Source organism: Rhinopithecus roxellana, chromosome 3 (assembly GCF_007565055.1).
Source record: "Rhinopithecus roxellana isolate Shanxi Qingling chromosome 3, ASM756505v1, whole genome shotgun sequence".
NCBI classification, from domain to species: domain Eukaryota; kingdom Metazoa; phylum Chordata; class Mammalia; order Primates; family Cercopithecidae; genus Rhinopithecus; species Rhinopithecus roxellana.
Genome location: NC_044551.1, coordinates 183,648,781 through 183,720,869, shown reverse-complemented (window position 1 = coordinate 183,720,869; position 72,089 = coordinate 183,648,781). Strand labels below are relative to the sequence as shown.

At 34.8% G+C, this 72,089-nt stretch overlaps 1 protein-coding gene across 3 annotated transcripts; it reads left to right on the top strand.

The window, feature by feature from the left end:
• The first annotated feature begins 13,108 nt into the window (after window positions 1-13,108).
• GABRA1 (gamma-aminobutyric acid type A receptor alpha1 subunit) lies at window positions 13,109-69,134 on the top strand. Of its 3 annotated transcripts, none has more exons than XM_010388939.2 (11): window positions 13,109-13,328; window positions 14,110-14,343; window positions 16,713-16,801; window positions 20,057-20,169; window positions 33,333-33,400; window positions 40,968-41,188; window positions 43,415-43,497; window positions 51,023-51,166; window positions 60,404-60,556; window positions 64,836-65,038; window positions 66,281-68,586. In XM_010388939.2, the coding sequence occupies exons 3-11, from the start codon at window positions 16,728-16,730 to the stop codon at window positions 66,590-66,592; spliced, it is 1,371 nt and encodes a 456-aa protein (XP_010387241.1). In that variant the 5' UTR covers window positions 13,109-13,328; window positions 14,110-14,343; window positions 16,713-16,727; the 3' UTR covers window positions 66,593-68,586. The 3 variants fall into 3 exon arrangements, with proteins under 3 accessions (XP_010387241.1, XP_010387248.1, XP_010387257.1); XM_010388946.2 differs by lacking the exon at window positions 13,109-13,328 and adding an exon at window positions 13,598-13,705 and having other exon boundaries at window positions 66,281-69,134; XM_010388955.2 differs by lacking the exons at window positions 13,109-13,328; window positions 14,110-14,343 and adding an exon at window positions 14,475-14,549 and having other exon boundaries at window positions 66,281-69,134.
• The last annotated feature ends 2,955 nt before the right edge of the window (window positions 69,135-72,089 follow it).

Here is a 72,089-nt window from a genome sequence, read left to right as displayed (position 1 = left end):
TCTATTGCTGTTTTGTCTTTTGCTCTCTTTCCTTTCCTCTTTCCCCTCTTTCTTCTTTTCCCCTCCCTCTCCTTCCTTTTCACTCCCTCTCCTTTTCCTTGTCATCTGACATGTCATTTCCCAAAAATTCTACATTGAAGACCTTATACCAAATGTTATCACTTCATAAAGCCTCTCCCTGACTATTATAATTAAAGAAGTGTTAGCTTATTTCACTATCCTTTTTATTTAGCTTCATAGTATATATAACCATCTGGAATTTATACAAACACACACACACACACACACACACACACACACACACATTCACATATTTGTTCCTGTTTCTGCTCAGTACCAAGAGAAGAAGGAAATTGTCAGTCGTAGTCAGAACTGTATTCCTGGTAACTAGAATAATATCTGTCACAGAAAGGATGCTCACTATATGAATAAGTGAGGTAACGCTAAGTGTGTCTTTGTTAAACAGGAAGAAAGGAATTCTCAGGCTATTTTTTACTTTTCCCTTATTGAGTTATTTTATCTTATCACTTTATCTTTCTACATTGTATCAAGAACTATGCAATGTCTAATACTTTACCCCACTTGCAAGCTAACACTTTCTTTTCCTGCAGTTTCATAACTCCTGGAAGAAGATGTAAGACTTCTGGATCAGAGACAAAGGGCTTTATTATTCATGGGACAGCAAACAGCATGACATCATGTTTACATCAGTGACCTTTACCCCAATTCCCGCAGGGCAACGTGAAGAGGGTCAAATGACATCTACAGATGAAATTGGGTGCGTTACAGGAGATAAATCCTCAATTTAGGAAACCCACCTCTTTTACTATGAGAAGTAAGCATAACTGCCCCTTGCAGAGAGAAACACTATCTCTGTCTTCCATGGCTATGGAAAGAGCAAATTTGGTCTTTCTTCAGGAGAGAGACACTACTTCTATCTTCCAAAGCTGTTTATTACAGAGAAATACTTGAAAAGATAATCTGGAATAAAGGCAGTCAAAGTCTATGTTCAGAGAATGTGCAGAAATGCAAGATACACACAGAGAATTGTCTCCCAATAAGTCCCTCAAATTCTTACACTTCAGCCCAGAATCTATTTTGCACTTCAAGCTTCAATCTTATGTATGACTTTTAAAAACCATTTGTTTTCTCTGAATAGTCCTGGCCCTCATGGAACTAACAGTCTTGTACTACTAAGAAAACCCAGATTTTGCATCTCCAAAAACATATTCCCAGCCCCACCCCATCCTAGTGATCACAGCCTCATAAATAGTTTAAGTGCTGCCACTGTTTTTCAGGCTGATATCCTAAGTAAAGCAGACAGGAGATAGTCAAGTAATACTTCCCCATGAGAAAGGAAGCCTGGTTAACCTTTGAAGCATTTACAAATATTAAACCCAGCAGGAGAAATTAAAACATGATTGCAGTCAGAATAATTATTCTCTCATGTGAATAATTATTAATGGTACAGAATACTATGCAGCCATGAAAAAGGATGAGTTCGTGTCCTTTGCAGGGACATGGATGCAACTGGAAACCATCATTCTCAGCAAACTATCGCAAGAACAGAAAACCAAACACCACATGTTCTCACTCATAGGTGGGAATTGAACAATGAGATCACTTGGACACAGGAAGGGGAACATCACACACCAGGGCCTATTGTGGGGAGCGGGGAGAGGGGAGGGATAGCATTAGGAGATATACCTAATGTAAATGACGAGTTAATGGGTGCAATACAGCAACATGACACATGTATACATATGTAACAAACCTTCACGTTGTGCACATGTACCCTATAACTTAAAGTATAATAATAAAAATAATAATAATAATCAAAATGCTCCTAATCAGCATGGCTTCAATACTTTGGAGCTAGAAATGTGCTTTTCTTAGTTTGGAATGCAGTCACAATTTATAGTTAGAGTCAGGACTCAAGAAGGGAATTTGTGTTTCACTAGATACCTAAGCACCACTACTTGAGCTATCAAGTATTTGAAATTATTCAGTAAAAACTTTTTACTTTATCCATAATGAAGGTATGAACTGATATATAGGGAAAAATGTTCTTGTTTAATTTCTGCAATAATAGACCTAATCATTAGTATTGAAAGAAGAAATAGAGAAAGAAAGAGAGTTACACATAATTCACAAACTGCAACATTAGCATATTATTTTTATGTACATAGAGATTCAAGTAGCCTGGGAGTAATCGTGCATTCTAACTGCGTCTCCAGTAATGGCACCTACAGTGATGCTTTCCTCGAATTACTGATTTCTAACCTTAAGATAAATACAAAGTATTAACTTCAATCTATAAATTTAGAAACTGAGTCTCAGAGAGGTTTTTAATTATAATTTAAAAGAATATACATTATCAGTTAAGGTCTAAAATGTTTTATGGAATATTTATTGTGTGCCAGAAACTGTGCTAAGCACTTTAGCTAAGTTATATAACTTAGACCTCATAAGAAAACATTTGAGATGGCTATTATTCTTGCTTTTCAGGTGAAAAATCAGATATTAGCTGGTTAAGTAGCTTGTCTCAGCTCAATACTTATCTGAGCCACGTTTGCCTGAAACTGGCCTGTTATGACTCCACCCGGACTTTTCTTTCGTTGTGTTTGTGTTGAATGAAAATCTCTCTGCCATCTTTCTGCCCAACCAAGCCTGGAAATTTAGCCCCTATCTCCATCCTCTGCCCTCATTTGATCTCAAGAGATGTAGAAAAAGTGTCCACTTTACTGTACCATACTACAGGGCTATCAAGTTAATCTTCACTACCTACTCTTCTGAAAGGCAAGCATATTTAAGCTGAGTGAGAAACAAGATATGCTAACTTTATCCACTGGGATTCAACAGGAAAATGAAATGATCAAAGTTCTAAACTTAGAAGCATTTCAATAAAATCTTGAAAAAACATTATTGATGACTTAACTTGCTTATTCGTTCATTAGACAGAAACCTGTGCTCTCAACTCATAGAATATATTAATGGATGTCCAAAATGTATATTCATATACAGAAAATTTGTTGTATTTCTTTTTAGAATGATATAAAGAAGAGATTCTTTTTTCTTGACCATGAAGTTAACCATTTATGTCTCCAGAAACACTGAATGGATGTGGTACATTATGTAAGGGTGAGAACAAAGGAACTTGAAACATTTAAATTTATTCTCCAGTTTAAAAGTTATTCTCCTTGCTGAGGCTATGTGAGACAAAATATTTGCAAATGAGAGAAAGAGCATCCTTGATGGAATTTTGGAGCTGTTTACTTACATAACTGTTGTACAAAACTATAGAGCCAAATGTAAACATCCTTCGACACAGGTGATAAGAGGGGTTCACTTAACAATGAGGCTATGAGAATTACACAACTAGTGAAGAGTTCCAAAATGTAGAGACAGAGAAGTAGAAAAAGTACTCTGGTTTCCATAAATATGCTACTAACGTACTCAAACATATGTTCTGTATGGTATGTAGAAACACAAAACGATTTCTCCCTGAAACATCAACAAGAAAAGAAACAGAAGCAGGAGAAGACAAAGATGAAGATGAAAGAAGAAGAAGAAGGAGGAGGAGGAGGAGTAAGTCTCCATACAGGTAACATTGCAAAAGTGAATTGGTATTTATGATGTGCATTAGACACTTTTTCTTACTCAAACATATCTCTTTAGTTGACTGACAGTTTCTATCTCCAATCATTTGTTGTTGAATTGGCAGTAGACCTCTAAGCATATTATTTGGAAAAATGTCTAAGACTCTGAACTATCTTATTTCTGAAGAGAAGTGTTACTCTTGGGTGACTATATAATTAGGAAGACAAAGAAAGTGAGTATGAGTTTCTAGCACTATGCTTCCACTTCCTTCTCAACTTGTAGAAGTGAATGAAATCACAGTAATTTTGAGAACCCAGCTCTTCTTGTGTGATAATTATAACAAACCTCTCTTTGTAAACCTAGAATTCAGACTTTGGAATTTTAAGCGAACTCTAGGTGGCATTGATTTATGTCTCCTAATCTAGGAATCTAAATGTCATTATTTTCTTTTTCTTTTGTTATTATTTCCTGAAAAATTTTTACTATATATATACATATATATATATATGTATATATATACTCACAAAAAATCATACCATATGTAAAGCATAAAATAAAAAGAGATAATTCCTGTCAATAGTTTTATGTATATGAAATGCATATCATTGCATATCCATTTTAGACCTATACTTTATCTTGTATATTATATGTATTTTGTAAAATAGGAATAATACTATTTAGATCTTTGCTCATTGAATCAGCTATACAATGATAATATCTTTTTGTGTCAATGGATAAAGATATATACCTCATTATTTAAATGTTCATGTAATTTCATGATGTGAACATACCAAAATTTATTCAGCTATTTTTCTATTCTCAGACATTTATTATGTCTTTAATTTTAAAGGCATTCGCATTAATCCTACACTAAACTTTCATATGCTTATACCCTACCACACTTGCATTCAAATATCTGTAGAATGGATTTCTAGAACTAGGATACTGATTTAAAATTACATACAATATATTGATAATTTGATAGCCACTAACAGATTGCCATTTTTACTACCAACAACTCAAATAAATACTGAATAGTATCATTTTTTAAAAAGTTTTCATTAGCCTGATAACTGTGACATCAAGTTGTTTTAGTTTGCGTTTCTATGATCACAATTGCAATTGAGTATCTCCTCTCATGTTTATTGGCCACTGGTGAAATTTCCTTGTTGGCCTATTATTTTGTCCCGTGTTCTCATTTTTATGTGCATTGGTTGATTTTTTTTAATTGATTTCATTAATGCATAGGATATTTGTAGGTTCCTTCTTTCACCAGTAAATCATTTTTATTTCTAGTTGGGGCTGTGAATTTAATTTTAATGTGTTTGTTTACCTGTATTTTTGTTTTATTTTATTATAATGTCTATAATCCTGTTCCATGTATTAAATAAAAAATTATACTTCTTTGGAAAACTTCCTTTTCATATACAATTTCTTGATTATGTATGGGTCTTTTCCTGGGTTGTTCATTGTAATTATAGCTGTACAAGTCTTTCTGTGCCAGAATTATTGAGTTTTATTTACTATAGCTTCATGTATATTTTTATATCTGGTAAAATCTCTATGCCTTGATTTGATGGTTTTGCTCACATTAACTCCTTCAGAGAACTTCTGGATTGATTTAACTATTTCTAAAAATAATCTGATTAGATTATTCAGTGTCTTTTTAAAGATTTTATATACAATAAATCTTGGAAATTCCAAGGTAGTGTACACATGTGTAGGTATGAATTCTTCAAATGGGCAGGAAAAAGTTTACCTGAACAGGCATGTTGTTTTAATATAGTGTGCTGCTCAATGAAGAAATCTCAAATTTGGATTTAGATTTGGAAACTAGATAAAAACAATGATGAGTACAAACGACAGTTACTGAGGCTTCTTCAAATAGAACTGTGATTAAGAAATAACTACTTATATTTTCTAGGAGTCATGTTTATTAAACTGTTATGTAAAATTTTAGTTTTCCTTGACATCTGACATCCTGAACTCTGAGAACTATATTTATTTTTATATCTGCATTAACATACTTTAATAGAAGAGCAACCTTAGAGTAAAAATTATCTTTCAAAAGGGAATAATGAGAACAGAATTTGTGGCTACAATTTCAAATTTTACAACCACATTCTCTACTTGTACTCATGAATTGTTGTTGTAGAGGAGTTACTGTAAGGTTTATAAAAATTTTGTAGTAAAATGTTCTCTTTTTCCCTCTACGTTTTCCTGGTACTTCACAAGCTCTTATCAAGGGAGATATTAGTTCATCTTTTTTTTTTTTTTAATTTTCTTTTGTTTTTATATACTTTTCAGAGCAAATTACACATTGATTTTAGGAAACATAAGAAATGGCCCCATCTTGTAATGTTTGTTTGTTTGTTTTTGGAATTAATGGGGCCTTCCATGAGCATATATGTGGGAAGCAGATGCCCTTCTATCTGAAAACAGGGCTTGTATTTGAGCCCTCTTTAAGACTTTGACAAAGGCTTTCTGAACCTTGACTAACCTTCCCCAACCATGTTCCTCCAAAGCCACAGGGCAAGTCTACTGAATTAGTTGACTTGTTTGGGAGCCTGACCAAAATTTCTCCAGGCACTGAAATCATAATTTAAACATATGGCTGTCAGACTGACTTAGGACTGTTCAATCTGTGAAATAGCTAGTTTTCCTAGAGGTATCAAGTCTCCCAAGGTCATACAAAAAGTAACTATAGTATTTTAACATAGTTCACAGAGGTAATAATGAAGGATAACATCATTCTAGTTCTTAATTTTCGGTCACTGTTTCTAAGTTTTGGTTTTATTTCACTTTGATAGTTTAGAAAAAGTATAAACAAACTTTTCACTCAAATTGGTCTATGTAGAAATTTTGTTTTCAGTGCAATCATAGTTGATTTTTGTGTTTAATTTGAATTTAAGAACATTGATGTGATTCACTTGATACATAATAGAGTGAACTTGCCTGCTAGAATATTCTAAAAAAAATAAAATAAAAAATATGGTATAAAAATGAACCTCTGTGATAGCATTCCCTGATTCTTTCTTTGTCTAGTAAAAGTTGCTTTTCATTTCAGAATTTGCTGAATCCAAGCTACATGGCTTCTTTTCAGTATTCCTTTCTGATGTTTTGTAAATTGTTTTTTTGCTTCAGCAATACTACTCCAGTTGTTAATAAACATGTAAAACATGGCAAACATAGGTTAGTTTCCTTTAGTTTCTTATTCATTGTTTTTCATTCAATATGTTTTGCATTCCATTTTATTTGATTTGAATTTTAAAACTTTGTTTCCTTCCTTCCTTCCTTCCTTCCTTCTTTCCTTCCTTCCTTCCTTCCTTCCTTCCTTCCTCTCTCTCTCTTTCTTTCTTTCTTTCTCTCTCTTTCTTTCTCTTTTCTTTCTTTCTTCTGTCTTTCTTTTCCAGCAACAACTGTTTATTTTCCAGCAAGAACTGTTGCTTGCTTCTTTCTTTCTTTCTCTCTCTCTCTTTCTTTTCTTTCTCTCTCTCTCTTTCTTTTCTTTCTTTCTTTCTTTCTTTCTTTCTTTCTTCCTTTCTTTCTTTCTTTCTTTTCTTTTCTTTTCTTTTCTTTTCTTTTCTTTTCTTTTTTCTTTCTTTTCCTTCCTTCCTTCCTTCCTTCCTTCCTTCCTTCCTTCCTTCCTTCCTTCCTTCCTTCCTTCCTTCCCTTTCCACGCCCAGCTAATTTTTTTGTATTTTTTTTTTAGTAGAAATGGGGTTTCACCGTGTTACCCAGGATGCTCTCAATCGATCTCCTGCCCTCATGATCCTCCCGTCTTGGCCTCCCAAAGTGCTGGGATTACAGGCTTGAGCCACCGCACTCGGCCTTATTTTTTTTTCTTTTCTTTTTTTTGAGACAGAGTCTTTCTTGCTCAGTCACTCAGGCTGGAGTGAAGTGACGCGATCTTGGCTCACTGCAGCCTCCACCTCCCAGGTTCAAGCGATTCTCCTGCTTCAGTTTCCTGAGTAGCTGGGTAGCATGTGCTACCATGCCTGGCTAATTTTTGTATTTTTAGTAGAGACGAGTTTTCACCATGTTGGTCAGGCTGGTCTTGAACATCTGTTTATTCATCCAGAGCATGCTTTCTGGGCCAAATCCCAAGTTATCACAGGACTCAGTCCACATTTCTGAGATTTGTATGAGCTTATCATTGATATATAATTACTCAAACGTGAATGTTACTTGTTTTTAAAACTCTCGATTTCTCCTTACCCAAGCGACACTTTCTCTCTCTCTCTCTCTCTCTCTCTCTCTCTCTCTCTCTCTCTCTCTCTCTCTCTCTGTGTGTGTCAAGGTTTATTTAGGTCAAAAGAGAGAGAGAGAGAGAGGAGAGAGGTAAAGATATCAGTATCAATTTAGAAGTATAGATACCAATATTGATATAAAGATATAGATATTGATAACTAGTAGAGTGTTTATACAGCCATAGACAAATAGATATCTATATCCATATTTGCATATGTATATCTCTCACTATGTATACATAGAGAGAGATAAGGGAGAGGCTATGAAATTTTCTCTACAGAGAAATCTTGGTGAATGTTATTATAAGCAAAATTGGAAATGGGTTAGGTTAAGAGAGATGCTTTTGTGTAGTTGTAAATTATAGTAAAAATACAATTACAACAATTGCCTACATTTAACACAGGGGCACTAGTTATGTCTGGAGATATTTATGTACAGCCATAGTAAAAATGCATCTATATCCACAAATTTGTTTTCATTCCACAAAACACAATTATTATAAACATCAATAATTGGGAGCTCTTGAACAGATGGTGCATTAGTGTCTTAATTCGTAATCTTTATTCTAGTAAATCCTTCGGTTTCATATCCTTTCCACAAATCCTATGGCCATTCAGGGCATGATGAATGATTTTTTAAATGCTGCTTTAATGTTGATGTCATTTTTTTGTGTTTTATGATTTCAGACAAATATGTAAATGCAGCTGTCCAGTAGGATAATGAGACCACATTAAACTCTTCAAATATTTAAACTAGACATATCCTAACATGCCAGCAGGTTGTGAATAAGCTGAATGCAGTTTCTAGCTACAAACATGCCTAATGGTTTTCATTATTTTTGATATATAATCTCTCTAAGTTGATTCTCTCACTGAGATCTATGTTTCTTTCTGCAAATAGACAATCGTTGTTACTGATTGAATATGTATTCATTCTGTTTACTTTAACAGAGAAAAACATAAGTAAACATACATTCTTATGGCTTAAAAGGAGTTTACACATAGACTATGTATGTACATATATTTATGCCTTTACTTTTACCAAAGAAAACACATAAACATCCTGAATGCCTGACTTTAGCTACGTATCTTTTTAAATTACATGTTTCCTCAATCAAGTTATATGGGATACAGTATTTTAAAGTATTTAATCTAGAGAGTTGTGATAGCATTTTAATAAATTATATGTATTTTCTTACATCCTTCCTCACTTACATTAGTCATCATGTTACCAATTTTATTTGGAGAGTCAAAAAATTCTTCTTCAAGGATTAAAAAAAAATTTATATGTTATTTGAACTTTTAAAATAAATGTTTCTAATCATCAGCTTATTATCATTTTTCCTAACTCTGAATAAATCTGCATTTACCTTCTTGGGTTGATGGGTTAGACATCTGTGAAAAGAAAAGTCTTTGAAAGAAAATGGGTGAATCTGGGTTACATTTGAGTTGCTGATAAACTGAAAACTGCCAAAAGAGGAAAATTGGACAGTGCCCTACTTACATAACTGTTAAATAGACTCTGATTCTCACATACATATTTTTATTCCTGATGAGTATTTGTTGCATCTTATGGAAAAATAATGTAAATGTATCTTTTGGGGAGCCTGTGGTTGACTGTACTAGCTGTGCTTTGAACATTTGCTTTGGTTGGCTATGTCCTGTATTATATTCTCTTCAAATGTTCCTGGTTTAACGTGTATGTGAAATACTCTATGCCCAAGGACCACGTAGTGAAAATTTTCCCCACTCAACACCTTAAAAATAAAAACATGGGCCTAGGATTAAGTTGGCACAGGAACTAGTTTTTCCCACTACCTGTCGAAGTGATAATTTTATTTCAATGGTATGAAAAATGCTGACAATATTATCAGTATTATTAGTTATTTAAACATGATGTAGATAATGCACTAAAATGCAGAGCAAATAATAATTTTATGGCGAGAAAAAAAGAGAGAGGAAAATTGGCATTCATTAGATGTCTATTAAGTGTCACACAAGAGGGCTATCTGATTCACATTTGTTTTCCCATGTAATGCCACCACCAGCTTATAAGATATCATTACTTCATTTGAAAAATTCAGCAATGTGCCCATGGCCTTACAGTTCTGAAACATCTGTGACTTCAGGTGTATGTTCATGCATAATCATTTACTGTGCCATGCTAACCTGGGTTCTATTTCTGTAAAGATCAGGTGAAAGATTACATAAGCTTTGTGATCTCTCAAAGTGGTTGGGGCAAATAATCTCTAAGTTTCACTGGACTGCCAAACACTTATGACTCAAATATAAATAAATGTTGTTTTTGCTATATTCACCATGTTTCTCAGTATGCTGAAATACCAAATGAGACTTCCAGCCTGGGAAAAATAATTTGTCTAAATCACCTAGATGACAAAGATGTCTAGATTAATACACACACACACAAAAAAGTATTACTTAAACCACATTTATTTTCTTTTACTCCTACTGAGCTATTATTTCAATATCATTTACAAAAGAAGAGACATCCCTCTGGATATGCTAGTATAGTCAATTAAACATGGTGGTCTGTATTATATACAGAGGAATTAGAAAAGTGGGACTACTTAAATGAGTATAATGGAATATTCCATATAAATATTCATATATGTAATGTATAACGTTAAAACACACTTTCCGTGTATATATCTGAGCCATTCAAATACATTTTAAAAGATCAATTTGATCTGCGTTTCATCTAAAGTTTATTTGATATTTTATTATTTTTACTTATTTATTTGCCTTCACTCTACATTGTTTTGTAAATGATAAAAAGATACACTGAATAAATGAGAACACTCTTGCTATTTTTTTCTCATTTGGTTCACATTTAGTTAAAGAAGGTAAAAACATTTCTCTGTTGAATAGAATCAGCACCACTTCATCAATTAGGTCAGGGCTTCCTGCCATTTAAAATTGACAGGAAAAGCAAAATGTACCAGACTGCAGCACTGGAGATAGAGTTATTAGGAATCCCTAGCATCCCTGGTTCTAGATTTGACCTCAAATTCTTTCTGCCAAGACTTTGTAACTGTTAGGAGGGTCTTGGCCATTGGCCTCATGAGACAAAAGAAAAGTAGTTTAAATCTCTGAAATACTAAAGTAAGCCTGATTCTATGTTCCAGTAGGATGTACTGGATCATCAAAATAAAACTCTTGCCATGAATAAATAATAATAAATATTCAGAGGTGATTTTCATGTGACTGATGTAAAGATGGTCAAGCATGGATATAAAATGAATGAAAAAAATTTTACTATGAGCTCAGTCTCACAGTGAGGAAACAGAGTAATGTAGAAGTGTGGTTAAGAGAATGGGCTTTGAAGTCAGAGCATTTGCTTTTGCATTTTAGTGTGGGTACTCACTAGCTGTGTGACCTTAAGCAAGTCTTTTGATCTCTCTAGTCTACAATTTACTGAATGATTTGTATAACAGAAATATTAAGACCATCTCTCATAGAGACTCATTTTGAGAATCAAACTGAATTATTATGAAAATTACTTTGCACATTACTTGACACCAAACAAACACTCTAAGAATATTAAGCACTGTGGTTATTATCATTTAAAAAAACTGACATCATTATATGCACACATAGTTTGAAGTGGTTCATTCTGGCTAAAACAAAACACAAGAATATCAAAAATTATATAAAATATTTAATATAAAAACACAATATAAAGTAAGTATTTTCTTGTCATTAATTTATTATATTTTATGGTAGTATGTGCATATATTAAAGACATCTTAGATTGAACACAATAAACACACCCATAATTAGAGTATCAATTGATGTTTTGGAGCACTAAAATATCAATAATTTTACACACTCACAATTTATGAAAAATATAGATGTCTCAAAGCAAATTACATGTATGTGTATGTATACATATGTGCATATGTATATTACAAGCTGATATTCATAGAGAAGCATCCAGTAAAATCTATCTTGTGAGTATTGTATTTTAAAGAGAGAGTCATAGTATAGGTATTTCCATTTCCATATACATACTATAGCCCCCAAATTATTTAATATTTATTTCTTTAAATATACGAAAATGCTGTGCAATTGTATCCTGTTTCATAGTCACATAAAAATTTTTAATCTGAAGCAGAATGTAATTGGCATTGCTCTGAGACTATTGTTCACATGATGAGGCTTGAGTGACTTTGTTTGCAAAACCAAAATCAGTAGAGTGATTTGGTTGTATTCCATTAGATAAAGGATACAAAATTATTTTTGTTTGGTAGAAGATCATAAAAGGACCTGCAACAGTTTAGCCAGGAGAACACTAAAAACTCAGATTTTTATAACTGTTTATTTTCATTAAAACAAGACAAAATTGTGGAATTGCATCGTAGATGATGTGAAAGAATAATGTTTTCTAATTGTTAACTTCGGATTTCATTATTAATTATAAATCTCATTAAATTCAGTTTTATTCTCAAAACTACTCAATTAAGTAATCAATGGATAAGTCAATAAAAATTGGTTAATGACACATAGGGAAGCCGTGATGCTTCTTCAGTGAATATCTTTAAGCATACATTGGCATTTATTATATCTGAACATAGCAGGTAATTAACTACTGCCCAGAAACAGGGGTATCTTAACATAATCTTCAAATCTCTCTTCCAAAATTTACTTCTAAAATCATTTCCCAGTTGACACTCGACCACAAAACTCAGAAGGTAACCAAGCCCAACCCCTAATGTGGTCTTCAATTTTATAGTCCTTATTACTGCAATCACCTTATTTAAGTTTTAATCATTAAGCTGATTGTATTCCTGCACAAGGTCAAGAAGCACTTGTAGAATCATAAACCCCAAAGTGGTTATGGACTGGCTACTCAGGTTTTTTCTTCACTTGCTCAGGCTCCACCCCATCTGAAACGTCTTCTCTGCTAGGAGCTCACTAGGAGAAAATGACCAGTGAGCTTACCAAAGCTCAGACCTTATCCACCAGAAACATTGCGTGGGGCACGTCACCTTTTCAGCACCTCCTGACCTAACTGGACGCTAGTGCTGAAGGGACAGCTCCCGGTGATATAGGTTTTACTAAGCGCTCCCGAGAAGGCAGCACCCATCCCCTCTCTGCTACAAACAGCCATTCACAAAATCTGAGGAGGAAAACACAGTCATCCCTGATTCCTTGGAAATTTAGTTAGACCGATGTTGAAACACACCCCCCTTTCCTAGTGTATAATTATTTGTGGGTGGAGAGCTACCAGGGAGGGTAATAGAAGAGGCCGGAGACGGGGGGAAAAAGTAGACGAGGATTTCGTCCTGACTTCTAAAAATTCCCCCTCTCCTTCTCCCATTTTCCTAATCCGAGAATGATGGAGCTCGAGGCAAAGGAATTATTCCGGAAATGGAGATATGACTCTCAAGCCTACAAATGATCAGGATGATTTATTAGTTAAATATTCTTCGTCCAGGAACCCAGCACAATTCAGAGGTAACAGCGCCTGCGTTTTCTCCATGATAACACAGACAAACAGTTGCTTAAAAAGGTAAAAACCCGGTTGCGGAGGGTGTTCTTGCTGTCCTCTAAGCTACAGAAGAACGTGGGGTGGAAAGCGCTCCCAACCCGAGAAAGTGCGAAAGACTCTCTAAACCCAGTAGCCAATTTCCTACCTGCCAGAACTCTTTCCTACCAACCGTCACCATTCGTGACTCTGCAAGACACGGGGACTTAGACATATGTGTGGGAGTGTGTGTGTGTGAGGGAGAGAGGCGAGACGAGTGCTCTCTCCACATGTGTAACCCTGCATCTCCCTGTTTCAGAGCTTGCGTTCATTCATATGCAGGCAGTGGTTTAATATTTGATCAAAGGTAGAATAGTTGCACTGAAGAGTTGTATTTTTAATGGGCTCACCTTAAAATCGGGTGTTCATAAATTGCAAGTGTGAAAAGACTCTAAGTGCAGTCCGTATGTCTCTCACCCTTTCTACCCTTCCCTCCCCCATTGCCGCTCCCCCCAAAAAGAGAAGCTTGCAGCAGACTGTAGAAGGATTTGAGCCTGCAGCTAGAGAGAAGGGGATTAGGGCCAGAGTGGTGCAAGTTAAATTGTGCTGCATATAAAAAATGGGCGGATTGGTCTCCAGATCCAGAGGCTGGTACCACCTTCCTTTCTAAAATAAAATCTCTCTGGCATGAAGTCACCGCCTATTTCACATCCGGTTTGCCCTGGGACGTATTACTACTGTCTTGGTAAAGAGAAATCTTTTGTTGTATAGCTGCAGACTGGATATTGGGAAGCAAATTTGGGTGTGAAATCTTCAGCAAAGGAGCACGCAGAGTCCATGATGGCTCAGACCGAGTGAGTGAGAGGCAGAGCGAGGACGCCCCTCTGCTCCGGCGCGCCCGGACTCGGACTCGCAGACTCGCGCTGATTCCAGTCTCTCCACGATTCTCTCTCCCAGACTTTTTTCCCCGGTCTTAAGAGATCCTGTGTCCAGAAGGGGCCCTAGGTAAGTGCGACTTTGGACCACGATACACAGACAGAGCTTTGAACGTGGCTTTTCCTAGCTGGAGAGACAGGAATGTTATAGTCGGGGAGGGGGGGCGGGGGGGAGCGGGGGGGAGATGGGAGAGAGAGGGAGAGAGAGAGAAGAGGGAGAGCGAGCGAGCGAGCGAGCAAGGGAGCGAGCAGGACAGGAGCCTGATCCCACGGCAGGTAGAAGCAACGAAATGTTTTTCTTTCAGGGTGAAACCGCAGCAATATAAGAGCATTATTTTTCCGCTGTCTTTCTTCTTTTCTTCTCCTCTTTCTTAAGCATATTTGAATGTATTCCGCAGGGTGGGTGGTGGCATGTTGTTTTGGTCTTTTATTATTTATTTATTTATGTATTTATGTATTTATTTATTTTTGCAAGGGGGAGCTGGGATGAGTTGGGGAGGGGCGTTGGGGGCCATCAGCTAAAGTTAAGACGCTGGGACAGAAAACCTGTCTCACTGTTCCGTCATCCTAGGGAAGGCACTCTCTTGTCCTGGCTGCAAAATCGCCTGTTTTCCCCTTTCCAGTGTCCTCTGGTGTAGGGGTCTCTCCCATTCTGGGCACGAAAACTCAACTTAGTCTGTGATATGGGTGGCATGGGATGGTAACGTTTGGAGTGTGTGTCTGGGGGAGGGGGAGGATGAAGGTAGAAAGTGGTAAGACTGCAGTTTAGCCTTTCTTTTAAACTATTATGTTTGTATTTGCAAGAAACTTTCTTAACAACTGAAGTACCATGATAGGTTTTTCTCTTCTAAAAATGTCAGAAGAGGGCAAAAAGCTATGGTGCCTTGTCAAAGGATTTTGCTGTGGTTTGTTTACCCATTCAGATATTCAATCTTTTTATAAAGATCAGCAAAAATTAATAGGGCTAAGAGAAGTTGTTTTTCCCTCTTAACAAATGATAAATATTAGTAGAAAGGTAAATTAAAATTTTGCAATTTAGATGTAGTATTTTAACATAATATTTATCCAAGATTTCTTGTCATAGTCAACTAATCTGTTTCAAAACCAGTCACTAAATTACTAAATTAAGTAAAAGCTATGATGAGGCTGACAGTTCTTATCTCTAGACCATTTCGCTCTAAACATATTACGTTTCATTGCTTACATGCCTGTTTGTAATGGTTTTTAGTGATTTAAATGATTCCCGAGAGTGCAGAAAGCATTTTTAGATGTATTTAAAGGCATACCACATTAAGCTATAGAGGGTTTAGTGAAAAAGAAGCTTTAAAAGATTGCAATCTATTAATCACTTACCTTACAAAGATGTATAGATTAAATACTGTTAACATTCCTTATATTATGACTGGAATTAATTACAGCACATTAAAATGTTACCAGAGCTTCTCCTTATTCAGGTAGTGCATTGAATTTCGAAAACTGACTTCACACATAGACTATATACATTTTTAATTCTCTAAGCTTTCTGTAGTCCTCCAGTTCTCCAACATTCCACTACCAAGTCTAAATTCAACAATCAGATGGTGATTGATTGCACTTTACCTAAGAGGTAAAAAAGATCCCTTTATTCATGCAAAGCAAAGCACTCCAGCTTCCATCTGTTTGAGATGAAACATTTTCTAGCAGCAACCTGGCAGAATTTGAGAGGGCTTGAAAGATATGTGTGGGCATGTTTGTGTGCATTTGTGTGTGTGGTTTGTATGTGAGAGAGATCAGCACATGGCTTGACTATAAAGTGTGTCCTTTAGCTTCACAGAAACATTAGGAAGCATATTTAACAAAGCAGTCACAGGCACAGAATAAAAGCACGACTCCGGCATTCAACAGTGTGTTTCCTATGTTTTTAAATAGAAAGAAATACAGTTGCTTCTGAAATCAAGGTACCTGCAGAATTCAAAGAGGAATTCAGCCATCACAACATGTTAACCTATCCCATCCAATCCCTAAATATGTTCTTCCTGTTAGAGACACCAGCTTAACAATTTTAATGCACAGTTCACTGTGGAAACTCAAATCATAAAGGTCTAAATTTTCAGATGATAAACAACAAGAAGAGAACAAACCAAACTATATTATAAATATAAAATCCAGAGATAAACAACTCACAGTTTTTATGTTGAGCAATACTGTCACTTGAAAGCGTTTCAACTTGTATTCTTTTACAGGAGAATAAGGACACTGATATGTTTCTGAATGGAGAAATGGAAGGGAAAGTGGAGAATGGATGGTCCAGGTTTCCATTGCTTCCAATGAGGTGTCATATCCCAGTGAGGTCATTTCCTGACTTCAAAGCATTCATCTAAACTGCCTCAGTCAGCCCTGGTGGTTATAACCTGATGTTTCTTGCTACAGACATTGATATCTACTTATTCTACTTTTCAGCTGCTCCAGCCCGCGATGAGGAAAAGTCCAGGTCTGTCTGACTATCTTTGGGCCTGGATCCTCCTTCTCAGCACGTTGACTGGAAGAAGGTGGGGACACTTTTTAAAAAATCTGCATGAAAATTTCTGTAACTTCATTTATTTTATCAGGGAGAAGAAAATTGTCCTCAAATGAATTTATGACTAAGGGAATTCAGAAAACTTAACTGCAATAATTTCCAGCTAAGAATAAAGAGGAGCAGTATGAAAAAAAAAATCGGTGTATTTGTATGTTAGTTAGAATACACTTAGCAAGTCATTGTTAAGACATGTATTAATTCAACATTTAAGTCTTACATTGAACTTTTCGCTGTTCAGCTGGAACTGAACAAAACATGCGGTTTCCTAATTCTTAGAAAAAGTTACCCCAATTAGTGGCATACTATGTAAGCTGATTTTTTAACAAGAGAATTTCTAGCCTATTGTAAAGACCATGCAATAACTTTTGTATTTATAGAAATGGAAAGTTTTAAATAATATCTTTAATTTGAAAATCATGTCTGTATAAAAGCGTGTGCATATCATATTTTGAAATCATTATCTACATAACAAATAAAGGTAGCTATACGAGACAAATATTTAAGAACTTTGGTAAAATCAAATTTCTCTATTTAAAAAAACAATTACTAATTGTTTATAAAGCTTAACCATAGTCAAAATATGTTCTAATGATCCAGTCAAGCATGTTAAATTAATATAGTAGAAACTATTTACATGACTAAGTATTACAGATTTTTCTTTATCTGCTTTTCTATTTCTTGTTCTGCCTATTCCTGTGGCCCCTAAGAAAGTCAGACATATCATAAAAATATGAGTTTATTCAAAATGTATTGGCAAGTGAACTCTTAAGAGTTAAGTTAGGGAGATGGAATAGTCTGGAAAGACATATGAATTTAGGAAGATTTGTTTTAATTCAGAAGTTGTCTGTTGTTGTTTTTTGCTATTGTGTATCATGAACACTGACAAACAGGCATTATTATCAGATATCCTTAATGTGAGAAGTTAAATGTCTTTACTGCTTTTGAAAAATTATATGAAGTGTTACTATTGCAATGACCTGTAGATGGAGTTAGTGCACAGTGTTTTATTATATAGTGGTTCATATAGAATCAAAATCAGGTACTGTAACTGGCATTTCTCTTCAAAATATATATTCAGTTTAGGAAACACTACATTGGCATGGGTGTTTAATACCCAATGAATAAGCATCTTATTCATAGGGTTTTTCTCTGACAATTACAACTTGACATAGTAAGTTAGAAATAAAGATGAAGTGTCATTAAAAAATCATGTAAAAGAAAGATTTCTATTCCAGTTGGGAAAGCAGAACTGGTCTTGGGGAAAAGGCAGTGGTCTCTTTGGGCATCTGTATTCCAATGCAAACAATTGGTGAAAATATTTGTAAGATAAAATCAGGAAGAAAAACATTTTCTGAGTTTTATATAGCTGTAAAATCTTAGAGGGTGTAGATAAAGGTAATAAGCACTCTACATTGTAAGAATTGTTTTAATAATCTAAGTTTATTTCATCATGCTACCCCATTTCATCTTTTCTCTCTTCTTATTGTATTGCTTTCTTTCTCAGAGTTCCCGATCAGGGCCTCCTCACAACTTGGGGTGTTCTAGCATTTCTTTTCCATTTTTATCAAGATGACCTTCCAGTATCCTTGAAAGATGCAGGCATGGCAGTTGATTTTGTGACAATAAGTTTTTATAAATAATTGCATTCATAAAACTATTTTTGCCTTACTGCTGTCATCTGCCAGTGAGACCTCCTGGAAGACACTTAGCTTGTTGAAAATTTGGTTTAAAAAGCAGCAAGATGTTTAATTTTGCCATAAGAGAGTAAGCCCTCAATCTGCATGGCATCACTGTTGAAATTATGAGAATGAAAAATTGTTTCAAAGAGGCACATTACGTATATCCAATATTATGGATAGCCTTTAGTTTTAGTAAGTTTATCAAATTGAAAGTTTATCAGAATGATAGCCTTTGCATTTTGCCGATACAAAATTAATTACCTGCAAAACAGTGTTTGGTTTTGAAATGATATTTTGATCATATATATTGCTGCTGTCAAATAAGTGAATTCTGGTTTCAAATGTTACTATTTTTCTTATATTTATCAGTAATATCAACACATAGGAGTGAAGCACAAGGCATATTAAGTAGAAAATACAAAAGTGATAGATTTGTGGCAGTTTCTTAGTTTACACCCTATACTCATTTTGCTTTTGTACTCAAGGTCAGAACTATGATTGAAATATATGAGTAAACGTGATCCATCCTAAGATAGAAAACACTTCTCTCAAAGGATTTTGGAGTTGTCATGCTAATCATCATATAAAATATGATTCAAGGAGCATAGATAGCAATGTGATTGATGTAGGAAATACACAATTTTTGAACTGAGATCACTATGTGGTTGAAACACAAAGACTAATAATGGTAAGGGATACAAGCTGCATCTTCAACTAGTAACATTTAAATATAAGTAATTATCCCAATAGAGAAGAAGGAAAATAAAGTTTCAGACTAGAATTTGAAGAAAGTTAGGTTCTAGGTCAAGTTTTGCACACAAATAGGTGTGCCTTCTTAAACGAAACACTAAAACCGTACTACAGCTTAGTCAACTGTAAATTAAGATTATTAAACTTGATCTTTCTAAAGGTTCTGTTTACATCTAAGTCTAGAAATAATGAAAGTTAATTAGCTGTGTGAACAGACAAATTTTAATCATTGGGTTATGAATCTTAAGAGGAATGAAAATTTGCACACTGATGTAAAATATAATTATCCTAAGAAATATGTTTTATCTAAATCTCTTAAAAGAACATTAAGAAAACCCCGCCAAAACACAAACCTATATGAAGTGAACGAAGGAAGGGATGTTGGTAGGTTAAAACTTAGGCTTTTGCTACATGTTAAATTAAAAAAAAAAATCAGTTATTTTGGTAACTCTTTTTAATTTGTAAAGAAGTTTCCTATTTTTTTTTCATGTGCATTAGCATTCTTGCTTGCTCAGAGAAGACAGGCATTATAATGTAATATACATGATAATTCAAAAAGTAAACAGACAGAAGTCATTTCTCATAATTTTCCTTTCACATTTAAAAAATGAAAATTAAAAATATAATTAAATGCCCAGAGTTTAAAAACAACATTCTTTTTCACCTTGTGAAAAAATAATTTTCAAGTTAAGATTCAGTTGAAATCAAGGTAGAAAAACTGAGAAAGGATTTATTTGGAAAGAGGTTTTAGTAGAAATGTATACTTTAGCTATTGCTTCTCTTTATGTTTTTTTCAGCTATGGGCAGCCATCATTACAAGATGAACTTAAAGACAATACCACTGTCTTCACCAGGATTTTGGACAGACTCCTAGATGGTTATGACAATCGCCTGAGACCAGGATTGGGAGGTAGGTTGCATTATTTTATTTTTGTTTTAGAGAATAGTATGAAAACTTTACTATTACAGCCTTACTTTATCTCTAAATGGTCAAATAATAAAAATGGTAACATGTAATTTAATGACAAATCTATTTTTAATAGATCACTCTATGTTAATTCAAGTTACCATGTAGTTTCATATCCACATGTAGTAAAAAGCAGACATGGACTTCTAATAATGACACGAAGGAGATGCTACATTTATGTGATAAGCACAGTACTTCCCATGTAATGATTTTCTCATATAGGTAAAAACTGGGATAATATTCTATCTTCCAGCACAAAGACTGCAGCTACCTCACCTGGTACTGCTATGTCTGCATTTAATTCCAACAGGGCATCTTTGATTCTGTTGGTTCAAACATTTATTTTGGAATATTACATATTGATCCACTATTATGTGTTAAATTGCCACCACTTCTAGGCTAATAAGGGAATGAGATAAATGGTAGTGTTGTAGTTTAACTGTGCATTTGAACTTATACCCTAATTTTCTTAATACAATTTTATTTTTCTTGGTATATCAATTACTCAGTTATATTGATACATTTCTGCTTAGGTAGAAGACAGCACTTAATAACACAATATGTGTAACAACAAGAGTAAATAGTTCTAGGAATTGCACACATTTGAATAACACTTGAATAAGATAATTAAACTATCTTATTTGGCTAAACAAAGACTAATGAAGCCAAATCAAGATATTGATCTCAGAGTAAAGCAAGAGAACCAAAGAAACAAATTATCATTCAAAGTCACACAGAAAGCCAAGGTTAGAATCCATGATTCCCAACTATAGTTGATACTGAACCTTTCCTAAAGCATTTGTAGTAACTATTTAATAGCAATATTTAAATAGTGATTAAATGGCAATATTAAGAAAGCCACCTCTTCTTCATTTAGATAGCACAGATAAGCAAAGAATAAAAAGCTTACAAATCAAACAATGATTTTTCAACTAAATGGTTGCATGGATTTACAGTTACTTTTAAAAAAATATTTTGCATAGTGTAATGACATGGATGTGCATTATGGGTCTATTTTGAAGCTGCCAAATGTCATTAGTGTCTCAGAGGTTTAAGGGAAACTTCCTTGTCAAAGACACAACCCAAATACATGTCAAAGGTCTTACCAGGTATCCTTTTTAATCAATTTCAAACACTCATTTTAGGACATACTATACAAATTTCCTCAGGTTTAGACTTCACCAAGTTTATATTCAGGTTTTTAGAAAAAATTCTTTAAGTCAAAATAGAGTGATCACAAAATGGGGAGCCTAATTGTGTATATGGTATGTTAAAATACTGCTTGTGTACATTTAAACATCTCGATTGTCTTCAAAAGTTTTTTTATTCATAAAATTTGCAATAAATTACGAAACTAGCCAGATGAGGAATGTATGAAAAGAAGAAATAGCCAGGCTAGTGACATAAATTTTACACAGCAAGACTTTTGAAAACACTGGTTGGAATGTTATCTGATTACTTTACCTAATCTCCTTCCTGCCCTGTGCCATCATTCCCTAAAAACTCAACAGAATTTCACAACATATTTAAAAAATTTCTCTTCATCCTGGTTTAGAAAATTCTATTTAATATTTTGACATGTAAATATGAGTATTATCTGACAGATTTGTGCATCATCTTCAATTTAGTAAATAATTTTACTCACAAACTGTTAAAATAGTAGCCAAGTGGTTATATTATTGTTCAGAGTACACGTAGCAAGCTGTGACTGTTCATTTCCTTTTAATTGTATATAATAACTCTTTTATAAATGTATACATTAACCCATTCAACAAATAAATTTTAGGAGAAATTATTTTAACTAATCCTCATATGCATTCCTAGACCCTGGAGAGCCTTAGACCTTGAAGATATAAAGATTAGACTGAGAGTTCATTGAAAAGCTAATTTTCAATACTGGTGATACTGGTAGATTTGCTTACAGGAATAACTACATTAATTCATACTGTCAATTGCTATTTTTGTAGAATCTACTTTTATCATCTAGTTAATCCCATAAAATAACAAAAATAGATATGTATTTAAAGAGCAAAATAGTAGTTGTCCAAGTATAGACAAGCTGTCTTCCTTAGAGTGAAATGAACCTAATTGCTATAATAATTCCAGGACTTGAGAAAATTAACAATGGATGTGCTTTAATCTTTACTAAAGATGATTTTTCTGATATTTCTGATTCCTAATAACAGTGACTTTTGAGAGTATGACAGAAATTGAAACAAAAAAGTAGTTCAAATATTTTCTCTATTTTTATTCTAAACATCCTACTGGAATTTAGTACACTTAAATGTGATGGATTTGAGATTTATGAAAAAACTTTGATACTGACTAAACTTTTCTTTAATTTTTTTTTGGGAAATTTTTTTAATCCTGAAGGAATAAAATAGCACATGTTTATTACTTATATCTACAGAGTCATGAACATTTTAAAGTAGATTTTGAGAAGGTATCTGTCATTAGAGAACTATAGTTTAAAATACTAAGTATAGTTTTAGGACATTTTGAAAAACATAACCAGCTATAGACTTAGAGAAATGTGATAACACCATGATTGCTGGCTGCTATTAAGTTGACATTATCGTGGCTTTCTTTTTAAATTTTTGCAAGTTTGAAGTACTTCATTTTATTTATTTACCGTAAATTTTTGGTACTTTAAGTATGACATGCATCCCAGTAGATCCCAACTGCAAAACAGACCCTCCCTTTTTATTTTTTATTTTTTTCAGGAGCCATTTGCCTCCAGATGAAAAGACTGTATAAAGGAAATACGTGAGATTATCATTTGCTCATAAGAGAGTAAAAGTTTTCTTTTAGTAATTTTATGATCACAGCTAGGATGATTTCCTCTTGCAAGATAAAGGTGCCCACTATCTTCTTTATTATGACAAAAGTCTTTTTATAAAAGTAACAACATTATGCAAAAAGCGGGGATTTTTGCTTCTGAATGTCCCCAGGAAGTAGAAAAATGTGATAAGCTGAGACTTGAGACTAGTACAAGAAACTCCTGTATTTGCAAATTCATCATGACCTGTTTTTTAGAACACACACTGCATCAGAAGGTATAGCACTGTTCTTAGTAGACATAAACCTTGGGTTCGATAACTAGAAAACAAAATATATAACTTGGTTAGTCTAGATGATAGGAATCAGTTTGCAAACATTATAAAACTATTTTAAAAGGCTGCCTTTTCAGAGATAAGAGCAATCATGAGGAACTGCAAATAAAAGGACGACTAATAAAGAGAGATCTCTAGGAAGGGATTTTTGAAGGTAGGAGAGCTACAGAAGATTAGAATACATGGAATTCGAAAAATTTAATACGGTCTATTTGGGATTGTAAAGAGAAAAATACGTCAGCTATGTTCGTAATTTAAGTACAATGTCAACAAAGAAACTTTTAAATAGACTCGAATTAAAATAATCAGTATCCAGAAAATACAAATAAAAATTATCAGTAATTGCTGAATGCATTCTTGTCTATAATCTCTTTGTTGGCAAGGTGTGGGGGGCTGCTACATTCTTGCAATGAGAAGCTGAACAATGTTTTTGAAAGAACCCTTGCCTAAAGCATGGTCAGTGTAGAAGAATAAAATAAGGAAAAAAGGATAAAAGTCAGAAAAAATGGGAAGATAAGAAAGAAAAAGATTTAAAAATGAAAGCAAAAGAGGATAGAAAATAGAGAACAGAAGGGAGTAAGAGGAATCGAGGAAGCGAAGGAGAGCAACACAGAGGAAATTAAAAAGGAGAGGAATTAATCTCATGAGCCTGGGGAGACTCAAGTGTCCCTTGATCTGTTTATATGGCTCTTTTAGTTCTAAATCAGGATGAAACCAAAATTTTCCCAGGAAATTCATTTTCCCAAGTTTTCTCCTCTTTGCCCATATTGTAATATATGAAGGAAGCCTGAATGTTCTCTAGCTTTCTAAAAAAATAAATAATGCTCCTGCTGAACTGCACCCATCTGTGTGAAATTTCAGTCACTTTCATACTGGCTTCCCCTACATTTTGGGCGTGGGACAAAAATAATCCATAAACAGAGATATGAAGCTGAATTTTGAAGGAAGATAATCAGGCTTTTATGGGTACTTAATACTCCTCCAGTGACATGTTTCTCCTCCCTTTTACTGCACCATATAAACAGGCTACACTTTATTTATGATAAACCAAAATCCCAGGTGAGCCACACTGATACACAGTTTATCACCGAGAGGACATGCCACCAAGCTAAAGGTTTTTTCTTCTGTACACATGCTCATTTTCATGCATCTAACTTACAAAAAACATATTATTCTATAAACACATTCATTTCACTTCTTGGAAAACAAATTAGGGCAGATACTTCTTTAACTAGAACACAAACATGATATAGCTGAAGGAATGAAGTCTTAAGTGAGTCACATTTTGAAAGAATTTCAGAAGAAAGAACTTTTCATCCTCCCTCTCCCTGTTAATAGTAGTTCCTGGAAATATTATTATAATATCTGAATCAGTCTTCAACTTAATATCAGTGTATAATACCTTGGATGATAAATGCCTCTCAAAAGTTTTGTCCTCAAACCACATAAAGACAGCAAAGGAAACAGAGATGGTTGTGTATTCCTAAAACAACAAACCCTGAGAGAAGAGTGGAAAGACAGATGATAGAGAAGTAAGATTGTAGATAGAGAATGGACTACCTTTATCCCTGCTACACATTTCACAGATATTTAGTTAACATTTTATTTTCTCTGTAACTGCTGTAGATTTGGATTTTTTGGTTTGGGGGGTTTTGTTTTGTTTTCATTTATAGATTTTTTTTTTTGACAGCATCAATTAGAAGAGCGTTAGTAACTGGAGCTGTCTCTGAATGTATTTTAACAGTAGCATATTATTTTACAAATCATTTATGCCTCAAAGCAGGGTTTCTCCTTACCATCATATTTTTTCCTAATCTTGAATTATTTATGCCAATGTAAAACCTTTAAGACTAACATTTAGCCTAATTGTTGCAAGAGATCTCAGCTTCAGGATGTAAGAATTCCCAACTCCCTAATGCAAGGCAGCTAGGTTGGAAATTCCCTACAGTTGGCAAAATACTGTTGACTTCTTAGGGAATTGGCTTGGGTCTTGGGTTCCATTTCCTTATGTAAAAATAAGAAAAAATGGAAAACTAAGAGTGCTCTAAAAAGAACAATTTATTTTTTTGTGCAACTTTGTAAAGTTTAGGTGACTCGAGGATAGGGAAAGCCACACAGTTTAATTCTTTTAAAATTCAACTTTGACCTCTCTCGGGATGATAAGATGTCTGATATTCATGTGGTCTTTTATATATATATATATATATATATATATATCCCTTGTAACGTTGAGATCAGAGATAAACATTTTGTTCATGTTCAACTAATGTTAAAATACTTGTTTTGTATTTATATTAAAAAAACAAAATTTCAAAAAATAGGACAAAATAATTTCTGTCACAATGTGATAGCATTAGATAAAATAGTCTAAATTACTGACAATTTCCAAAGAAAACTAAAAGATGGTTAGGTTTATCCAATCTCCTGTTGTTGTTTTTGTTGTGTTTACTATACCAGGGAATAGCCTTTAGTATTATGTTTTGAAATTCTACTCTGGAATCCTTCCTTTTGAATTTGCTGTCGTTTTCTCTGTTGCTTTTAATGCAAGGTGTGGAGCAGATGTTCAGACTTGGGCAAAATGCAATACATTTCCACAGAAATACTGTATCTAGACATTTCATAATTCAGCTAAATTATAGAGAAAAGGTAGTTACCAAAACCACAAGAGGAGTTGTTAAAATGAACAGAGAATACCTTTTAACATTTACTGACGGAGGTCTACCGTCAGCTCATGAAGCCAGCTTGTCTAATGAATTTAACCTAGATACCCAAAGGAATGTTCTAGCGTGTTTAGAAAACTTGCTACTTTCATCTTTTCTGTGGTATATAAACCATCCACCTGATCAGTGCCAATATTCTCCTGAGATAAAATGAAACTACTGTGACGTTTTTCTTTCTGTGCCTGCCTTCTTTCACTCAGCATAATCATCTCCAGTTGCATCCATATCGCATGTTCTCACTTATTTGTGGAAATTAAAAATCAAAGCAATTAAACTCATGGACACAGAGTAGAAGGACAGTTATCAGGCAGGGTAGGATAATGAGGGGAGGTCGATGGGGATGGTTAATGGGTACAAAAGAAAATACAAAAACATAGGAAGAATGACTAAGACCTAGTATTTAATAGCACAACAGGATGACTATAGTCAATAGCAATGTAACTGGACATTTTAAAATAACTAAAAGAGTATAATTTTATTGTTTTTAAAATGAAGAATAAATGCTTGAGGGGATGGATACCCTGTTTTCTATGATGTGATTATGATGTATTGCATGCTTGTATCAAAACATCTCATGTACCACATAGATATATACACCTATTAGGTATCCACAAAAGTTAAAAATGAAAACATTTACAAAAAGGTAACCATTGCAACTATGTCCAAATTATAATATGCACAGTATTAGTAAACAGCTATGGTTTATTTTTTGTGCAACTACTCTTGACCTTTTTATATAGCTTCCATTTCCCATGTTGATTCCAGAACCAATGTGGGATTTAAAAAAAAAACCTTGTCTACAGATCATTGCTTTTTTTTTTTTTTCTGGCAGAATCAGATTTCAATACTTGAAAAATAGTGTAGTGTTCCTGAGATGAGAATCTCATTTGCTATATATCACAGACTGCCATTTTTGGAAAACTTAAGAGAAAGCAAGGCCCTAAGTATTTGCATATTTCTGTAAGATTGTTAATAGTATTATTCTCGTATAACTAAAATGCTATCATGTGAATGTGAAATAGGATGCCTGAGAGTTATCACAGTTTGCACAATTTTGATCAAGATTTATACTGATTACACATTGCATGCTTGTATCCAGACATCTCAGGTACTCTGTAAATGCATACACCTACTATGTTCTCACAACAATTAAAAATTATAAAAATTAAAAAAGGACTTCTACTGATCAAAAGAAACCCATTTCTCCAACAGCACAATCTTCTCTGAAGGTTAGCCCTCTCTCGATAGAAACTGCTCAAATTACAGCATATGGAGAGAATTTATCAGTGGAAATAAGATAAATAGCTCCTGCAATAATATTGACCTTTCTTCCTAGGACATGCTTGCAATATCTGAGTTCTTGGAATCCCAAAATACCAAAGAATCAGGGATTGGTCAAACACCTTGAAACTTGGGTGTCTACCCCCATATCCAGACTTAGTAGCTGAATACAGTCAAAATTAAGTAGCTCTACATATTATCTAAGAGATAGTTTCCAGTTTTTCTAAGGCATTAATTGAATAGAGAAGAAGGACAGGGGACAAAAATGTTGCTCCAATCAAGCAGGTCACCAGGGAGCTGGAACATTGCCTTATCCAGGAATATACATTGATGTTTATGTAGGAGCCCAGGATATTTTCAATTTCCAAACAGGACCATTTTAAAGTAGGGTTTTGGGATACATTTTATTATAACGACTAATGTTAGTCCATTTAGTCTCCATGTAGTGCCTACCTCTGTGAATCAATAGACACAAAGCAGCTTAAATAAGGCAACAGACCTCCTTCATCAGTTATGAACCCACAGAACTGGGTCTAGTTGAATATTACTCTGAGTTCCTCAGCAGACAGCATTTCCAGGGAAAATATGGCCAATACCATATTAAATAAATGGTTATGATAGCATTACTAACAAAATACCACCTACAATTCTTTCTTATTCATTCCCTCTTCCATTTTTTATTACAGTCACTCTTGCAATTCACTATTCACACAGCATCAACTATCTTCTTAGACTGTAAGTAACATCATTTCATTTCATTTCATTACCCAAAGGCTTCCTACTGCATCAAAATAAAGGTCAACTGCTAGCTGAAATGCTCAGGGATCTTCAGATATGGTCCCACTTACCTCTAGATTGTCATCTTGTACCATGATCATCAGCATCACCAGGATCCAGATATACTGCACTTTCTGTTTCTTAAACATAACACATTTAGCACATTTATTTTCACCTCAGATCCTTTGCCTCCTTCTCTTTTAAATTTTTTTTCCTCTCCCTGGATCTTACTCAATTTTTCCCATCTTTAAAGTCTCATTTCAAGTTTTATTTCTTCAGATGACATTTTTTTCAGAGCATTTATAATCTGAATTTAATTAGCAGAATGTGTGCATATGTGTTTTTGCATAATTCTGTAGGTACTTACATCTCTATGTATCCCCTAATCAACCTAAAATATGTTTTTCCTAAGATAAGTATGTGTTTTGCTACAGAGGAACAGAAGCATTTATAGTTTTACTCATCATTGTATTACTGTTACCTAGAAGAGTGCCTAAGTGGCACATAGAAAATGTTTAATAAACATTTCTTGACTAAATTAATGTACCCAACAGATGCCTCTCAAAGTGTTGTGGCACCACAATGTTATTTGAACATCACTCCAATGCTGTGTAGTCATTTGAACAGGTATTATTTATTCATTCAAAATGTAAGAATAGAGACTCAGAGAGATTAAAGGCTTGTACCTAAAATCACGCAGCTTGTTCTCAAGAAAAATCAGAGTTTAAATCTGAATGTTTAGATGCTTAATCTATTGTGCTTACTACTTATTTTACTACTCTGGTTTTCTCATTGTTGTTTCCAGTACTAATCTCATCTTTTTGAATTATCGCTTTAAAACATATGTTATTTCAAATCTTATTAGCAAGATACCAATATTGTAGAAAATTCCCGGAAAAACAGATTAACTGTTGTCTGGGAGTTAGGAATTGTAGTATAGTATTTGTATATATGTTTATACATATACAGTTTGTATATTTGTGAGGATGTGGTTTGAGGAAAATCATTAAGTTTATATTTGAATAGAAAGTGGACGTGTTAGACCATTCTTGAATTGCTATAGAGAAATAACTGAGACTGGGGTAATTTATAAAGAAAACAATTTTTATTGGCTCACTATTCTGCAGGCTGTACAAGCATGACACTGGCATCTGCTTGGCTTTTGATGAGGGCCTCAGGAAGTTCCAATCATGGCAGAAGGTGAAAGGGGAGCAGATGTATCACATGGCAAAAGCAGAAGTGAGAGAGAGAGAGAGGGGGGGGGGGGAGGGAGAGAGAGAGAGAGAGAGAGAGAGAGAGAGAGAGACTTTTAAATGACAAGATCTCATGTGAACTCAGAGAGAGAGAGCTCACTTATCACCAAGGAGATGGCCCAAGCCATTCATGGGGATCCACCCCCAAAATCCATATACCTCCCTCCAGGCCCCAGCTCCAAAATTGGGGATTACAGGTCAGCATGAGATTTGAGCGGGGACAAATATCCAAACCGTATCAGTGGACTTATGTGGATGGTGGCTTTCCAGGGAATTTTACTTGTTTTCACATCTGTCTGAGTTTTTTAAACTTATATTTTGAAGTTATTTTTTTTAACAACACAATGTATTATATTGTTATATATGCCTCAAGTGTACCCTAAAGCTTTTGAAATATCTTAGAGTAGCAGTGCCAAATAATTTGGGGAAACATGGGTAAACAAGATTGACCATATTTATTTAGGACATGATTCCTCAGAGACATTAGGATGTTAATGTTTGCAACAGTGTTAATTAGCAGAGTTTTCCAGCCACATAAGCTTTCCCCCACTGCCCCCTTGTCCCCACTGGACACTTGCTAAGAGCTGATGACAAATCAAATGAAAGAGAATTTCTTGGGTATGTGGCAAAGGAGATATACTAGAGGGGAACATATGAGAAGTGGTTGTTCCCCTTTTAAAATTTTTCTAATGCCCCAAGTTCCAGATAATATGCAGAATACGTTACTCTCTGCTTCTTCCTCTTCTTATGCCTTCGCTCCTCCTTCCATTTAGTAGTTGGTCACTGCAGTCTCCCACAGGCATCTTTCAGTTTTGAGACTTACAAACTTTGCAACCTAAAGCCTAGGGATTGAGAGTATGGTTGGAGGAGAAAAATAATTAGAGAGTAAGAAATCAGGAACTCTTTAAGGATACATGTATGGTTAGAGTTCATAGTGAGTAGGGTCTTTCAAGAGACGCATATGGGAACTCCCAGTCAGGGCACTTGTCTTATAATATTGGAATGGTAAATATTGGGAAATCTCAGAGCCAAGTGTCTAGCAGAAAACAAGATAAAGTACCTGAAGATGATGAACTGGTATGGTAAATAAGTTTAGGAGAAAGGCTAAACAAAATATTAAAGAAACAGACTCTCAAAATGTGGTTATAATCATGTATGTGAATTTATTTCTATTTTTGCCATATCTTTAAATGGCACAGTAACAATTATGCATGGCAACATGGATGTAAACTTAACTATATTTTGTGCTGTATTTTATTGGTATAATAATCTTTATAAACATGCTTTTGAGCCTTAACTAGTTTATTTCAGTATGGTTACCTACTAACAATCTTAAAATAACAGAGAGAAATGGCCCATACATTTGCCAAGTGGTCACCTTACCCCTTCAGGGCTTTTTATCATGCTAAGTAATGCAGATTGATGGCTCCTAGGCTCCTAACACCTTTGGTAAGTCAATTTTGTAAAGCTAAGGACTTCATGGAATTACCTTAAAGTATAGAAATTATGCTCCTCCCACACTCAAGAATTACAAATAGTGATAAAGGACTCCAGGAGAGCTGACCTTGGCTAGAGAGTACGTGCAAGTGTGCAGACCAGGATTGGCAGGTGTTCCCTAAATGAACATGCATCTCAAAAATAAAAATAATTAAAACATTTTTGACTCCATGTATGTTACTAAGTTTCATAAAATATGCATGGTAGATCTTACACTTTGTTGTATGAAGAGAACCAAAGTTGAACTTTGGAAACAAAGAGAAGTTGAGTCAGCAAATCAGGAAAAAAAAATGTGTAATAGGAATATCAGACCATACCAAGATTTATGTATAAAGATAATTTAGATTTTAATTCTCCTTGGTCACCCAGTCTGGAAACACCTAATTGCAAGAAGTTTATCTAAAATAATAAGAAATAAAATTATTAACAATAAGGTGCATAAAGAATTTAGGGTGAAAATATGACTGAGGGTCTGTGGTTATCTTTCTTTTTGTACTTTCTTCTTGATAACAAAGGTATATTTTATTATATCACAGAAAATCCAACTGACAGTGCCTTTATTTGATCCAGAAAGGAAAATATTGAAAAAAAAAATAGTGGAGAAAAGAGTGAGCTCATTTACTATGATAAATTCAAACTTTTGTGAACAGATATCATAGATTTTGTTTATTACTATTTTTCATTGAAAAGCAGTCCTGACTTCTAATACAGTACAAGCTCTTGATGAAGTCTTAAGAAATAACAGATGTTTTAACTAAGAAAAAGAAGTAATCTAGTAAAAAGTATGTATGTAAATAATGTGTGTAATAGAGAGAACATATAGTGGAAATGGTGCTAGAATGAATGAGAATAGGGACATCAGAAGAGAAGGATGGTTAAGGCAGCTGAAACAGTGCTGATAACTGTGCATCTCACACTACCCAAAGTTGATGCAGCGTGTTAAAGCTACGGTTGGAAGTGAGTTCTAAAACCACTACTCTTTATTTTCATTGTCATAAACTATGTTCTCATTTTGAACTTTTAAAAGGACAAACTGCAGATAATTCCTACATCAAGAGACTCATTTAAGCAGTTTAAAGTCAATTAATTTTTTGTGCAAAAAATATTGTATTGGTTATTGAGGGGAACATCTCTGATTCAAAACTTTTTTTTAGCTGACTTACACGTTATGTATAGTATATAACATGATCTTCTTGGGATAAATTTATACTGACAGTCTTAACTCTTCACAAGTAAATTGCTAAGGGAAAAAGGCCAGCTCCTGATTTTAAAGGAAATCATCATTTTATAAATTCAAATGAACTTACAAAAGGTGAATCACCTTTTTTATGTTACATGACAGAGATACAAATACCCTGGCGTATAAATATTTGTACATGGCTAGAAAGATCCTCCAGGTGTTTGTGCTACTTTTGGAAAATATATAGTGTACTTTAGCAAGCCTTATTAACTCTTTAAGGACTCGAGAGTATGTTTTATAAATGTTTGCTTTCTGGCACTAAATCATAACTGAGTTATCCAAATTATTCCCTGGGAAAAATATAAATTAAAAATAATTTAAAAAGTAAATAAAATAAAATAAAAATAAATTTAAAAAATAAAAAAATAAATGAACTGTTAAAGATACTTGACTGCATTTTGCAGAGCTAAAGATGAAAATTAGAAAGTCATATTTTTCGTTTTCACCCCTCAACAAATTGTTTCTTTTCTGAAAGCATTGTTTTGCTATTTCTTGGGGAATGGCGGTGTTTCTCTGGAAATATCTGTGTTGAGTTGTCATAGTACTATAGTTAATATGCTTTATTGGTTGATATATGTGCCATCAGAGGACAATATAATAAAACCACATGGAATGTGAAACAGAATATATTAAGTGAACTTTCTTTGTGCCATAATATGTTCTTCTCATCCTGAAAATTGAAGAGACTTACACAGGATGTCATATTTTCCCCCAGGGAATAATTGGATAACTCAGTTATGATTTAGTGCAAGAAAGCAAGCATTTATATAACATACTCTTGAGTCCTTAAAGAGTTAATAAGCCTTGCTAAAGTACACTATATATTTCCCAAGAGTAGCCTAAATACCTGGAGGATCTGTCTAGCCATGTAAAAATACTTAAACTTAAGCTATATCAACATGCTAATGTATTTGCATTATAACGTAAAGCAGTTTAGTATCATTTAGTCAAGTATGTCCACTCTTGAAGAATTCATTAGGCAGCAGCTGAGTTTTCCATAAAGTCTGACTCCCAAAGTGGCATATTTAGGCTTCGTTCTCCATAGAAAATATTAACTGTGAAATTTTATGTGTAAGCAGTAAATTATCAGGACTACACAGTGGACCAATTTTAGAAATAGCTAATCAAAGCCAATAAATTTCCCATTTGGGTGTGAGTATGTGGTGGTGAGATCTAATAAGGACTGTTGATAGACACTCACTCGCCCAATTTCCTGCTTCATCAGAGCGTGTAACCGAAGTGAAGACTGATATCTTCGTCACCAGTTTTGGACCCGTTTCAGACCATGATATGGTAAGTGGACACTGTATCTTTGGTTTTCTTGGAGAATTTTTAAAATTTAACTTTTCAAAGAAAAATATAAACTAAGTTTTTAGGGAGCAACCTGAAAAGTCTTGGCTATACCTTTGTGTCTTTCTGTGTGTAATATGTAATATGTAATAAAATATTAATACAATAGAAAAATACTCATTTGCTTCCCAGATCAGACCTATTTCCATGATTTTCAACCACTGCAGTCATCTTTTAAAAAAAATATCTAATATGATTGCTATGTCTTGGTTAATACCCTGCAAGCCATACAGTATGAGTTACGTTTCATTTTAGTTAGCAGGCCATGTTGATTCAAGGATGCTGTTTTCAGGTAACCAGAACTGTTATAGAATGGCCGTGAACATTACGATTTCTAAATTATTTTTGGCTACTAAAAACTAAAAGGAAACGAGTATAAAAGTTGACCAGAATTAGACAAAAATATTTAAAACGCACCACTAGGAAACATTCTGCTTCATTGCAAAAAGCATTCGTTAAATTAGTGTCCAGAGTGGAAATATAATGAATCTATACTTGCTCTTTTTTTCCAGTCCAAAGAAATTAACATGAATTTCTCTTCTGTCTGATGGGAGTTATAGAGCTGTACAGAAATTATATAATATTACTGAACTAATAACAGCCAAGGTTCTATATAAGCAAAACATCGTAAAGTGGTCATGGAGACGTACCATTATGAATATTTCAAAGATATATTAATTGAATACTATTTTTTAAATGCCTCACATTAGCACCAGCTTACTGTAAAAGTATTTTGATTTCAACATAGCTCACAGCAGGTCAGAATAAAACTTACAGAAAATATGAATGGCAGAGTAAAAGCCCTGACAAGTTCTGAGGTAAACAAACAAATAAACAAACAAACAAAAACTATATTTAATCTGGTGCTTTTGCAATTGTATTTACCCAAGGCCTTTTTTGTCATTTGACTCCTGTTTATGTTCTGTAGAACTAATATTCTGTAAAGTGAACTTTGGGAAATTCTGGCCTAGAGGATAATTAGATATTTTAGATTTTAAGACAAGCTTTGAAATATGCCAACTGGACAAAGAAAAACAGGTGGAGTATATAAGCAGCAACAGAGTGGTAACTAAGAATGCAGGTTTCTGAACCAGATTGCCTGCGTTTATGATGCCAGCTACTTCACATACAAGGGTACATCCTTAGGGAAATTACTTAATATCTCTCTGGATCAGTTTCTTCATGTATAAGGTGAGATTAATGATACCACTTAACAAATTTTAGCCATTACTAATATGCAAGAAGTATCATATGAAAGTCAATCACACTTGTGAATTTATGCATCTTACAATTCATTTGGAATTATGATCAGTCTGTAGACCACTTTATTGAAATAACCTGTGATACAATGTATTTTACTAAATTGACAACTTTCCAAGGACCCATTGTAATTCTCTCATGTTGCAACTCAGTCTTTCCACACTATTCTCTCATGGTACTTTTATGATTAAAAATATTTATTAGGTACCAGTCATGTTTAAGGTCAAATACAAACTGTTCTGCCTGTATTCCATAGAATCCATAAATGATTTTGCCGCTCTCTGTCACTTGTTCCCAATATTAACTATTTGTTTTAGTCCTGCTTTCTGCTAGGCAGTATAGTGTCGGCGCTGGCAGGGCTGGCTCTGGGACTCAAGCTGGTTGAATTCAAATCCACCATCAGCAGCAGCATGACACTGAACAAATTGCTTAAGCTTCTAAGGCTCAAAGTCTTTCAAATGTGTATATTATTATAGTTGTCTATTCCTGCAACATTTTTATAAGTTTTAAATGAGATATGCAAATAAAGTGTCTACAATAGTGCTCGATAAGTCATAGCTATTATATTATTTTTACCTCTGAGCTCCTTATCGTGCCATGAAGAACTCATGGAAATTTCTTCTTCTCGCTACCCATCTAAATCCTATACTTCCGCCCAAATCAAGACCCGAATACTTGATGAAATCAGTTTTATTAGTCTAATAACAAATTGACTTTCCGTTTTTGTATTCTGATCACATGTATTGACTCTAAAATACCTTTTAGCTTTCAGCCACATGTATAGCACTGCTTTGTAAACTTATTTCTCTTATTTATAAATAAATATCTTATTTTCTTAAATTGTTGCCTAGAGTGTAAAGACACATGTGTTTCACATCTTTCACAGTATTAGTTCATTGCTATTTTAAAGTAAATGTTAAATTACTATTTTTTTGGTGATAGGTTTAGGACCCTATAATACTGAAAAAAGTTGAGGTCTTGTGGGACCTAATAAATTATACCCTGTTTCCTCTCTGAGTTCTGAAAATAGAGATATAAGACAATAGAGTAGGAGGCATGGGGAATGAAAATATCATATATACATTACTAATAATGATGATATTACATAATGTGACTTATACCTGTAGACAAGTGGGTTTGCAGAGAGTAGGCACCAGAATCAACCAGATTAACCCACCCAGTCAAGGCAGTGTTAACTTTCTTTTGCTGGGGTGTGGATTATACATGTAAAACTTCCAGCATCGGAGAGCACAGCAGAATTTTTCACTCTTATAGGCAGCCAGCAGCCAAATGGAAAAGACAAGAGAAAAGGACTGAAATGGGTAAAATTGATGTATTTTTCCAAATTAACCTATCAGATTAAATTCCCTTTCTTCCTTCTTTTCCCCAGTGGAAGAGTGTGAGGGAATTGGGAGCACGCAGAAGTTTCTTTTTTCTCATTGATGAAAACATCAAGAGAGGGCATGGAACACTCAAAACATCACACACTGATGGCAGTCCTCATCTTACTACTCACAATAATGTAAATTTTACTTACTGGCCATTCTATCTCAGTCTCTGGCAGCTGGCATGGTGCATCACAGAGTCAATGTCCAGTAGGAGATGTTGTAGGACAATGCCCAAATGAAGCCACAGGCGATCAAAAGCTTTTCTCTTTTCTTAAAAAAATAGGTGGCATGCCTTTGAGTTATTGCTTCAGATTAATTGTGATTTAATAAACCAGTGTTGGAGTTTTTGAATCTTAGAATAGGCTTTTTGATACACCTTCAAACTTGTGATTATAATCTACATTTTATATATCACATTCGGCCAAATATCAGATAGGAATAAGGAACAGAGTGTCCAACCAACAATATTCCCTATTGCCTAAAACCTCTGAACAAGACAATGTTTCAATTGGTCTGCTAAAAATCAAATTAGCCATAGGTCTGCCACTGGTTTGCTAGTAGCTGGTAGAAATTGTACCTGAGCACCTTGCTTTAGAAGATTAATCATTTAAATTATATTATGGGAGAACTGTGTACAAGAAGCAGCAGCATGTTTTAGAAGAAATCAAAATCAGAAGGCAGAAAGACAAAGCTGTTTTTCAAAATGGGAAAAGTTTTATAGTTTTTAAAGTGAGTACTAATAAATTAATCTATATTAATAACATAACAAGATTTAATGCTATTGAATGCTTACAATACATTAGGCACCATGCTAAATGCTTTCTAGATAATATTTCATCTAATCCTCATGCAAACCTTTTAGCTAAGTATTATTCTTATCTACATTTCCCAGAGAAGGAAAGTGACCTGCTAGCTAAGTGTAGCAACTTGAACCCAGGCTATTTAGCCCCAGAGACTCCACAGCTCCCAAGGCATCTGACTTCATTTAGAATAGAAAACAAAATTAGGACAACTCTCTAACTTTATTTTAAAAACCATTAATTGGCAATCAAACAGAACATTCCCAGGGCACTAGGTTCTGACAGAAATACCGAGGCAGTACAATCATAGAGCCTTGTTTTCCATAGTGCTTAAAACGTATTAAGTCAAAGTACACACAGATGGTAATAAATGGCACAGGCTGGAACACTTCAATACAATATTTATTTAGGAACATAGCGGATGTTTTGTCCCGGATCTTCAGACTAAGACTCACATTCTCCAGGGACCTACTCTATTGAACAGAGCAACTCAGACTTTTCACTTGAGTGGTAGGGACTAGAGCCTGGAAACTTGAGCAAATTATTTAAGAGAGCTTCTCCTTTGTCCAGCCTCTCTTCCACGGAGTCCCCTCTTTTGCATTTTGTTTTTACTGAACTTGGTTTCGACCACCTTCTTACTTTCCTTAGATTTCCTTCCCTACAATCCTTCTAAAGAAATAGCACATTTTCATGACCAGCTACATAAAAACCTAATATAAATTTGTGTTGATAAAATAATAAAATGGGAGACAGATAATAATTTCTAACTTTTGCTAAGAGCTTCCTATGTTCTAGGCACTGTTAAAAGATGTTCTCACAAGTATCAACTCACTTCTCACAATCGCAGAGTGAATTATCCCACTTTATAGATTAAGAAACGGGGGCCTTAGCGAGAGTAAAATAATTACCTAAGGCCACTCAGCAGGTAGGTTCAGAACTTACATCCATAGTCATTATGCTCTAGTTCTGCTGCTCTCCTCCCTGTTTTTCCCAGCTTCCTTAAGAAGGGACTTTGGTCAGGTGCAGTGGCTCACGCCTATAATCCCAGGACTTTGGGAGGCTGAGGCGGGAGGATCACCTGAGGTCAGGAGTTCAAGACCAGCCTGACCAACACTGCAAAACCCCATTTCTACTAAAAATACAAAATTAACTGGTCCTGGTGGCGCATGCCTGTAAATCCCAGCTGCTCGGGAGGCTGAGGCAGGAGAATAACTTGAAGTCAGGAGGCGGATGTAGAAGTGAGCTATGATCACATCATTGCAGTCCAGAATGGGCAACAAAGAGTGAAACTCCTTTGGGAAAAGAGAGAGAGAGAGAAAAGAAGGAAGGAAGGAAGGAAGGAAGGAAGGAAGGAAGGAAGGAAGGAAGGAAGGAAGGAAGGAAGGGAGGGAGGGAGGGAGGGAGGGAGGGAGGGAGGGAGGGAGGGAGGGAGGAGGAGGAGGAGGAGGAGGAAGAAGAAGAAGGAGGAGGAGGAGGAGGAGGAGGAGGAGGAGGAGGAGGAGGAGGAGGAGGGAAGGAAGGAAGGAAGGAAGGAAGGAAGGAAGGAAGGAAGGAAGGAAGGAAGGAAGGAAGGAAGTAAAGAAAGGAAGGAAAAAAAGAAAGAAAAGGAAAAACAAGAAAAAAGAAAAAGAGGGGGGCTTTGGCCAATCTTCATCCAGATACCCACTCTTGGTCTAATGAACCGTGCCCCAGGGGGCAAGGTCATCTTATAGAGCTAGCTTCTGGGAACTACCTGCTGCTACCATGACAATCACACAGGAAGAGTTCTCAGAAATGGGAGACCAAATATTTACACTCTTGGTTAGGCAGAAACAAATTTTCATCAACTGTTTTTATTTCACTTTGTATTTCAACTTCTAACACTGCAGAAAATGGAAATGAAGATTACCCAGTGAGTGCTGCTCGTGTGTGTGTTTGTGTGTGTGTGTGTGAATGGTACAGTATTAGAAGGAAGAATGTCCTAAATGAATTTGGGGATTCCATTGTCTGTCATTAGCACAGATAGAAAAGCTGGTGGTAAACATAATAAACATGCGAACATCATGATTTTGGCAGATTTTGACATAATTTTTTGAAACTATTGCCTTTGAGATACATCTTGTCAAAGATTTGGTAGTGCATCTAATTTAAGTTTAGTTTATATTTAACATGTATTTTATTTTCAAAAAACCTCTTTAGGGCAAGCAAATAAATGAACCAAAGGCTAGATTCATGGGAATGTGGTCACCTTAGGCATCCTTGTAACTTTGATTTGCAAGTGGCCATTCATTCCTTCTACTGTTCACCAATCTAAAGTCATTCAGTTGGATAGAAACTAGAGCTTATACTGCTAAGTCCTGAGTAACAGAACATTTCATCATATATTATATCCCGACCTCACAAGCTTGTCTGTCATCTAGAGAGAAAAAGCTGCATACCCTGAGGTAGATCCATCCACCCAGTTTTCCTGACAGGCATTGGCACGTTATTTCACTTGCTGATATCATCCACAGTCTCCCCTCCCATGGAAAATACTATTCTATGCCCGTCGTACACCATCGTGAATTTTTCTTACAATGCTCAAGCCTAAACAGTCTCTCCTTTGTTGAATTTACCAGGTGCTTAAGAAATGTTTGTTGGTGAGTAAATTCCCTTCATGTATTTATCACAGTGCCTTTCATCTGACACTTTCAAACACAAAATCCTAACCAACAAACAAGGTAACTTGTCTTGTCTACAAAGAAAGTCTGGCACCATATTACACTTCCTTGTTTCTGTCTCAGAGAGCAATTACTACTATATCTGGTGCATTATAATACATTTAATAATAATTGTTAATTACTTGATCAGTAAGGACTCAGTAATGCCAAACAAGTGCCAGAGAACGCACCTTCATTCAATCTTCACCCGGCATTGCTTAAGCCCTTAGAAGGAGACATGTATTTAAGTTCATACACAAAACTCCCAAACACAAACATTGTTTTTTTTGTAGGTCCTAATGACAATATGTATAAGATTTAAAAAACAACTGCTTTGTGATGTAACAGGGTTTAGAGGATTAGGAAAATGTAGCGTGATGTTTTCAAGTTAGTTCACTTTCGGGTTTGGAGTATACTAAGATTAATGGAGAATGTGGCAATCTCTACTTCAAGCCATTGAGCTCCAAATTTAGTGCCAGGGTGGCAAGTACTGCAAGAAAAATGGCTATTACCCTTTTCAATTTTAGGAGCTGGTAAGTCACATTGCTTGTTTTCAGATTAGCAGATGTTTGTCTCTGGGTATTGCCATAAGGAATTCTGTGTTTATTCAAATAAATAGATTCCCTGGCTGTGAACGAAGATGAACTTCAAACATTTTTCATGTGGCTTTTACACATGTACAGTCACAAACACACACACACACACTGACACACTCTGCATTCCTATTTTTTGTTCTTTTTCTTTTTGAAAAGGATCCAAATTACCAGTAGAAGCAGTTTCTTTGTTTTCATAATCTTCTTTAATGTGTAGGATAATTGAAAGTCTATGTACATTATCTGTGGAAAAAAAAGTTTATTTAGCAAAAAAAAAAAAAAAAAGATGGAATTTTTACACCCGTATTGGAATCACAGTTTACTTGGGTGTGGGCATGAGCTTTTCAGAGACAATGAGAGGGCCCCCAAAATACTAAGCTTTACCTTTATGGCTGGAATTGTCTAACTTAAGCATTTTTTTCTATGCATAATACCCTCTAACATGAGTTTGTTTTAAAATTGTGATATATTCTATTTCTTCTAGTGCTGCTGTGATGGGGTGGAGGCGGGGTGTTACTTTCCTTCTACATATCTGAGCCAATAATTGGAAAAATTTTTCTGACCAAAAATTATGTCAGGCATTTTAGATTTAAAAAAAAAAAAAATCATTACACCAACCAGTGATTCTCCTGACATCAACATGTACATGCTATCACACATTTACTTCTAAAAACATCACCTAGCTAACATTTTACTTCCAAAGTTGCAAAAATTATGCACTGTCTGTGTTAGATATTTGCATTGCAAAGTACAGCACAGTGAACTCTTCGTCATTTTCCAAAATTACCTAGGAATATACAATAGATGTATTTTTCCGTCAAAGCTGGAAGGATGAAAGGTTAAAATTTAAAGGGCCCATGACAGTCCTCCGGTTAAATAACCTAATGGCAAGTAAAATCTGGACTCCGGACACATTTTTTCACAATGGAAAGAAGTCAGTGGCCCACAACATGACCATGCCCAACAAACTCCTGCGGATCACAGAGGATGGCACCTTGCTGTACACAATGAGGTAAGGATGACCACACTGTCATTCATGAATGTTTCTGTACTTCATTCCCTTCCACTTGTAAGCAATCATCAGGCTGATGAGCCATGGTGGAATATTTGCTTCCTTGTTTTTCAGCCTTAACAATCTTAAAAATCTCTCCAACCTGCTCTAATTCCCTCAATCAAGGATGAAGTATTATTTATACAAATGTTTATTTGCTTACATCTAGTTTTATTCTTAAATAATTTTCTGTAGCTAGGTGGATTCAATATAAGGAACTTCCTCTCTCTATTATAAAACTCATATATTCCTGCATTCCAGTAAGATCTAGATTGCATTTCTAGAAGCTGTCTAATGATTTACATCTGAAAACATTCCTACTAAAAATAAAGTAAAAAAAAACAGAAAATATGGAAAGTTACAAAATTCGTAAAACACAGATTCATGTAGACATAGGTATTTGAAGAAGTATTTGAATTCACAATGACGTTGATAGCTAGATGAGAACATAGATACTATTAATTTTTCTCAAACTAAAGACTACACATACATTTCTGTTTTATGAACATTTCCCCCTCTTTAAGATTGCTGTAAAGCCCAGCATCTATTAAGTGTTCAATACCTTATGATTGAAGAAGGAAATATGAATCAAATAAAGTTTTGAATATCATATAAAAAAAAGAGATGTTTAAAAGTATTCCTCATTTATGAAAAATTAAGAATGATCTGGAACTCATTCTTGAGAGCAGCAGTAGTTTATTCCCAGATGACTTGTTAGATATGAGTTTTTCACATTTGGTCAACACTTAGTAATTCATATTTTTCAATTGTTTCTTTGGTACAAAAATATAATAAAGGCAAAATGCTCAATTTAGTGGATTGTATGAAAGTACAGTAGTATTTTATCTTTGGAGAAAGCTGCCAGAATGCCTGGCTTTTCAAACACAAACATCCAAAAGAAAAGAAAAGAAAAGAAAAGAAAAGAAAAGAAAAGAAAAAATGCTTCAAGAGACACTTTAGATATTGAGCCAACTAATGAAAATGTAATAGGACTTAAAAAAAAATCTAAAAGATAGAAATAGAGGATCAATGAGCACATGGGTTGAGAACTTTCTAGATTATCTAAGCCGGACCTACTGGTATTTGAAATTTGAAATGTTCTGCCCCGATGAAACACCCTACATTTGGCTTTGAGCCTAAATCCAGTATTCATTCTTCTTCGATGGCAATTTTCTGAGGAGAGACTTGCATATCCCAAGTAGTTTATTGATTAATGGTTTCTGATGTATGCAATGTTCTTCATCTGTATCTTTCATCACCTAAAATTTTCCTTTGCTAACATGTTTTTACTTTCTTTAATAATTTAAAAATGCAATTTAATCATTAATTTAATTTAATCATTAATTACACTTTGTATATTTGGCTATAAATCTATCTTATTACATTTCTTGAGCTACTTAATAATATGGGTAAATATACTTGCTAAAAATCATATGAAGGGCATGAATATAAATTTCCTTATAATTCTACAAACTGAAAGCAAATATATTTCAATGAACTTCTTTCTTAGAAATCCAAAAAAAAAAACAAAACAAGAATAGATTTCACATCCACAGAACATCCCAGGGACTAGAGAGAAGCACAACAGAGTCCCAGCTTCAATTAGATGGTGGGTTTGTAAATAAAACCAAATGGTTTGCAAGTAGTGAGATCATATATGGGGACGTTGTATTAATCTTAATCTCACAAAGCCTGAGGACACATCCCCCTTCAGCTTTTCTTTCCTTCTTTTATGCATTTGGTGCTATTTTAGGGAAAGAAGCAGAGAGAGATGCACTTAGGAGAAATTCTCTTTTCTTCTGTGCTATCCATGTCTTCCTCTCAATCAAGGATAAATTAGTATTTACACAAGTGTTTATTTGCTTACTTACAGTGTTATTCTCAAACAATTTGCTGTAGTTGAGTGGATTAGTTAACGGTTATTTTGGAAAATATTAATAAGGCTTGCCCATTGTACAGTATCAGGAGTTGCCTTTTTTTCTTAAAGCAAACAAACATAAGGATAGAATCCACTCATTATTGTAAATATGTGTTTTTAGATCATTTGATTATTAACAGCTCAACATAACCCTACAATTTATGCCTGCTTTGTTAATATATTTGCTACAGTTAATAGCGTTCCACTTGTACTTATCAAGAAGTATCTAATCTATATGGCTCTTGTTTGTATCCTATGTTTCCCTTAAGGCTGACAGTGAGAGCTGAATGTCCAATGCATTTGGAGGACTTCCCTATGGATGCCCATGCTTGCCCACTAAAATTTGGAAGCTGTGAGTAAATTTACATGGATTTTTCTTGATTGTGAGTCATTAAGCATGAGAGATCTCTAGCTATATCTGTGAGAAAAGCACATAGATAAGAGAATCAAGAAAATTTAAACAGCAATATACTGCATGGGCTTTCCATAAGTAGTGCTCTGTTACTTCACTTTTTAATGTTGCTTCAGGAGAGAGGTTATTCTTTATCTACTGAACTATAAAACATGGATTAAACTAGTTATTGAAATAATTCTATTTATGCTGAAGTTGTATTTATAGAAAAAGAAGTGAAGTATGGATGCTTTTACCTCATGGATAATATTTTACCCTCTATGAATGGAGATCATTGTGTCTATTTTATATCTTTACTGACACTTGTTTGATCTGAAAAATAATTAAATTTGTTTACCAGATTAAACTGTTGGTAGATGGCAAAGGACAATAAGTGTTTCTTAATAAGAAAGCCTACGCCAAACTGGTGTTGCAAAAAACACAAATACCCTAATCATAGTCTTAGAAAATTAGCTGATATGTCTGTGTATCTCGTGGCATTAATGTTTGTATATATATTAGTGCTCTTGAAAGTATCCTGGATAAATGCCCTTCATAATAACTTCCTGGGTTTCAGCTGTTTGAAAATATTCAGAAACACCTTGGAGGAGCCAAGAGAAAAATGACTGTGAGAGTCAGGTTCCCCGGTCTTTTCTTTACCCCTCTGCTTTCAACTGGTTTACATGCATGGAATGAGTGGGAATAATGTATTCTTGGTTTCCTGCAGGGGAGTTATGTACAAGGACTGAGTCAACTCCTGGACTACCTAACCGATTTTCTGTTCTCACTAGACAGGCAGTCTAAATGACTATTTTGGTGAAGATATGATTCATAGAAGAATAACAGTGGTAGTGTAGGAAGACAGAAAGTAAAGAAAATAGCAAAAGGCCTTCGGGTTCCTAGCAGCATCAGTCCTGGAGAGAGAATTTTATTTATAAATTCCATTTTGTACTGAAACTCAAAGATAAACTACTTCAAAAACTCTAGCTTAAACAGGCATTTGGTGGTAACTCCCTTCTCCCTGCTTTTTTTCCCCAATTTAGAATACATTATTTAATATGAACTATTATGTTTTCTCCTGAATAACAGACCCATTTGTAATAATGGTAATATGTACTATATGTTACTTGCATGTCATACAGTATATTAAATATTTGTACATTTATAAGTTCATCTAAATCACAGCATAACCTTACAATTAGGAAGATCATATGCCATAGTTTGCCTGGGACAGTACCGGTTTAAGCCTAATATACTGGCATAATTTTTTTAAGAGGCAAGGTCTTGCTCTGTTGCCATGGCTGGAGTGCGGTGACACATCGTGACTCACTGCAGGCTTGACCTCCTGGGCTCAGGCAATCCTTCTGCTTTAGGCAACTGAGTACCTAGTATACAGACATGTGCCACCATGCCTGGCTGGTTTGTAACCTTTTTGTATGGTTGTGGTATAGACAGGGTCTAGCTTTGTTGCCCCATCTGTCTCATACTCCTGGTCTCAAGTAAACCTTCCACCGTGGCCTCCCTAATTTCTGGGATTACAGGTATAGCCACAGTGTCCAGCCTGGCATAAATACTCATAATTCCCCCTTTTATCTTAAAAAAGTCCTGATTTGGAAAATGAACTGCGTATTTTTAAAAATTAGTCAGGAATGTTTTCAGCAGTGAGAATAGCTGAAGAAAGGAGAATTTATCATTTCATATAAGATATGTGAAAGTGAATGTTGATAGATTTCTGATTGGTTCAGCATCCTAACAAGGCCACTGTCTTAAGATGTCTTTAGATTTTCCTTCTCATCACAAGGTGACTGCTGTACCTCCAGCCATTGCAACTCTGTTCATGATAGAAGGTAATAGTTGGTAAAAATGAAAGGAGTAGTGCCTATGTAAGAAAAGAGAAAAACTTTCCCTAAAATCCTAACAGAAATCTACTTACATCTCATTAATCAAATGTCTCACATTGCCACTGATATTTGCAAAGAAGACTGGAAGTAAATATTTTTAATTGGACACATTGTCAACCTGAAGAATATTGGAGGTATTTTAAGAAGAGGTAAATGTGTAGTGAGTAGAAAACAGCGTCTCATATGAGAAAATTAAAGCTAAACAAAAATAAGTAAGCTGTTTTCCACCTCAGAGCCATATGCTCTTTTCTTTGTCTGGATTACTCTTCCCTTGGTTCTTAGTATGGCTGACTTCTCTCTCTCCACATGTCGGTATAAATGCCAGCTCCCTGATGACCTTATCGAAATTTGCTTACAGCCTCACCAGTCTTGCTGATCACAATACACATTTATTTTATACCATTTATCACAGCAACAATGATTCCTTTTATTTATTGTTTAACTTTTTATTGTCTGGAGACTATAACGTCACGAGAGAAGGACATATTTTGTTCAGCTTTTCCTAGCAGAAAGGCAAATATACTGTAGGTTCTCAGTAAATATTTATTGAATGGATAAAGGTTACAAGACTCAGGCTTTAAATCCCCCTTCACTGTATTTTTATTTTTTATTTTTGAGACAGAGTCTCGCTCTGTCGCCCAGGCTGAAGTGCAGTGGCCGGATCTCGGCTCACTGCAAGCTCCGCCTCCCGGGTTCACGCCATTCTCCTGCCTCAGCCTCCCGAGTAGCTGGGACTACAGGCGCCCGCCACTTCACCCGGCTAGTTTTTTGTATTTTTTAGTAGAGACGGGGTTTCACCGTGTTAGCCAGGATGGTCTCGATCTCCTGACCTCGTGATCCACCCGTCTTGGCCTCCCAAAGTGCTGGGATTACAGGCTTGAGCCACCGCGCCCGGCCTGCCCCTTCACTGTTTAAGCTTCAGAAAAGAGAGATGAAGACCTGTGGGGAATGAAACAGAGCAGACTAGACACTGAAGTGCAGGCTTTGATGGTCATGCTTAGTGGAAGGGAACACCATGGCTAGTTACCACTGCCTGGCATTGGCATGAGAAGAGGCAGGGGCAGTCCATTTGTTGTTCAGTCACTTCTCTGACCTGGCCTAATTGGCATATTTCAAAGGTGAAGAAACTGAGGCAAGAGTAGGCTAAAAATATTGTGACTCATTTTTTTGAAGTAAAAGTCTTGCCGAAATATCAGAGACAATAATAGGCAAAAGGGGTTTTCAATAATTTAGTGGAACAGTCTGTAATAAATGTTTATGAGTATTCTGAAACAACCTCATCCATATAGTGATAAAATCTAAAGCTGAGAAGCAGGTTTTCTTACCATTCTCTATTAGATTCTGATTGTTAAGGCTAACTTAAACTTTCTACTGGTTATGGATAAAGCTCTCTTTATAAAGCCAGCTAACCGGAGGACAATGCGCGTGATACAACTGTGATGGTTTCACTGCTTTTGAGAAATATACCAAATAAGGCTTTGTTTCCAAAAGAAGAGATTTGGGTTACAGATTCTGACATAAAGACCTAGGCAAAAGCTGAATCTAGTAAGGCCTTAATATATGATTTTTTTTTTGACCAGTTATCTAAAACAGTGCATTGTAAACACAGAGAGAGGAATGAGTCAAAATTTGAATGAATTCTGAACAATTTACAACTTTAGAAATCATTTTTTTCATGTGGTTCATACAAATGGAAACACAGAGACTCATAAAAGCAAAATGATAGTGTCAATTAGCAGCTCTCCTGATACTCAGTAATATGCGTTCCCAGTGTTTTACCACCACAGAGTTCTTTCCTAACACCAGTCACAACCTTGTTGTCTTTTTCATTTTATTAATTAGTGTTTTTGAGATAGGGTCTCTCTCTGTTGCCCAGGCTGGAGTGCAGTGGCACAATCATGGCTCACTGCTGGCTCAACCTCTTGGGCTCAAGTGATCCTCGTACCTCAGCCTCCTGAATAGCTGGGACTACAGGCACATGCCACCACACCTGGTTAATTTTTAGATAAATATTTGTAGAGACAGAGTTTTGCCATTTTGCCCACACTGGTCTCGTACCTCTGGGCTCTATAGATCTGCCCACGTGAGCCTTAAAAAATGCTGTCACTGCAGAAATAAGCCACCATGCCTGGCCACTTTGTGGTCTTATTTTTAAAACTGTTTTGGGGGCAATATAATTTTTTCGAAATTGTAACTTACAATTTTTGGCTAAGTAACTGAAGACTCTTTTTAACCTCACTTTTCTTATGCTGTTGTCTCCAGTTGAGTACATTTTCATAGGAACTACTTTCTGGTTACTAAAATTTAAGGAAACAATAGGATATATCATCTTTGCTAAGGCCTTAAGTATATCTGTATTCTCCATCTTAAAATACCAACTTGCATCATGTGAATCTACCCTTCATTTTGAAAGGTTCTCATGGAGAGACATGGATAATGAGTCATCTGCACCTTCACAATGATGTCATGCTTGTATTAGATGGCCTACACATTTTCATATGCAATGGTGCTTCTATGAAGTTGCAAGAAATGAGACACCAAAATTATATAAAATAAAAGGCAGTGGTAACACATTTTTCCCCCTCTACAACTATATTAGCAGCTCAGTAACAACACATGACAGAGGATAAAAAGATAGGGTGCAGACATTGTTGCTAACGGCAGTGCAATATAAAAGCAAGAGTTTTAGTTTGCTGTGAAATGACACAAGATCTAGAATTGGTTTCATCAATAATTGCATGACCACCAAGTATCTTGCTTGGCTTATGAGAATCTATCTAATATACAGTTTTGCCTAGAAAAATACTTACAAAACACAATAAAGTCAAATGAATGGCATCCTAAGTCTTTATCTTGGTTTTCCCAGTTATTAGTAATGTCTCTTTAAACAAGTAATTTTATTTTTTGCCTCAGTTTACCATCTGTAAAATGCAATTAAACTCTATGACTTTTGAGGCATTTGCAAATTGAACATTCAATCATTCCATATTACCATAAACTCATTATGTCTTCTTAGGTAAGACACTTCCATTAAAAAGCAATTATTTATCATATTAAAAAATTACTGAATGTGGTTATCTACAAATTGTAAGCAATACAGTCCTTCTCAAACTACTGTGCTCTCCCTGCTTCTAAGAGATTTGTAAATCACATTTTACAGCCCTCCTAATAGACGCAGTACTCCTACTATACACAATGCTGAAATGCTTTCATTTTTAAGATAATAAGGATAACCACAATTAAAAAGGAAAAGCAAAGATAAATTCAAATTATTCATGTCGTACTTTTACATGTCCCATGAACCACTAAATTAAGTTTTAGTTCATTCTCTTAAACTTGTGGAAAATTTTGTTTTTAAAAACCATCTGATTATAAATTGATGCAGAAATGATGTTGGAACTGGCAGGCTACCCTTGTAAAATCAGGGAACACTGGCGACATTTTTCTGCATCGCTCACCTCAGCGAAAAGTAATCACATTAGAAGCTTTGTTTTCGGGACTGAGAGGCATGGCTCACATCTTTTTTCAGGAAGCCTTATTTTCATGTAAAAAAGCAACCACAGTTTTACACCCCATAATACTTTATCTGGGGAAAAAGTGTACTGGACAGAACACAAAAACCTGGTTATTTAAGTGGGGATTGGGTCAAACAGAGGTGCATTATGACTTTTATGAGCCATAGGCACTTGTGCCTTTGGAGGCCATTCCTCCAGGAAGAAAATTAAAATTATTTCACGACTGAGTTGCTACAAAAATGAATATAATCCAGATTATATTATATTCACTTTATCTTTGGATTTCAAAATAAATTAAAATATTTTTGTGGTCTCCTAAAAGTATTGAGGACCTTGGGCCCTGTGCCTAATGGAGAAGTTGGCTGTTGGCCAACGAGTCAAGCTCTTATCATAGGCCAACATTTACTATGATGCCTCCCCCTCAAAAACACTGGAAACAGCTTGCTTTTTCTAATGTGATATTTTCTTAAGTTTTAAACCTCATTCTGTATCTAAATAGAAGAGAGTATGTACTATCATTCCAACCTATACAAAGTGGGTGTTATAGGACTAGAAATCAGAAAAGGTATGGAATTCCTTCTTCTCTTTCTCTCTAACTCTATAAAATCTCTCCCTCCAAACTATGTAAATTATCTATCAGAATTATGACCTAACCTCTCATTAGGAGATGGCCAAGTTCTAAGTGACATGGCAAATAAAAATGATTGAGAAGAAGAGCTATAGAATGTAACTCACCATCATGGAAAATATCTGTAAGAACGATAATCAATAGAAAAGAGGAGAGTAAACTGAGACTTGCTAATGTACATGCAGGAAAATATCCAGTGATTTTTACATTTATCATGATCTTTGCATTTATCATGACCTTTTCCTGGCTTAACAATAATTTGGACCAAAGCTACTGCCTCTAACCTCATTTCATCTCTCATATGCTTCACTCTAGTCAAACTGGTCTTCCTCAAACTAGTCAGCCTTTTATCTGCAATAGAAGAAAACACTTGTGAGGCTGAGACAGGAGGATTGCTTGAACCAGGGAGGTGGAAATTGCAGTGAGTCAAGATGATGCCACTGCACTCCAGCCTGGGTGACAAGAGTGAAACTCCATCAATAAATAAATAAATAAATAAATAAATAAATAAATAAATAAATGGAGAAGGAGAGAAGGAGAAGGAAGGGGAGTGGAAGAGGGAGAAGGAGTGGAAGAGGGAGTGGGAGGAGGAGAAGGAGAAGGAGAAGGGGAAGGGGAAGGGGAAGGGGAAGAAGAAGAAGAAGAAGAAGAAGAAGGAGAAGGAGAAGGAGAAGGAGAAGGAGAAGGAGAAGGAGAAGGAGAAGGAGAAGGAGAAGGAGAAGGAGAAGGAGAAGGAGAAGGAGAAGGAGAAGGAGAAGGAGAAGGAGAAGGAGAAGGAGAAGGAGAAGGAGAAGGAGAAGGAGAAGGAGAAGGAGAAGGAGAAGGAGAAGGAGAAGGAGAAGGAGAAGGAGAAGGAGAAGGAGAAGGAGAAGGAGAAGGAGAAGGAGAAGGAGAAGGAGAAGGAGAAGAAGCAGCAGCTTGTTAGTTTGTCTGTTGGGCAAACTCTTCCCCAAGATTTTCACATGTATCTGCCCTATATTTGTATAAATGTCACTTCCTCTGAGATGACTCTGTCTGAGCCCCTTACCTTACTTAGGATAAGTCTCCATCCCTTCATTCTCTATCCTTTCACTTGGTTGTGTATCACTCTATCACACTTATCTCTACTTGAAATCACATACGCTTGTATTGTCCCCACTGCTACAAATGCATATTCCATAAGATAAAGAACTTTTTTTCTAATGTTCGCTACTGTATCCCCAGCACAGTATTTTGTCCTTTGTAGATCCTTATAACAATTTGCTGGAAGAGTGAATAAATGACTAAAAAAAGAAATCTGAAAATGTGTTTTAGTTTTTGTAAATTAAGAGATGTGAGCTCTTCTTCCCTAGCCTGCCCTCTGGAACTACGATATAGAAAATATGAAGCTGATAAAAGGTACTAACTAAATAAGAGAATGAAGTGGTAAAATATATGGGTCATTTTCTACTCTTTCCTTTTAGATGCTTATACAAGAGCAGAAGTTGTTTATGAATGGACCAGAGAGCCAGCACGCTCAGTGGTTGTAGCAGAAGATGGATCACGTCTAAACCAGTATGATCTTCTTGGACAAACAGTAGACTCTGGAATTGTCCAGTCAAGTACAGGTAAGTATGATTTTGTTACTTCAGACATGGAGGAAGAAGCAGAAAAATATTTTGTGAGAACTCAATAAGTCATTCAGTAACACAAGTCTAGGAGAGAGAACATTTCACTAAATTGGGCATCCATTGAGCTGAGAACTAATGTAAACTTGGTAGACCTGTGACCTTGGACATGTCATTTCATGCCTCTTGACCTCTGTTTCTGTTTGTTTGTTTGTTTGCAAATTGAGAAATTGGTTACATGTGATTACTGTAGCACAGCAGGTAGCTATGTGAACTCTTAGAGATGAACATCTGGATTAAATCCTTACTCCCTGACCTTGTCAGTTGTTTGTAGTCCCCTTGCAGGATGGTTCAAGAAATACATTAAATTCACAGAGAGCACTTATCACAATTCCTGACACATAAACAGCTTTTCATAAATAACTATTTATATAGTCTAGGCTCCATTTATTACCATTAGTTAATGAATTTAGCCAAATTTGTAGCGGTGATTATTACACGTAGGACATCAAAAAGCCAATCCTTCTACAATTTCATTTGTATCTCTAACCAAGCATCTTCCACAGCTAAAGCCAACAGAGTCATAACCACATTATTGATCACTCCATGTAGGAATTAAAAGTAGATGGCATGCCATCCTTTTTAGTGTAGTAACTGATTTACTAATTCTATACTCAAAACTAGACCAGACACTATGGAAAAGCTGGACCCACATCTTTAATGTTGTTTCAAACAATAAGATAATAGTTTTGTTATTCAAGTATCCATTTTGTGCTATCTGAAATGTGATCATTAGACCAGATAATTGTAAATAAAAGCTGAACTCAAACAATTAGAAAAATATATGTCCCACAAAGCTTATTATTTACTGAAAGCTTTAACAAGGGTCCACAATTACTTTTTCAAAATTATGTCTTTCAAAATTTAAGTGGATTTTATTCACTGTCATTTGTGATTTCTAAGGAAACGTGATGTAGTAATAAATAAGAGGAGTGGCGCTAAAAAACTTCTTCCTCTGATTTCAGGCTTTATATTTGGAGCCTCACAAGCATAATACATTCAAATAATAGGTCAACCTCTCTTACTGTGATTATTAGATAAGTTCTGATTAACAGGATCTGTCTTTTGCTTGTTTTAAAGCCCGCATTGCTAGCCTAGAAGCTTAAATGTTTATGTCTTTTATTTTTTAAAAAATGGAGACTGTTTTTCTTTTTTTCTTATTTCAAATCCAAGTGACATAGTGGAAAGGTCATAGGCTTTGTAGTGAGGAAGATGTGAACTCAAGTCCTGGTCCTGTCGCTTAGAAGCCTTGTGACTTTGGGCAAGTCATTTGTTCACTTGGAAACTCTAGTATTGCCTAACTAATGATAGTCCTGTATTTTGCATTAAAGATGAAATAATATAAAATATTGCAGAGTGTTATACAGTAGGTACTCAAAATGGTAAGAGCTATTGCTGTAGTCCTGAAATATCCCAAAACATGAAAAATGCTCAAGATTTTTCCTTCTTACAACATATTATGTTGGAAAAGATAGGAAAATAAACTGTGTTCTGTGTTTACTTTTTAAAACTTGAATGTCATTATAAGCTGGATATAATGGCAGTCACTACAGACTAAATGATAGACAAGCTCAGATCTTGCTGTCATGGAACTTGAGGTCTAAGGGAAATTGAACACATAAACTATAATTATCAAAATTGGTAGTTTAAGTGCTGTGATTAGCATGTTTTTTTTTTTTTTTTTTTTTTTTTTTTTTTTTTTTTTTTTTTTTTTTTTTTTTTTTTTTTGTGATGGAAGAGACCACATCTGTCTTCTGTATCCCTATTATATTCTGTAGTAGTTGAGACATAGGAGGCATTGAACAAATATTTTGAATTAATGAATAAAAAGTGAATCCAGCCTAAGACGATCTAGGAAGGATTGTTGCAGGGGTTGCCTTTTCATTTTGTTAGTTGGAATATATTGGGGGGTAAACAATCACTCTCTAGGATCCAGGCAGATCACATAATGCACACGTAAATTTTCCTCAAGGAACTCTCCATCTATTTTTGTTAGAAAGGAAGTTGGAGAATGTTGGGAAACAATTCAAATGCAGTAGTATGCAAGCCAAAGTGCAAATATGTATGAAGTCTCAAAGGTTGCTTAGAGGAGGAAATATTCCTACTCTAGTTTTAGCTTTAACAACCTTAGTCATGTTACTATAGCCCTTTTAATGCCTGAGATCCCATGTGTTCAAAATTAGAGGCTTAGACAAAATAATGGAGGCCTTCCTCACCTTAGGCTTTCAAAGGATTCAACCTATCTACATTCTGGATACTCAGAAAAAAAAATGCAGCCATTCAATAGAATGAGAGACAGTGGCCCAACCCATTGCCACCTATGAGGGTAGACCTCATAGGCTGGGTCCATTAGAAGTAATCATTCTGTGCTAGAGCAGTAAGTTCACCTACATAAAATAAAAATTTTTTCCTGTCACCACATAGTGAATATTGGTGGGTAAGGAGAATAATGAACAAATTCTCAAATGGAAGCTCAGTTTGATGTATGTTTCAACTCCACAATAACACACTGTATTACACTTCCTCTGGGGCCACTTTAGCTCACCAAGAATCCACCTTGATAGATTTCAATAGAAAGAAACAGAGACCTTTGTGTAAGGTCTGCAGTGCTGTATTTTACATCTCTTTGTAGAACCCTGAAAGCATTAAAATAAATGACCTTGAGTACCATTACCTCCCTGTTTCTGCCAGAAGACTAGAGAATGATGGTGAGAGAGAACACACACATTGAGAATAACTAAATAAAAGGCATCTTCTTCTACTTTAAAATTCTCCCTGGAGAGAGAATCAGTCAGTCCCTTGGTAGTTTATAAAGTGCTGTCCTTTTTGCCTGCCACCAACACATGTGAAAACAAACATACAATCCTACTGACCTCTTTGAGGTCAAAATATTTTCTAAATCACTTCATTAACATAAGAGGGAAAAAGATGGAAATCCTAGCACAATATTTGAATTTCTAGTTCAGTACAAATACATTAGAGGTACAATTTCTTCCTTGGATTCTGCCATTAAATTTAGGAAAAGAATATTTAGTTAGAGCCTTAGTTTTAAGTGCACTTACTCACCTGGCAGAAAAATCCTATTTGACAGAGTATATGGCAGAGAAATAGGCAAACGGGAAAGATGATCCAGTTGGTTTTCAAATCCAATGTGTCTTTATTATTCATTTGTTTGTCCATGTATTCCTTAAATTGCTTGTTCGTTTACTCTGCCTGACACAGTGACTGGGCTTGAAGAAGAGAGATGAAAGGCACAAAACCCCTGCCCTTCAGAAGCTCTTAGTTGAGTGAGATAAACAGCTAACATGCATTGGCATTGTTCTATTCTTCATATCCAATACTCACAAAAATCCTAGAATTTAGGTAATATTATTATCCCCATTTTACAGATGGGATATATGGAGGCCCAGAGTTTAAACATTATTCCAAGGTCACACAGCTAGGAAGTGGCAGAACTAGGATTTGAACCTGGGTTGTTGACCTGCAGGGTATGTACTCTCAACTACATATCATTCCAATAACAAGCATCAGAGACACATAAGATGTGGAAGCATATTTGTTAAGAGTATGAACCCTGAAGTTCTACTACAAAGGTTTCAATGCTGGTTTTGCAACTTATTTACTGTGTGACTTTTGACAAGTCTTTTAATTTTTCTGTGTTTTTTTTTTTTTGTATATATCTTTTTCATGAGCTATTGTGAGATGGAAATAAGGAAATATATGTAAACAGCCTAGAAGAGTATCTGTTTTGTAAAATGTATGCACTAAGTGTCCGATATTACTATTAATAATAAGAGTAGGGCTGGGTGCAGTGACTCATGCCTGTAATCTCAGCACTTTGGGAAGCTGAGACAGGCAGATCAGATCACTTGAGCCCAGGTGTTCCAAACCAGCCTGGGCAATATGGAGAAATCCCATCTCTACAAAAAACTAAAAAATTATCTGACTATGGTGTTGCATGTCTGTAGTCCCAGCCACTTGGGAGGCTAAGGTGTGAGGATCACATGAACCCAGGGAGGTAGAAGCTGCACTGAGCCGAGATTGCACCACTGCACTCCAACGTGGGTGACAGAGTGAGACTCTGTCTCAAAATAATAATAATAATAATAATAATAATAATAATAATAATAATAATAAAGCTAGTATAAGGGAACTACATGATGGCATAAAGGAAGAAGAAGTCATTTCTACTTGATGTGTTGAAGGTGGCATAACCCCTTGCTTCTTCCCACTCTCACCACATTATCCTTTCTAAGTAATTCTTTAAGGAGAGCCCATGCAAAAATTACTACAGTGACTTAAGGACATGAAACATAACTTATAAAGAAAAATAAAATAATTAAATTGGTCATGAAGCATAATATCAGTGTCCAGAAAACAATAATAATGTAATACTATGCAATGTTTTAAAAACACACAATGATGACTGCAAGTTCTCCATATTTACCTAAATAAATTTGATTATACGAAAATTTGGTAAGTTTGGTGAAAAAGAAAGTTTCTTGTGAATGACTATTGTTAATCCTTAAAAGAGATGACTAAGAAACGTTGTAGGATTCTCTTTTTTGGACACAGAGTCTTCTCTGCATGAGTTGATATGATGATGATCCTGAAGGGTCAAGATAATAAGAAAAGCAACTGTCTTCTTTGACTAAGGAGTAACAATGGTGATCAGCATTCATCCAAAGCGCCAAGGGGCTTCCATTTATAAAGACTAGTACATGGTCTCCAGAGAAATAATTATAACTATAGAATGCAAGTTCTGGCAAGGGGGCGGGGGAAGGACTTCTGTGGTCATTTGGTCAAATCATTTATATTTCAAATGAGGACATGGCCCCAGCAAGGCTAAATGATCGAGAGCTATAATCAGTGTCCCCTTATCTCTATTTAGAATCTCTGAAGCAATTAAAAAACGTAACTACCACTTTCTCAATAACGTTCTTGATAGAAAAATCATTTTGCAGTGTTAGTATCCATAGATAATATCAAGTTTAGAATACTTGGAAGGAAAATGACAGCTTCACAAAGAATCAATGTTCAATACAATTTTGTTGAATGACCAAGTGGTTGATTCTCTGAGCTAGAGAGAGAATACATGTCTGTGTTTTTAATCTTCATGCTGTAAATCTCCATAGAAATCAAATTTTTAAAAAGTACTTTCACTCATATTACGTAATTTTATCTTCACATCATCCTAGGAGACAGTTAAGTTAAATACTATTATATTAATTGGACAAATCAGGAAACGGAAGCCAAATGAACCCACATAAGGTATTTACCTTCAAGTAACTAATATTTGAGAAAGCAAAGATTGAAATCCAGGTCTAAACAAACCTTTAATGCTGTTTTGGAAAATTATATTAGTTTCCTTTCTTCCACTCTCCTTAATTTTGTATTGCAATGTATCAGAAATATTGTCACATCTAATTTAAAAGCTTCCTTCAGGGTTAAATAAACTGCAAGAATATTTGAATTACAATTCTCCTAGACTGTTGAATTAGAGGAAAATAATTTGACATGCTTTGTGCATAAGCACTTGATGTCTAGACATATTATTTCAATCCAATTTAGGTGACTGGGTTTTTTGTTTTTGTTGTGTTTTTCTTTCATTTTAAAGCTATTACAATGTGATTCTGATATTGCTTCCCTTTTCTTCCTTATTTGAAAGTTTTGTGCCAACACTCTTAAAATTGTATTTAATTTAGGAAAAGGTTTCAAGACATTGGAATTTCTTCTATTTATCCTGTAATCTGTTAGGGAAAAAGTTGTTTATAAAACAAATATAATGTCAAATAATGGCTCTTCAGATCTCAAAAAATTATATTCTTTTCAGGATCTTTGCAAAAATGTCATGTTGAGAACAACAAAAGATAATGGAATGTATACACACACTCATTTTTCCGACATTATATAAAGATGAATTTTTTTTCTTTGAGCTGGTGACATTTTGCAGGCTGCAATCGAATGAATTGTTAGGAATAATAATGCACGCCCCTGAGATGGTGAAGTGTAGCATGGGTATGTCCACACAGGACTATATTTCAGTAGTGTTTGGGAAAATTGTTTGTCTACATTTTTCTAAAATCTGGATCACTTCTTTCTTTTCAAATGACCTTAAAGGTATCACTAGAGGAACACACAGAAAATAATAAGAAATTAATCTGGTAACATTCCATTTGTCCTTTAAAAGAAAGATGCTTGTGCATTTTGTTTTGATTGAGTGACTGTAAGCCTCAGTGCATCCATTTTCACTATAGGCAGGTATTAAATGCTGAGGATATGGCTGGTCATGCTACATAACCAAATAACTATTATTCTCTTTAATTAGCTTTCAATTTGGTGGGAGGGGTATGTGCAGTTAAATAACTAAAATGCAAAGTATGAGATATTATAAATATAAACAAGAGTTGTAAAGTTGAACACAGTAAGTGTGCAGTAAAGGGCAGGTGCTATTATCAATAACAATTAATAATGAGATCAGGCATAAGTACATAGATAACTTCCTGCTAGAGAAAGCAGGATATGTTATTCTACCAACACTTCTACAAATTCTGATTGAGGAGAAATGTGAAGAAAATGGAGAAACAAACTAAAAAAATTTTTTTAAAAACATTTTAACATGGTTACATGGTATCATCTTAATTAGAACCTTTATTCTTTTTTATCCCAATATTGTGCTTCTGACTATTTTGTAAACAAGAAAACTAAGGATAAGAGAGTTTAAGTGAGTTACCAAAAGCTACACAGCAGGAAAATAGCAGAGCTGGGTTTTGAAGTCAAATTCATTTGCTTCCAAAAACTAATACATTTTCTTTTATAAGACAATAATTTCTATTCCACTGAGGACTTGGTACTTGGGCTGGAACCAGCCTATAGACGAGCAAAATATTCAGCTGCAGAAGATAAGTAGAGTTTTGTAGGCCAATATATTGAGATGTTGAAGTGTTTGAAGAGACAAGAGAATTCAATGCATATTAGAGCTATGCTATGCATAGTCTTAAACACAGATTAGGAAGTTTGCTTGTTACTTTGTAGAACTGGAGTCAGTTTATACTGTCACACAAGAGAGGGGCAACTGTTTGCTACTGGCCTCTAGTGTGTAGAATCCCGGAATGCTGCTAAACATTCTACAATGAATAGGACAGCCACCTTCAATAAATGATTTTCTGTTCAAAATCGTCAATAGTGCTGAGGTTGAGAAAGCCTAATGTTGCTAGTTGGACTCCATTAAGATATTTTAAGTTAAAAAAAAGAGTGGCAGAATCGCACATGTGAAAGATCACTCTACATCAAAATTTAGGAAAAATTGGAGTTAGGATGTGACTAGAGCCAACAAGAAACAAAGAAGACACGAAGGACTGGAGGCAAACAAGATGCAGTCTACAAGGGAAATAAGCACAGTGACCATGAGGTCAGAAAAGATAGAAGCAGTGATGATGCCCAGGTGAAACTGAAATTGTGATGATCAGCTGACTCCTTCCTCTCTCTTTCCATAGCACTGTCTAACATCCAGTGATTAATTCCTGGTTTGTAGCTTGAGTGAACTGACCAATGATAGTGCCACTAGTTAAGAAAGAATCTCAGTGAAGAAGCAGCATTGCTGCATGCTGGTCATTCTTTTGCGGAAAAAGTTAGCTATGAGAGTTTTGGACAAATCTAATTGGTGGTGTCAGTGAAAAACCAGCATCTGTGGTATGAGATATTGTCTAGTCTAGTTTTGGGAATACAGAATAACTGTTAGTTATTTTGAAGATGTGGTCACTTACAGATGTAAATTTTGTAGCCATCTGCACGTCTAGATAAAGATGACACTAGAAGCAGGGGTAACTCCTTGTTACAGACAAGAGAAAGTAAGGAAGAGAGTTGAGGGCAGAATTATACCTTATTTTCTTCAGGAATCCCTACTCTTACTTTGAAGAAAAATGAGAAGAGTGGCCGAACAGATATAAAGAATTTGATAAATAATTTTTATTGAAATAATCAATGAGTGAGCAAAATAGATTAAAAATGAGATATAAAATGAAAATAGAAATCTTAAAACTGTGAAGAAGGTGTGTAGCCAGCTCCAGCTCCAAGACTGAGAAAAGGGCTTTAATTATAAAGATTAACAGGTTCTGAACAGTGGTAGTCACATGATAGGGACTGAGGTCAGAGGCACATAGGGTGAGATAAAAATGTTAGGTCAAGTAGGGAGAAGTTTGGAGAAGAGAGGAAGGAGAAAGGTGAGTTCTAAAGAGTTATGGCTTTCTTAGCCATAACACATCTGTTTCTCTCCTATCCATCCACAGATAATTAACCCTATATTCTGAGTGAATAAGGCTAAACAATTCTAAGATTTTTAACTGAGAAAGTGTAAAGCAAAAAGAGAAACAATAAGACCCTCCTGCAATTCGGGTTGTGTGGCTACTGCTTTATACCTCTAACTGAAGTCAGAATTTGGAGTATTTAGGACCTTGGAGAGCACCTAACTAGACCACTGTTTCCCACATCAGTCTAGGAACTGGGACAAACTCAAAAGCTGGTTATAAATATACAGATTTTCCTGGCCATTCAAAACCGGTTTGTAAATCTAGTTGGGATTTGAAGAACTGCATTCTTCAAAAGTTTCCCAGGTGATCCTGGAAAATAAATTCTAAGAAACAAAAGGTTCTAGCCCACTCTCCTTATTTTGTAGATCAGACCATGCTAAATTACTCATCTGATGTCAAAGAGATACTTAATGCAGTGCTGGAGCTAAAATTAAACTGTCCTGACATACACACAAAAGCTTCTTCAGTAGGTATTGTGGATCTGCTCTGTAGTGGACACACCGGAGATCTGATCTGTTTCTGACCCATTGGTCTATGTCACAGGGTTTAGCATTTTGCCTTCTCCGTCAGTTTAAGGATTGGAAAGCCAGTCCTTAAATATAAACTCAAGTTTGTTCCTTCAATATGTGATGTATTTGAATTAAGAGGTAAGAATATCTTTAAAGACTCTGGCACCTCAAGTCATTTTCCTGTGTGTTAAGTACGTTTCTTTTATTTTCCGGATAAAAACTTTTTTCTCCAAGAACTGGATGTCACATGGAGAAAGGATGTGTCTAACTCTCAGATGTTTGGTACTTATAGTAAATCTCAGAGATTACTTTTTTCCAAGGTCAAATTGCTCATCTTTCTTGTCTGTTTTACTTCTCAGGAGAATATGTTGTTATGACCACTCATTTCCACTTGAAGAGAAAGATTGGCTACTTTGTTATTCAAACATACCTGCCATGCATAATGACAGTGATTCTCTCACAAGTGTCCTTCTGGCTCAACAGAGAGTCTGTACCAGCAAGAACTGTCTTTGGTAAGTGCCAATCAAGATACATACCCAAGGAAGGGTATGGAGGACAAGGTATGTCATATCTGTTTAATCTGAAATTTAAAAAAAATTATACATTCAAATATGAAGTTCATACAACAGAAAGGTTCAAGAAATTGCCACTCTCATTATGGTATGTGGTTTTTTTAAAAAAACCTTAATTTAACTAGCATGCTATTTTAGTGTTTATGAATAGATGGTATTAATGAACAATTCTAAGATTTTTAACTGAGAAACTGTAAAGCAAAAAGAGAAACAATAAGACCCTCCTGCAATTCAGGTTGTGTGGCTACTGCTTTATACCTCTTTGATATTTGATATTTTGAGATAAAAATGAAATGAATCAGGCACAAAATGCATAATATTAAAAATACATAAATAAAAACTCAATATTTAAATAATGTATTTAGAATATATAACATGAATCACTGAGTTGTTTGAGAGGCTTAGAAAATATCAGCAGAACTACTTATTTACGTTCATAAAAAGCAGGGTTTCTTTAAGTAGGGAGAGCTAATTAATGACCATCTTATCAGTATGGGAATATGTCACTTTACCTGATGTGTGCACTTCTGTAGAGTTACATGCATTCATTTTTTCTATTATGATATTTTTAACGACCTACATGCTTCAAGTTAAGAAATATAATTGGATATTGTTTAAAGGATAAACACTCTTTTACTAATATGAAAGCTTATTTCCTTATGTATTATTTTAGAGTGTGCATTTGATATGAAAAGGTATTTCCTGCCTATATCCCAGTATACTATCTCAACTGTATTTTACAGGCTGATAAAAATGAGAGATTCCAATACAATATCTTCTAGACACAGAATGCAGTAGTGAACTGCAGACAAACCACCCCTCTCCTTACAAAAATTGCATTCTGAAGCTTAAAATTGAATAATCATAAAATCAAATGCTTTTATACTAGGCACTATTCTATACGATTAGCCTATGTTACTTAACCATAAAACAAATTCTATCTGCCGTTATTATTTCCGGTTTTAAAAGTGAAATCTAAGAAACAACAGATTAAATAATCTGCCCATAGTTAGGAGCTATTAGATGGAGCTAGGACTAAGACCCTAGCATTTAGCTCTGGAGTGTGTTCGCCTAATAACAATGCTGTGTCATCACCTCTGAGCTATCCTGCTGCAATGAAAATAATTGAAATGGGAGTGTTGTGGTTAACTTCATTTGGAAATCACAACTACATATTTATTGGTTAAAGGTGCAATTATCAAGGTTCATTCCACAAATATCAACTAGGCACCTGCTGTTTTTAAGAGCTGTGCTAAAGGATAAAAGCCTTAAGAAGCTTATACTCTAAACTGAGGATTATTCACCTGAAGAAATTCCTATGATATCATCTTTCAATAATATGTAGTGTATGAAAAATCAGTTATCTCAGAAAAAAAAACAGGACTCTGCTACAAGTACCAGAAACGTGTATTTTCTTCTGAACTTGGCAATATGCTTCTAGATTGGCAAACACCAAGTCATTGCTCTGACAATAGCCTAAGCATATAGCTAAATTAATATTCAGAATAATTGCAGCTGCAGAACAAAAGAACAGTTCATTGCATACTCATTCTTTCCCATTACCACGTGTCAATATGAACTAGCAATGAAGTCGCTGAAGACTAAGTCTTGTTAAGATGCTTATATCTGTGTGAGTATGCCTTTTTCTCACTAGGAAATTAAAAAAAATAAACGCAGGACATATTTATGTTTTGTTTTATTTTAGTTTTGTAGTCTGAGTACAACACTATATTGAAAAAGGTTATTTTAAAAGGTGATATTCCCCTTCCCACACCAACAAATTCTACTCTTTTGAGTAGAATTTCAGCAATCTTATACCTCAACAGACTCATGGCCTTTGATGAACATAACTATATGTTCGTAAACTTAGTTGTGACAAGTATTTTTGTGTTTCAAGTTTCCTGTTTCTAATATTTTAAGTTCACTAGAGTCACGAATACAATTTTCTAGACTTTTCACCTTTTAACATTTATTTTATACACGTTTCTATGCTTTTTAGTTTGAACTGAGCACATTTTTTTTTCTGAGCTCTGTGAGATGCCTAGAAGGATCATGTAGATTTAAAAAGAAAAAAAGAACCAACCAAGCAAAAGTTGTACTTGTTAGTATAACCATTTATTAAAAGACATCCAGAATGAAACAAGGTTGCAGTCTATCTTACGCCTTAAAAGACCATATTCTTGGTTTTCCATGCTGTCTCTCATTTGAAGGCAATGTGGTCACTTAATTTTGCTGCCAAATACATCCAAGTTTGAGATTCAGTCTCACCACCTACCAGCTGTATGGCATTGGCAAATTTACTTCCTCTTATGGAGCTTCAGTTGTCTGTTAAATCAAAGTACAAGGAAAGTAAAGTAATGCTGTTTTTTTAAAAGTGAGACAACTAAAATAAAATATATACATTGTCAGGTTCGGTACTTGAAACTTAAAACTGTTCAACAAATCTATATTCTTTCTCTTTTCCTATAGCAGGAATTGTATTTTCCTATGGCACAAATTGTATCTTTGTGTTAATCTTCTTAACTGCTCTTAATTTATGGACACATTTGGTTTAAAAATACCCATTCCCACATTACTTCTGACAGCTGACTACATAAACGAAATTTATTTGAAAAAATTGAATTTATTGTAGCAGAGATTTATCAAAAAAGACTAAAGTTGTCAATTATAATAGTCATTAGTTTTGCCCTTATTATCAGGCTGAGTGCTAAACACTTCATTGCATTGCCTTACTTCATATTCATAGTAGCCCTCCGAGTTAAACTTATTAAATCAACTTACAAGAAAAAAATTTGATAAACCCCAGCAGCTCAGGATTTTAAGGCAATTTTCTCAAGGTCATTCAGCAGTTACAGAACAGGGATTTGAAACTCGGTTGCCCTGAATTTTAATTACCCCAATATTTGCTAAAGTTAATATTGACAGGTAAATTCAGGAGCCTGAATTTACATGTCATTGCATTTAATCCTCATGATAGTCTTTTGAGTGAGTGAGCAAAAATGTCCTTCTCCTAGAATTTCAACAATGGTATAGACACTGGAGAGAATGAAAGACAAGTCATCCCTTTTACAGATATGGGGACAGAGATTCCTACAAGTTAAATCACTTAGCAGAGGTCATAGAGCTAAGTGGTAGGGCTGAGACTAGTCACTGGAAGAGGTTAGAATTATTTCTACAATATGTGGCCTGATCCACCCTGAATGGGTAACTGTGAACTGTTTTTTAAACATTTTCAAATGGTTTAAAGGGAACCTGACAGCATTATACTTTTGTACTGAGTATAGTGCATTACATATAGTAGGTTGACAGTATTTGGTAAGTGAACGTTAGAGGGTATCATCTTTCTCATACTAACTTATATAATTGTGCAAGTAAACCAAAATGGGCTAACTTGAAAACTTCTTTGAATAGAGGACATTTTAATCACTACGGGTGGATTTGCAGAGTAGGAAAGATAAGGCAGCCTTATCAGAAAGAAAAAAAGATTGTAACATTTGAACAATTGTGTTCAAATGTTGGTACTGCTACTTCTTAGCTGTGTATTCTCTAGCAAGTTACATAAACTATATTATATATATGTGTGTATATATATGTGAGTGTGTGTATATGTGTATGTATATGAGACACACATGTCTCTATATATGTCAGATTTAGGAATTTCTTTAAAAGTGTAGTTATTTTTGAATCAGGAAAGGTAGTGTAAAACCATGAGTCAATAATGTGGCAATTATCCCCAAATTGTTCAATTATCTATAAATTATCAAAAAGTTATTGGCTTTCTGTTTTATATATTTGGGGTACATAGAATATTAAACAGAGCTGAGTATCCAGAAGTTGCTTATGGATCACAGGCAGTGAAGATCTGTGATTTCTATATCAAGAACTGGGTTCAGTGAGGAATATTATTTCTTGCCTTACCCAGGACACCCATGTTCAAATTCCTAATTTAAAGGAACTTACTATCTTCTTAACAGCACCTCGATAGCAGAGAATTTTATTCCTACAAGATATCTTCCTCAGTGCTGCCATTCCATGAATCACAGACTACACTGGAGTTAAATTAAGACTCATCAATTCCAAACCAAAATAAGATGATCTAGAAACCAAATTCTGTGATGATACTGTTGATTTCCTTTTGTTCAAGTAGGCTTTCCTATCATGGTGAAATTTCATAGTATGAACTGGCATCACATATGGTTCCCCCCCCCCCCCCTTACAGGAGTAACAACTGTGCTCACCATGACAACGCTAAGCATCAGTGCCAGAAACTCCCTCCCTAAGGTGGCTTATGCAACAGCTATGGATTGGTTTATTGCAGTGTGCTATGCCTTTGTGTTCTCAGCTCTGATTGAGTTTGCCACAGTAAACTATTTCACCAAGAGAGGTTATGCATGGGATGGCAAAAGTGTGGTTCCAGAAAAGGTAAATGCTTTAATAGTCACTGTAGTACATCACTATTATGTCTCTTTAAACCTATGAAATGATATGTTTGGGTCTGTGGTCTTGGAGGGAGTATGCAAAATAATAAGGATTCTTTTTTTCTTATGTCATAAACAATTAAGTGCCATGATAATTTCGTTATTGCTAAAGGGAGAGGTCATTCAGGTGAATAGATGTATAAAGTGGAGGAGATAAAGGAGAGACAGTAAGGCGAACATTTCTAGTCAAATATGCTTTCCTGTGGTTTCTCTTGATTTGAGAACAGTTTTGATAAACCTAATATTAGGAGCAAATAAACTTACTCAAATCCTTTATTTACCAAGTGCATTATAATTTTGTAACTTGAAAGTTATATTCTTTTGGTTATTTTCTGAGCCCAATCATTTGGTCATAAATGTGTAACCATAATGACTCAATTAAATTAAGTTTGCCACATGAACCATCCCTAGTTCTCTGCAAAGTCAAGGGTAGGCACATTTTCTCTTTCCAAAATAGATATATGCTTTAGGGATCATAACACACAGAAATTACCAAGAAATGCCTCATGGTAGAAAATGTTCAAGTTGAGAATACTGTTGCTTCCCTCAATTAGAACCTATTACACAGTATGGATTTTATGTCACAGCTTGGGAGGATAACTCTATTTGTAGGGTTTGAAGAACAAGCATGTCAAAATGCAAGTAAACTTTGGGATACTATGATGAAGAGCAAAGACAGAGACAAACAGATTTTAAGATGTTTAGAAATAATCTAGAAGGAGTCACTTGACAGCAGCTTTTCTGAAACTTGGTTCTACCGAATATTAGTTTCTTAAGATACTCCCTGAAAATTCAGTTCTATGTTGATGCCCTCTTGAATAGTACTACATACTGTATTTCCTAGTCACAGCATATTAAAGGGGCTTAGAAGTTCTACAGTAAATAAATTGGTTTAACTGTGTTTATCCCATAGCTACACAAATGCATTAGATAAGAAAATCTTCTGTAGTGGTAAAATTGACCATATTTAATAAAATCTAAGGTGCTGCACTTCTTGATGGCAAAAGGCTATTAAATACTGTCTGCATTTTTAATTTATTGTAATAAGACAGGCATACATTATGTTTTTAAATTCTTAAATAAGGCACAGATTTAGGTTGCAAAATTAGGGCCACCTTGCTTAGCAACTTATACTTTTGCTTCTCACTGTTTACTAAACAAAATGCATTACTCTTTCTTTCTACAGCCAAAGAAAGTAAAGGATCCTCTTATTAAGAAAAACAACACTTATGCTCCAACAGCAACCAGCTACACCCCTAATCTGGCCAGGGGTGACCCAGGCTTAGCCACCATTGCTAAAAGTGCAACCATAGAACCCAAAGAGGTCAAGCCCGAAACAAAACCACCAGAACCCAAGAAAACCTTTAACAGTGTCAGCAAAATTGACCGACTGTCAAGAATAGCCTTCCCGCTGCTATTTGGAATCTTTAACTTAGTCTACTGGGCTACGTATTTAAACAGAGAGCCTCAGCTAAAAGCCCCCACACCACATCAATAGATCTTTTACTCACATTCTGTTGTTCAGTCCTCTGCACTGGGAATTTATTTATGTTCTCAACGCAGTGATTCCCATCTGCTTTATTGCCTCTGTCTTAAAGAATTTGAAAGTTTCCTTATTTTCATAATTCATTTAAGAACAAGAGACCCCTGTCTGGCAGTCTGGAGCAAAGCAGACTATGCAGCTTGGAGACAGGATTCTGACAGAGCAAGTGAAAGAGTAAAGTCATGTCAGAAGGAGACAGAATGAGAGAGAAAAGAGGGGCAAGACGGTTCAAAGATACAAGAAAAAGTAGAAAAACAAAATTAACACTTAACTATAACCCCTAGGTCATTTGTAGATATATATTTCCAAATATTCAAAAAAAGATACTGTATATGTCAAAAATATTTTTATGTGAAGGTGTTTAAAAGGATAAATTGTAAATGTTTCATGAAGAAAAATCTTTAAAAAATCTATGTCTTTATTACACTATGGTGTGCTTGTGTTTTTGTTTTGCTTTTTAAACTGATGTATAGCTTTAACATTTTGTTTCCAAAGCTGAAGATCCCCATTATTTCTCTCTGAAAAAAAAAAAAAAAAATGCCTAACGCATTATTTTGTCATAAAATGCTCTTTTAAAATTCATGTAACTTTCATAGGCAAAGGTGCGGTTGCTCATTGTAGAGCACATTTAGTCCAATGAAGATAAATGCTTTAAATAGGTTTCTTCACTTTCATCTGAGCTTTTACCACTAGACTCAAGGAAGAATAATTTTAACAGACATGTATACTCAATAGAAACTAAACTAAAATAATTTTAAAATGTTCCCTTTTTCACCCTATTTTCAGATAGCACATGAGCCCAATACTCACTTAATTCTTGTTATGAAGATGTTTTTAGAGGGGCAAAAATATTTTGCAGGCTCTGGAATTGTTGAATGTATTCTTTTATATAACTACATTAAAAGCTTTAGATTGAAATTTATGACTAGCAAACAAAAAATAGAATATATAAAAGATATATGTAAATATACAGCATGAGATTGTACATTTTTTACTTTTTTAAAATTGTGTTCTTAAAATATTGTGTAAGAATCACTGCTCTTAGCTGTTAGAATGTTGTTAAATGCTGTGGAAATACTTTTAGAACCTGCATTTAAGAACAGAACAGCAAGTAGGAACCACATGGAACTTAAAACATATGGGTATGAAGTCCACTTACATAGACAAAACTTATAATTTCCAAACTGTTGTCTAGTATACAGTGATCAGTTGCTATCTGTTCAAGTCATGCCATACATTTCCCTATTTTAGGCTATTGTAATATAGAAAGAAAATGGGAAGCATTAGTTGGAACTAGAAAATGAACTGTATATTATGCTATATTTGCTAACACCAACTATTTCAATAAGTGTTGTACCATATGTAGCATTAAATATAAAATACATAAAATAATGTACAGAAAATAGCTTTTATTGAGTAATATTATTACATTTCATTTATACTGTAGCAATATATTTGTAGGTATACTATGTAAGGGCTTTAAATAAAAGAGGTCCATTAATACTTCCTTATAAAAATTCTAGCCTGTTTCATTACTGCCCAGATGTTTTAGAGATACATATTTATGCAGAAGGTATTTTTGAAGTCTCCTTTTGTCTGATAGAGTTTAAAAGATATTTAAATTTAGTGTTCAGAATCCACAAGTCACGGTCTAAACACACTTAGAATACTACAGCATAAACCTGTTAGCATTATTGCCAAGTAAGACAGTTGGGATCCAAACCCAAGTTTTGAGCAATGATTTTCTCAAAAAGCTGCTATCCAATGATACAGGAAAACACACCGTGTTTTCCTAAACACACTTTTCTTTTTACATGTGCTTCATTGTTTGATTTGGTCCTGCCTAAATTTCACAAGCTAGGCCAATGAAGGCTGAATCAAAGACATTTCATCCACCAATATCATGTGTAGATATTGTGTATAGAAAATAAAATAAATTATGGCTCTAACTTCTGTGTTGCTGTTTATCTTGTTATTTTTCGGCGTTATCCTAATGTGTTTATTGAGAGCATTTTACTTTCCAGACTTCTCATGGCTAACTTTTGGTCTGTATTTTGCTCCTTAGATGTGAATATTTCTTATTAGTCTGCTTCCTGCTATGCAATGACTGCATTTCTATCATTTCTCAGTTTGTTAGTATATGTGGATAGTATTCTACTGTATAAATGATTGCAAAGTTTATCAAAAACAAATTATTCTATGTAGCTTTTCTACAGTGCTTTGCTAAACCATGTAGTACTAGTTAAGTCTTCCTTGAAAATAAAGATACACTCTTATGGGGGACAGTTCCTGTTTACTCCCAGGAAATTTTTTTAAAAGATGACACTGAATGTTTATTGCACTTTAGTGCAGTGAAGTGGCAATAAAACCTAACATGAATCAAAGGTTGTTTATGGCAGATGCATGTGTTGCTTTACGGAGTTTAGCAAAAGCTCTTAATTTTATGTCATACTGTATTCTACTACAATAATAAAGCTAACATTATTCAATAATAAAATGGAATACTTGACTTTCTTTTCATGTTTTGAAAGGACTTTTCATTGCTCTGCTTTAATGCATTTTTACATTAGAAGCACCTAAAAGTACCAACTGCTAGTAGAAATCTAGACCACTAGAAAGATACTAAAAAATATTAATAGTATGATCCTAAACTATGATTTAGAAAAATTAACATGGCACAAGTATACATATGTAACAAACCTGCACGTTATGCACATGTACCCTAGAACTTAAAGTATAATAAATAATAATAATAATAATAATAATAATAATAATAATAATAAAAAGAGGCTGCAGTGAGACTGTAAAGTACAGGAAAAATTCACATTCCCTATGGATACATGAGGAGGCAGTACGTTTTCTCTATCTCTAATCTTAAATAAAAATATTAAAAAGAAAAAAGAAAAATTATTTATAATATAAAAATGAATTAAACACCAGGTTTCTGGTATTACTGGTAGCACTTTGAAATTTATGAAATATAAACATAAGAGAATGAAAATGCTGAAATGATAATGGAATTTGCTAATATGTATTGATAGTATAGGAAATTCATTTTCCATTGTATCCTGAGACACTGATTTAATTGTTTTGAGGTTGCATCTGATCATTGTCATTTTATGAGCTGTCCTGGTGACTCTCAGTATGTAGCCAAAGTTGTTACATCATTAATACTTTTCATTTTAACTTAAATTCCTTAAGGTTTCCATAATCAGCCACATCAAGGTAAAGAAATACTTACAATCACACAAAAGACAATAGAAAAATCATTTCAATGATAGGCATAAAACCATAATTGGTTTCTACACACCAGACCACATGAGACAAAATTTCTGTTTTAGATGATGGTCTTGCCAGAACAACATAAATTGTATCTTAACAAATAAAACCTACATATTCCCTAGTAATGACTCACAACTTTATAAAAACTCACAATTAAAAATCCTCCAACAGAATGATTTATTCAAATAAAACTGTCAACATAAACTAACTGAACCATCACATTTGTTGATTTCTGGGTTCTCATAAAAAAGAATGCAGTGAATGATGACTATTTTGGCTATCAAACCAAATTCATGTCAAGGCTCGCCACATAATTCTCAAAGAAATCACAATAAGAAAGGGCTTGGCATTATTGCTGACCATCTGTTTGAAATTCATTGTACCAGTTAGTTATAACCTTCTGTTGGAGTTTACTGATATCTATCCAGCTCTTATGACCAGCAATAATAAACATCTAACTTGACTATATTATACTCACAATTCAGCAAAATAGTTTAACTTCGAATGTTGATTGAATTTAATTTAACTAAATTCTACTAACATTTGCTGAGTATTTTCCCTAGACTAAATACTGTACTTGATGATGGGGATGTAGATGTAAATATGGCCATTTTCCTTGCAAAAATAATGGTTATGTTGGGGAAGGAAAACAATCAAACATAATAAAATAAGTATTATGATAAAGTAGAGGATGCTAACCAGTATGTAAAAGAAGTGCCTTGCCACTTTTCATAAGGCTAGCAAACTGGATTTGTAGAAACTAATGATGTTCAAGTTGAAACTTGAAGTATAAGAGAAATTGAAACCATCCTGTACCTGGACTATGAATGAGTGGACTTTGGATCTAATGCCAATTTTGTGAGTCGTTAGCCATTAAACCACAAACTAAACATTTGAAACCTCTAAGATCCCTCTAGCTACTGGGATAGATACTGAGTTTGGCAGAGATGAAGATGACAATATAATCTTGGAAAGCTCAAAAGTTCATAGAGATTCAGAATGAATCTAAAATTAGAACACTTCCTGTATTACATATAATTACTGAAAAATGTGCAAGTATAGGAGACTTACCTGGGGAGTAGTATGAGGGAAGACTAACACTAACACTTTTAAATGAAAGTGTTAGTCCAGCTAGCTTTTGTTTTGCTTTAGCAATATAAACTTTATTTTTTCAATACAAGCTCCTTCAATTTAAGACACCTCTGTAAGCAATGATACCAGCCATTCAGTCCATCCCTAAATAACTGAGGCTCCTGGGAATGTAACCATGTAAATGCAGTGTTTTTTACATTAGTTGAAGACAATGAGTGTCCTTTAAAAATTGTTAAGACCAGAAAACAAAAAATGTCAGAAAGACAAATCAGGACTGTAATGATTTCCGATCAAAACTCTTGGAAAATTGCCCTAGTTTGATGAGAGACCCGAGCAGCATTGTTGGGGTGGAGAAGGACTCTCTGGTGAAGCTTTCCTGGCATTTTTCTGCAAAAGTCTTGGCTAACTTTTTCAAAATACTCCCATATAAGCAGATGTTGTCATTCCTCGACCTTCCAGAAAATCAACAAACACATTGCTTTGAGTGTTGCAAAAAATTGTTGTCATGACCTTTGCCCTTGACCAGTCCACTTTTGCTTTGGTTGGACCACTTCGATATCTTGGTAGCATTGTTTTCAGGATTGTACTGCTAGAGTCCATTCCATCTTCTGTTACAATTCCTAGAAGAAATGCTTCAGGATCTTGGTCACATTTATTTAAATTTCCTCTGAAAGATTTGCTCTTGTCTGCAACTGATCTGCGCATAATAGTTTTGGTACCTAGTAAGTGGAAACTTTGCTCAACTTTAATTTTAGGTAAAATTGTGTAAGTTGAACCAGTAGAAATGTCTATGGTGTTGGCTCTTTGTTCTGCTGTTGATTGTTAGTTGTCTTCAGTTAGAGCATGAACAAGATTAAAAATTTTATATTTGCAAATTGATGGAGGTGGTCTGCTGCTATGAGCTTCATCTTCAACATTATCTTGGCCCTTCTTAAAAATAGTGATCCATTTGTGAAGTGTCTGTTCATATCCTTTGCCCACTTTTTGATGAGCTTGTGTGTTTTTTTCTTGCAAATTTGTTTAAGTTCTTTGTAGATTCTGGATATTAGCCCTTTGTCAGATGGGTGGATTGCAAAAA

What these genes read in the sequence shown, in the direction of transcription:
- GABRA1 (XM_010388946.2), top strand. Translation starts at nt 16,728, where the DNA reads ATGAGGAAAAGTCCAGGTCTGTCTGACTATCTTTGGGCCTGGATCCTC. An exon ending in AGCACGTTGACTGGAAGAAG is followed by an intron (nt 16,802 to 20,056) that starts GTGGGGACACTT and finishes TGTTTTTTTCAG; the next exon opens with CTATGGGCAGCCATCATTAC. An exon ending in CCGTTTCAGACCATGATATG is followed by an intron (nt 33,401 to 40,967) that starts GTAAGTGGACAC and finishes AAAATTACCTAG; the next exon opens with GAATATACAATAGATGTATT.